Source organism: Acomys russatus, chromosome 20 (assembly GCF_903995435.1).
Source record: "Acomys russatus chromosome 20, mAcoRus1.1, whole genome shotgun sequence".
Taxonomy (NCBI): domain Eukaryota; kingdom Metazoa; phylum Chordata; class Mammalia; order Rodentia; family Muridae; genus Acomys; species Acomys russatus.
Genome location: NC_067156.1, coordinates 13,218,845 through 13,289,964, shown reverse-complemented (window position 1 = coordinate 13,289,964; position 71,120 = coordinate 13,218,845). Strand labels below are relative to the sequence as shown.

Genomic DNA, 71,120 nt, shown 5'->3' with positions numbered 1-71,120 from the left:
GGGTGGGTTTTCCTACCCCCAATTAACACCAAAGACAACCCCCCCCCCACACACACAGACGTCACCTATAGGGCAACCTTATCTAGGCTTTCCCTCGTCCAAACTCTTCTAGGTGACTGTAGGCTGTGGCAAGTTGGTATTTAAAGCCAGCTACCACGGAATGGAAATAGAACACTGTTAATTGGCTCCTTTACGTAAATATGTAAATGAGAGTATGAAGCATGCATGGACACACACATATACATATCGACACAAACAGTAAAGCATTGCTAGGTGGTAAAACAAAATACCAAGATTTAAGCCAGGGTTTTGGTTTGGTTTGGTTTGGTTTTTTGCGTGTGTGTGTGTGTGTGTGTGTGTGTGTGTGTGTGTGTGTGTGTGTGTAGGTCAGAGGACAATTTGTAGGAGTCAGTTCTCTCTTTCTACCATGTGGGTACTTGGAATCAAACTCAGATCCTCAGGCTTGGCAGCAAGTGCCTTTACCCACTAAGCCACTGAGCCAGCCCTAAATATCAAGATTATGGCACACTAATAATACAATTATATACTACAGAAAATACATGCATGAGGAATATCAAAGGGATAGTGCTGAAAATAATTTCCAAATTAGCCACGAGATCAAGAAGTGTGAGGGCACGGAGAAGGACTGGCAAGTGTGGATGAGTGTGTGTGAGCAATGCTGCAAATGGGCTGCTTTGAGCAAGGCAAGCTTGGCCATAAACCCTAGGTTACAAACAGGCATCTCATGCTTGGGAGTGCTTCCTGGGATCTATGTGTGAACCATTTGCAAGTGTGCCTGTTGTTGCTTTGTCCTTTTGCTTTTCCTTCTTTCAGACATAATAAACCTACGCGCATGAGGCTGGGCATTCATTCCCCACTGTTTTGAAAAAGGAAATAAACCAAAGTGATTGAGCACCTTGTCTAGCGTTTTCTCCTGGGTACACGTTCTTGCACAGAGTGCATGTGACTCACATCCATCAGCGAATGCAGCCTTGTGGGTGACCACAGGAGAGGAGAAGCTGGCCACTTCACTCTTTGTGACAGCTCCTCTGGCTCTTTGGGCATCCTAGCCATGACAACCACCCATGTACGGATGGGCCAAAGGCTTGTCATCACTGGTTGATAGTTGACAATTTGCCATCACACACATAGGATCCATCGGGGTGACTGAATCTTTTTTAGGAAGGAGAAAAGATCTCAGATTATCCTTTCTCCAACCAGATCCTTAATGTACAGCCTGGCTGGGCGTGGTGCAAAGCTGTCTCAGCTCACCTTGCTCCGTTCTCATAGGACTCGATATTTCTTTTTTTCATAGTGGGTGTGATGGTTAGTTTTATTTATTTGGGTTTTGTTGTTGTTGTTGTTTTTGAGAAAGGGAGCCTCTAAGTAGCCTCTAACTCTGTGCAGATCAGGCTGTCTTCTAACTAAATGAGATCTACCCACCTCTGCCTCCCGAGTGCTGGGATTACAGATGTGTGCTGCTATACTTGCCTTAATGTGATGGTTTAATTGTTAGCTGGACGCAACCTAGAACATCTGGTTAGAGTTTCAAAGAATGATTGTCTGGATTATGTTGACCTGTGAAGGGTTGTCTTAGCTATGTTCATTGATATAGGAAGACCCAGGCCACTGTGGGTGGTACCATTCCCTGGGCCCTGAATTACCTGTGAGTAGAGACAGCCAGGTGAGCAGTATGCACGCACGCATTTATTTCTCTCTGCTCTTGACTGTGGCCATGATGTGACTTGTTGTTTTAAGTTTCTGACACCTTGCCTTACTTCCATGATGGACTATAAACTGGAACTGTGAGCTAAAATAAATCCTTTCTTCTATAAGTTGCTTTTTTTGTCAGAGTATTTTAATCACAGCCACAGAAATGAAGGTAGAACACGGGGATCCTTTGCAGCTTTTACAGAGCTGAAATCTTTTCTCTCCTGGTTGTCCGGGTCCCATTGTTACTTTGTTTCTCTGGTTTCTGTCCCCATCCATATGCCTAAAACCTACAGACAAGCAATTTGGGAAGGAACTATGGTAGACAGAACCCTAAGGATTTCCACAGCCCAATCTTTCGAACATGACACTGTGTTAGTGTATTTGTTGCCTTTCTTATTGCACCGGTAAAAAATGGGGAAAAGGCAACTTAGGAAAGAAGTTGTTTATTTTGGCTTACGGTTTAAGGAACTACAGTCTATGATGACAGGAAAGCCATGGTGGCAGGCAGCTCCATGGCAACACCAGAGTATGAAGCCACTGGTCACATTGGGATGTCTGTCAGTCAGGAATCAAGGAGAGACCGGGGTGGGAAGTGAGGCCCAGCTGTAAAGCTCAAGCCCTTCTTCCCCATGGAACCTACTTCTTTCATCCAGGCTTCACGTCCTAAAGTTTCCACAGCCTTCCTAAATAGAGCCTGTAGCTGGGGACCAAATGTTTGAACACAGGAGTCTATGGGGGACATTTCACATTGAAACCATAGACAGGATCTAACAAAATAGATCAGAGCCCACCTCTTGTGTTTCTTCCTCCATCCCTTCTTCAAAATCTTTCCCTACCACAGGATCACTGTGCTCCAGGACATCACCAGCATCTTGTTGTTCCTAGACTCAAACTTACCCCTGCTCCTCCCTTACCAACATAAAGTGTCTGTCTGTGCAAACAGGCTTGTGTCCTTAAAGAGGACACAAAGGCAGACGGAACCTACACACAGAACCCAGATTTGCCCGTCTCTCTTTCCACCTCCCTCAAGCCTCACCTCTGAGTACCTGGGGCTTCAGAATGTCCCCAGGACAAACCTGCCGAAGAACTTGGTGTTTTTCAGGAGTCATAGACTCCGTAAAAGGGGCTGGGGATTGTGGCTCAATGGTAGAGGTGCTGAGCCTAGCGTGTGCAGGCCCTTGAGTCTATCCCCAGCGTTGCAAAAGCAAACCCCGTGAGTCTGTGCTTCGGTGTTTCTTCAACTGCTGGGTGTGTCACGCAGGTCAGTGACCAGCCTCATGGATCTTGTGGGAGGCATTCGCTGTGAGTGCAGGCAGGGTAAAAATCACATGGAGTCCTTATCCTTTTTTTGAAGAAAGACCTGGTAACTTGGCTTCATTAAAAATATTTTAGAGGAAGAGAGAGAAGAAGAAGGAAGAGGAGGAGGAGGAGGAGAAGAACTCTGTGAGCACCTATAGACATCCTAGAACAGGACAGAGATCAATTAACAGCTTCTCTTGACTTGAGAGGATCAAGTCATGACGGCTGTGAATGTATCATAGAAAAAGACTTGAACTCAAAATTTATATCTGGATTTTGTGTGTGTGTAAAAGTAAAATAAAGGCCCCCTCAGACATACAAAAATTATATAATGTCTTCTTTGTTTTTGTTGTTTTTGAGAAAGGGTCTGCTGTAGCCAAGGTGGGCCTTGAACTTACCATGTGGTATTAGCCAAGGCTCACTCTGAACTGATCCTCGTGTCTCTGCCTCTGGGGAAACACAGGGATGCTGGGGGCTGAAGCTAGGCCCTCACGCACCTTATCTATGCACTCTACCTTCTGCGCAGCATGCCTAGCTTCTCAAAGTCTGTCCTTCCTTCCTTCCTTCCTTCCTTCCTTCCTTCCTTCCTTCCTTCCTTTTTGTTTGTTTGTTTTTTGAGACAGGGTTTCTCTGTGTAGCCCCAGCCCTCCTAAAACTCACTTTGAAGACTAGGCTCAAACTCAAAGATCTCCCTGCCTCTGCCTTCCAAGTTCTAGAATTAAAGGTGTGTGCTGCCACTGCCACTGACACCACCACCACCAGCTTAAAGTCCCCTTTTAATGACAAAGTTGGAGGATGAAATCTTTCCTTTCCTTTCCTTTCCTTTTTCTTTCTTTCTTTCTTTCTTTTTTTCCAGACAGGGTTTTTCTGTGTAGCCTTGGGTATCCTAGACTCACTTTGTAGACCAGCTTCAAGCTGGAAATTTTTCTTTTCTTCTTCTTCTTCTTCTTCTTCTTCTTCTTCTTCTTCTTCTTCTTTTTTAGGTCTCTTTTTCTTTCTTTTAAAAAAATATTTTATTAATTTATTCATATTACATCTCAATTGTTAGCCCATCCCTTGTATCCTCCCATTCCTCCCTCCCTCTCCCTTTTCCCCTACTCCCCTCCCCTATGTCTGTGACTAAGGGGGACCTCTTCCCCCTGTATATGCTCATGGGGGAAATCTTTCAATAAGAAAAATCAAAAGGCCCCTCGCTTGGAATATTTCTCCTCCTCCCCGGTCCCTTCCTTGCTACCTAACCTCGGTGGTTATTCTGACTGAAGCATAGACACCTACCGCTTAAAGGCTAATGCATGGAATATTTGTCCTTTGGGGCTGGGTTTCCAGCTCTATCCATTTATATGTAATTTTCATTTTTTTTTAAACAGCTGAATACTATCCCATTGTGTAAATATACCACATTTTTATTATCCGTTCGTCAGTTGATGGACATCTGGGCTGGTTACAATTTCTGGCTATTATGAGTAGAGCAGCAATGAATACGGATAAGTATTGCTCTAGTGACCTGGAGTCCTGTGGGTATATGCCCAAGAGTGGTAGAGACGGATTTTGTGGTAGATTGTTTTTCAACTTTCTGAGGAATGTCCACTCTGATTTCCAGAGTGTCTGCATCAGTTTGCAATCCTGCCAGCAAGGAATAAGTGTTCTCCTTCCCTGAATCCCTCCAGCCTTTATTGTCTTCCATATATTTATGTATATTGTGTTTTCATTCATTCAACTCTAGAGAAAAATCTCTTCTTCCCACCTCCGCCCCCGCCACACAGGGTTTCTCTATAAACTCGCTTTGTAGACAAGGCTGGCCTTAAACTCAGAGATCAGCCTGTTTCTGACTCCCCAAGTGCTGAGATTATAAAAATGTTTTGTTTTGTTTTTAAGCTGGGTGTGGTAGTGCAGGCTTTTAATCCCAGCACTTGGGAGGCAGAGGCGGGGGATCCCTGTGAGTTTTAGACCAGCTTGGTCCATAAAGCTAGTCCAGGACAGCCAGAGCTACACAGAGAAACCCTGTCTCAAAAAACAATAATAATAATAATAATAATAATAATAATAATAATAATAATAATAATAATAATTTACATTTTTTTCTTTTGATTTCTGTCTTCCCCAAATTTTCATTCATTTATGAGTGGTTCAGCTTTCATGATTTTTTTTGCCATTTCTACTGTTGTTTATATCCTGTTTTAATCCATGATCATTATATTGTTTCATTTTTCCTCTATCTGTTGAGACTTTCTTTGTGTGCTAAAATGTGATCAGTTTTGGAGAAAGCTCACAGGCCGCTGAGAAGAAAGTATATTCTTTAGTGTTTGAGCAAAATCTTCTGTAGGTATCTGTTAGGTCCATTTGGTTTCTGATGTTATTTCCCTCCAGGATTTCTCTGTTTAGCTTTTGTCTGGATGACATGTCTGTGGGTGAGAGTAAGTTGTTGATGTTACACTAACTATGAATTAGGATCAATGTATGGTTTTAGCTACTATAGTAGAATTTTCTTGTTTTTGATTTTTTGATCAACTTGGTTGCCCTTGTGTTTGGTGCATAGATGTTAAAAATTGCAATAACAAAAAAAAATTGCAATAACCTCTTGGTGGATTTTTCCTTTGGCGAATATGCAATGGCCTTCATCATCTCTTCTGATTAGTTTTTGATTGATGCCTGTTTTGTCAGGAGCACCTGCTTGCTTCTTGGTTCTTTCCTCTTACCCTGAGGTGATGTCTATTCTTGATGGTAAGATGTGTTTCTTGGCTACAACAGAAAGATGGATTTTGTTTTTCAGTCTTCCTTAGAATATCTGTTAGTTTGAGAATTGAGATCATTAACATTGTGAATTGCTAATGGGCGGTGTCTATTAATTCCTGTTACTTTGTTGTGGTAATATGGGTTCTCACTTTGATTAACTAACTGTTCTGAGATTATTTATTTCTTGTGTCCTCTTAGGGGTGATTAAACTTCTCTTCAGACTAAAGTTTTCCTTCTAGTGCCATCTGTAGATCTGGACTGCTGTGCAAACATTTTATAAACTTTGTTTTTATTATGAAATATTTTTCTTTCTCCGTCAATTGTGATTGATAGTTTTTTTCTGGGTATAGTTGTTTGGTCTATTATCTGTGGCTTCTCAGAGCTCGTAGAACATCCATCCGAGCATTTCTGGCTTCCAGAGATTCCATTGAAAGTAGGGTGTTATTTTAACGGACCTGCTTTATGAACGACTTAGTCATTTTTCCTTCCAGATTTTAATATCCTTTCTTTGTTCTGTTCATTTAGTGTTTGATTATTATGCATCATGGGGCATTTCTTTTCTGTTCCTGCCTATTTGATGGTCTATAAACCTTTTGTATCATTTATGATTTTGTTTGAAATATTTTCTGTGCCTTTGACCTAGGTTTCTTCTTCTTTCCTCCCCGCCCCCCCATCTCTCTCTCTCTCTCTCTCTCTCTCCCTCTCTCTCTCTCTCTCTCTCTCTCTCTCTCTCTCTCTCTCTCTCTCTCTCTCTCCCTATTATTTGTAGGTTGGTCTTTCATAGTGTCCCAGATTTCTTGGAGTATTTAAGATTTAAATTTTTCTTTGATTAAGATATCTATTTCTTGTATCTTGTCTTCAACCTAAAATTCACTCTTCTGTTGGTGAGGCTACCTCTCAGGATTTTGTTTGGCATTCTGAGGTTTTCACTTCCAGCTCTATTTCCATTTTGGTTTTCTTTAGTGACTATATTTCGTTGTTAAGTTCTATGTTGATATTTTGAGTTGTTCTCATTATTACATTCAACCATTTGTATTTTCATGATCTTCCTTAAAGCATTTATTCATATCCTCTTTAAGGTCCTTGTACATATTCATAATTGATATTTTGAAGTCCTTGCCCAGTGCTTCAGTTAATTTGTTTTCTACTACTGCAGTAGGCTTCCAGCCTTTGAGAGGAGGTATATTGTCCCGTTGTTCATGTTTGGCTTAGCACTGAGATCTAGGCATCTGGAGTTATGGTGTTTTAAGTGTTTCTAGTCTGCCTCAGTATACCTGGTCCTGCCTTTTTGGGCTGGTGTCCTGTTCTTTGGTTGCCCACTTGTGGTCCTAGCCAAGTGTGGCATCTTTGGGGTCCCTGGAACAGAGCTGTTCTGAGGTTTAGCAGGGAGTCACAAAAGTACAAAGATGGGCTGGGAGGAAAAGATAGAGGGGGAGGCCGGGAAAACTATGGGAAGTCCAACCCTGGGTCTGCATCCCTTCATAGCTCTTCTATCCTGTTACATATGAAGAGACATAGGCATGAACAACAGATTCCTTGCTGGAAACAACGTGAGGAAGAAAGCATGAAGCAACATCTTTAACGTATGGTGGGGGAGGGGCGGTATAAAAACCAGCCTATCTGAAGATCCTTATTCAACAAAGCATCTTTCTCAACAGAAGACAAAGTAAAGCTTTCAAACAAAAGTAGGAGAAATACATCACCAGAAAATGCATATGACAAGAAGCATTTGAGAGAAGTCCTCCAGACAGGACAGTGACATCAGACTGAGAATTGGATTTCTTCAGAGAAACGAGAGCTAGAAACAGTAATTGTATAAGGAAATAGAAAGATATTTTTTATTTTTTTTTTCAAATCTTATATGAAGATAATGGGCTGCTTAAAGCAAAAGCAATAACCATATGTTGTTGCTTTTAGAGGTAAAATATATGGCATCAATACTTACAAAGGCCTGGAGGGGAGAGATGTGAGTACGCTGTGGTAAGATTCTTCCAATATTTATAGGTAATATAACATAATTTGGTGCATTAGAGATGGATACCATAACCCTAAAGCAAGACAAAAATAATATAACAAAGAGTGACCACCAATGAGGCAACAGATGAAATAAGACAAGGCCATAAAATATGACCAGCTACAGAGAAGGCAGGAAAGGAAGGTAAAGGAACAAAGAACGGGGGTACACACAGAAATAAATGTCAGGGTGAAAGATACCAATGCCACTACATCAGCAGTCACGGTCAATGAAAGTGAGCAGATTACCAGACGGGGTTTCTTAGCTATATGTCATCTATTAAAAAATACAATTTCAGTATAAAGACATACATACACATATAATTAGCTATTGTCAAATAGCCGAGTCAACTTGATAATGAAAAGCTGTCCCAACAGTTGCCCGTAAATGCCACAGAAGAGTGGTGTCAGTCCAGGGCACCCTGCACAGGGGCCCTGACAGGAGACCAGTGCACGGTACACAACTAAAATGCGCCTTGGCATGACGCTTTAGAAGAAAAGGAGGCGTCATCTAGTGAGTAATGCTGGGAAGACTGCTTCCCATTAGGATAAAGTGAAGTAACAGTTTTAATTTATACTGGGTATAAATGGAAACGTTGGTTGAATTATAAAAATTGAAGGAAATTTTAAAAGTCATAGAAGATTTTGGAGAATTTGTGAGCATGTGTGTGCACCCGTTTGTATGTGAGTGCACAGGCAGATGGCATTGTCCCTTCTGCCACACTCTGCCATCAGAAGAAGAGCATTTACCAAATTTATAGCAAGAAATCAATTGGTTGTGGTTTGTTTGCTTTTTCCTTTAAAAAAAATCCTTTGACGGTTTTATACAACTATATAATGAATTTCAGTCATTTCCCTGCCCATTCCTCTCTCATCTTCCTCTTTGTGCCATTGAGAACTTTCTTCTTCCCAGTAGGCCAATTTCTCCCACTTTCACGTCTTCTTTTTTTATGTGACTCACTAAGTTTAATTAGAGTTTATTGTTTTTAGAATTACAAGTATTATCTGTAGGCCCGGCTAGCAATCAATCAAGACACAGACACTTGTTATATTTTAAAATAGCCTTGTTTAACCTGGGGCAGAGCAGATATCAATCCTCTAAACTACCTCCCATAGTGGGGCCAGCATGGGATCCCTGCCCCAATCCCATGCCATCTGCTTCCAATAACATTTATCAAGCTACCTCCCAATCATAATCCCAAATTCTTGCTGATGCTCTTCATCTGGGCCAAATTCTTCATCCACACTGCTGGCCGTGTGTTCCTCCTCCATCTGACCCATGGTGGCCTTCCTCTCTTCACTGCAGGTCTCTTTCTCCTGGTGGCGGTCCTTCTTCTTCCCAGAATTCCTCTCTCTCTCTGCCCCATCTATCTCCTCTGCCCTGCCCAGGTGAGATGTCTTTTTATTAAGCAAAAGGTGGGTCACAGAGCGAGAGCAGTAATTAACATCAAAATACGTCAGACCATCCCCCAACAAGAGTTGCTTTAGTAAGTGTGGGTAGAAAGTGACCTCCCCAACTCCCAGACTGCCTCACACGCCCCCTACACAACCCAGTAAATCATTGGTTAATAACAGATCCTCAGAGAGGCGTGGGAACTCATGGCTCCTCTCCCATTCAGGATGAAATGTCGATGAAGTACAACCTTGTGCAGGTTTTGTACGGATGGCCACAGCTGGGGTGTGTTAAGAAGTGCGATGGCAGCCGGGCAGTGGTGGCACACACCTTTAATCCCAGCACAGAGGCAGGTGAATCACTGTCAGTTCAAGGCCAGCCTGGTCTACAAAGTGAGTCCAGCATAGTCAAGGCTACACAGAGAAACCCTGTCTCGAAAAACCAAAAAAAAAAAGAGAGAGAGAGAGAGAGAGTACAATGGCTATGTCAAGTCCAGAAGACAACCTTTTGTTCCACATCTCCTCATCCCCTGGCTTTTTTATTCTTCCCACCGTGAGTTGGAGGAGATCATATAGATGCCCCATTTAGTGTTGAACACTCCACCATCACTTATTCTTGGCATTCTGGCCAACTGTGATTAACAGCCACCTCCTGCAATAAGAAGCTTCTCCGACGAGGGCGAGACATAAACATCGATATTTCAAAGGCAGATAGATACCAGGACTATTTAACAGAGCAATAGGCTGTAGGCCCCACCCACCAGCCAGGGCCTATGGCCTCCCTCCCAAGCACAGCTCATGACCAGCTTTTAGAACCACGTTTCTCTGGAGTGGTCCTCAAACCCAGTCATAAAGCGGTTGGTTACGTCTGTGACAGTCATGCCGCTGTTGCCCGGCAGGTCAGTATTGTAGCTGCGGTATTTGCAGCTGGGTAAGACCACTGATGCTATTTTCCCCACAGCCTCCTATATAGCAACTTTTGACAGTAGGAAAACTAACCAGTAAGGAAGACGCTTCTAGATCATTTCAGCTTGGTTTCTCTGTCCTGCGAGAAAAGACTGCAGCGTTTTCAGTAACAAGCTTTTACTGTGCAGTTAGGGCAGGAACCAAGAGCTATGGCAGTAGCCTATATTGTTTTGGAAGCCTGTGGGGTCTCCCTGACCATTATAATTTTTTTTAGTTTTGAGACAGTGTCTTGCTAAGAAGTCCGGGCTTGCCTGATACTCACTGGATAGCCCAAGCTGTCTCAAATTTATGACATCATCCTCCCACAGCTTCTTAAGCACTGGGATGATAGGCATGCATCACTATGTCCCGTTTATAACTGGAGATATTAAATTGCCAAATGCTAAAGCTGAGAAATTTCCTCTCAAGGGAGCAAAAGCCCAGTCTAGGCTGAACCTAACATCTATCTACGGTTCACAGCACTCCAAGTAACGAAAGAAGAGATTGTGGGACCAAGCAACACCTGTCGGAGGAAAGTAAGACTGCCCTGACTAGGAAGTCCCATCAAGAAACAAGGCGGAGATACCGTGGACGCTCTTCAAAGCCCATTGCCTGTCTCCATCTTGCCTCTACTGCCTTTTTTCCAGCTTCAGTGTCCATTCCCCTCCTAGTACCAGAAGCTCTGCTTCCACCCAGCTGACTCACTCAGTGTTCCAGCCACAGGCAGTTTCCTCACTCCTGCTGAGGAAAGCTTCCTGAGATGCCTGCCCATCCCTCTCCTACCTCCTGAGACCTTTTCATACTTTCCCATGCTCTATGAATGGAGCTTATGAGCACATGTCCACAGCGTTCATAACCTCATGTTTTATTTTTACAGACATCCTACTGTCTTCTAGGTCCCCATTGATCCTGCTGAGAAGTCAGCTATGAATTAATGCTTTAATTTCAATTGTTTATTATTATTACTATTATTATTATTACTATTACTATTACTATTGTGTGTGTGCCTATGTGTCATGGTGTGCTGTAGAGGTCAGAGAACAGCATTCAGGAGTTGGTTCTTGCCTTCCACTGTGGGATCCAGATTTGTGTAATAAGTGATTTCACCCTGTGAGACATCTTGCTGGCCTATGTTTAATTTTTAAAAAAAAATTTTTTTTAAAGATTTACTTATTATGTATACAGTGCTCTGCCTGCATGTACACCTGCATGCCAGAAGAGGGCATCAGATCACATTATAGATGGTTGTGAGCCACCATGTCGCTGCTGGGAATTGAACTCAGGACCTTTGGAAGAGCAGTCAGTGTTCTTAATCTCTGAGCCAGCTCTCCAACCCCCTTAATTAAAAATTTTATGTGCGTTGTGTGTGGTGTGTGTTCTCAGTGTGTGTGTACAAGTGTGTGCACGTGTACATGTGTGCATCTGTGGAGGCTTGTCGTTATCCCAGCAGATTTTCTCACTCTTTCCATCTTATTCATTGAGGGAGAGTCTCTCATCTGAACCCAGGGCTCACTAATACAGTTTCAGGATCCCCTGTCTCCAAGTGCTGGGATAACAGTGGGCTGCCATGCCTCGCTGAGCATTTGCATAGAGCTTTAATACTTCAGCTACCTTAAAATCAACTATAAATGTCATGAACTATAATGATGCAGTGAGGGGGTACCATAGCAGACCCATGCCAAGGTGTACTCCCTGAGAAATACTCCACGAAACACATCTGGTGTAAGGAGGTTTATTGGGGGAAGGGAGAGGAGTCAGGGCCTGGAGAAAGGATGGAGTCAGACAAGTGAATAGAGAGGCAAGCAGACAGACAGACAGACACAGAGCCATGGAGGCGGAGAAGAGATGGAGAAGGGGGCACAGAGAAGGACAGAAAGGGGGACAGAGCAAGAGAAACCTGAGAGAGAGGTGGGGAACATGTTGGGGTGGTGGGAGGAGGGATAAGGGGTGGGAGGGGGGCTTCTTTTTATCCAGCAGACACCTAGTGCACCTGGCCTCAGCAGGTGATGACATGAGCCATTGTTAAGTCCCTGAGGGCAGACCAGCACAATTACTTTTATGGCTTCCTGCTCGTCCACTTTCTCATTTCAGATCCCTTTCTATAGCTCCTTTGTTGTTTACTTTTACTATTGTATTTGAGGTTCTTCCATCAGAAGTTCATTAATTTCTTTTCTTTCTTTCTTTCTCTTTTTTTTTTTTTTTTTTTTTTTTTTTTTTGGTTTTTCAAGACAGGATCTCTCTGTGTTAGCCTTGGCTGTCCTGGACTTGCAGCTATCTGCCTGCCTCTTGCCTCCTGGGTACTGGGATTAAAGGCGTGCGTCACCACGCCAGCATTAATTTCTTCCTCATGTCTATTCCTCCATATTCACAGTTATTGAATTTGTCTTTGTTTTTTGTTTTTTGTTTTTATTCAAATAATCTCATCTTTCATATTTTCTGTTGGGTTCAGGGTAGAAGCAGAGAAAACTCACGCCAGAGAAGTTTAAAAACGAAAGCTTAACTTTCTGCATGCGCACAGGGAGGCTGCCAGTTCCAAAGCTGAACCAGGTCCCCGATGGAAGGCTGTACAACGTTTTTGAAGGCTGGGAACAGGAGCAGGGAGAGCTGCAGCATTGGCCAGTCATATTTTGACGCAAAGAGTAGACCAAGGAAGTAAACGTGCATGACTGGGCCTTTCCAGGTCACCTGGTTTTCAGGACCCTTGGCTCAGCTTTTTGCAGTCCTCTCCTCTCTTGGACTTCGGCCTGGAGTTTAGAATGATAGGGGATAGACAAGCTTTAAGTCAAGACAAGGCAACACATTTACAACTGTGGGCCTTAGTTTAGGTAACCAATGGCACCTGCCCTCTTTCCATCCTTCACTGGCTAACAGACAAACAGGAACCACCTGAGGGAGCAGGAGAGGAGCTGGGTCCCGGGACCTGGGAACGCGAACTCAGTTTTGACCCTGCCCGCAAGACCCAACTTGTTCCTGAGATGGCTGGACCCAGAAAATTGTCTCTTAACATTGCAAAGATCACAACAAGCAATTCTTTTAGCGTCAGCTTTATTCACTGGATTTCCTGCTGGGCTTCAGGGGCTGTGAATAAACTGGAGGAAATAATTTGCTTCCCTCATCCCAAGGTCAATGCCTTTGTTGTTCTCACCCATGCTCCAGAAAGACGTTGTTCCCTGTTTTTCATCCTTCCTGCCTCTGTGTGCTGCTTTTATTTTACCTTAACTAAGCGCAAAACATAATTTGTGCGTGCTGGAGAGATGGCTCAATCAGGAAAATGCTTGCCACACAAGAGGACCAGAGTTCGATCCCAGACTGGAGAAGCAGAGACAGGCAGACAGACAGACCCCTGGGGCTCACTGGGCTGCCGGCCTGGTCTACTTGTTGAGTGCCAGGTAAAGGTGAAAGACCCTATCTCAGTAAGCAAACAAGCGCTAATGTCTCATGATGCAGATCTTTAATCTCAGCTCTCGGAAAGGCGGAGGCAGGCAGATCTACGAGTTTGAGACCAGCTTGGTCTACATAGAGAGTTCCAGGACAGCCAGGAATACACAGAGAGACAGTGTCTCAAAAACAACAACTAACAAACCCACCAAAAAACAAAACAAAACAAAAAACTCAACCAAAGAATTAGCAAGGTGAACTGAGCCTGAGAAACAACAGGCAATGTTGCTTTCTGGCCTCCGCAGCTGTACACACACACACACACACACACACACACACACACACACACACACACACACACACACACACACACACACACACACACACACACACACACACGTTTTGTGTTTTAGTTTAAAGAGTTATATTTATTCTGTTCCAATTTTAATTAACTCAAATACTCATTTCCACTTTCTTGGAGACGCAGACATTTCATTATATTTTAACTAAGACAGCAGCCAGCCTGAAGTCCCCCTTAGCGGGTTATATGTGCAAGATTCTCCCGTGTCTTCTAAGTTCACTTTCTTTGCCTGTAACCAGTGAGTACCAGTAAAACTTCAGAGCCTTTGTTCCCAATAGCCAGGGACAACGGCACTTACATGCCGCTGCTGATGTCCTTACGCCTCAGATGCTCTGTGACTGTAGCTGGCTTTTCCTGGAGCAGTTATGGTCGCATCGGCTGTGCCCACCCACAGTCACCAACTGTCCACAGAGGCCCTGAGCCCTATACAAGGCTTGGGGCTATTTGGGTTTATGTTATGTTTTAATACCGCGCCCAGTTAACTTTGGGGTGTCTTTAGATTTTTAAAATCAGTCTCTGCTAACCCAAAGATATTTCTTTCTTTCTTACTTTTTAAAAAAATATTTATATATTTATTTATTATGTATACAGTGTTCACCTGCATGTACACCTGTAGGCGATAAGAAGGCATTAAATCACATTACAGATAGTTGTGAACCACCATATGGTTGGTGGAAATTGAACTCAGGACTTTTGGAAGAGCAGGCAGCTCTCTTAACCACTAAGCCATCTCTCCAGCCCCACCCAAAGATCTTTTTGAGCATTTCTCCTTCCTTTTCTATGTCCAGCTCCAAGCTCCAGCTTCCTTGCTGCCCAGGCCAGACTCCCGTGGGTGCGAACTCTGCCCTGTGGGTGCTATGGTGTGCACATGGTCAGTGTCATTAATGGTATTGTTAGAGGTAGACACTTGTATGAGTCCCTCCCAACAGGCCAGCTCGCTGTCACATTGGCTTTGGCATGGTACAACCAAAAAGCCTCTTGAGAAAAAGCAGACTTTCTGTCCTCAGCTGTCATAAACACACCCTCCTTGCTGTTATCGCTCCATCTCTCCTACCCTTTCCCGGCAGACTTTTTTTTTTTTTTCTGAGACAAGGTTTCTCTGTGTAGCCTTGGCTGTCCTGGACTTTGTAGACCAGGCTGGCCTCAAACTTATAGTGATCTGCCTGCCTCTGCCTCCCAAGTGCTGGGATTAAAGGCGTGTGCCACCACCGCTTGGCTCAGACTTCTTAAAGGAACTGTCTGTGCTTGCTCTCTTACAACTCCACAGCTAGTCTCACGTTGATCTAACTTCCACAGGCTACTCTCAGCCTCCCTGAGCATCTCTCAGCCCTGAGCGCTGCATTCCGGCTTTGATGACTAGTCTGATAAAGGCATGCATCGAAGAATGAGCCAACTGTGTCATCAAAGGTCGTACGCCAGGTCTTGTACCAGACCCTCGGGAGGATTCCTGCAGGGGAGAATCAAGCCAGCTGAACAAGAGTGGCATAAGGACACACCTGCTGCTCCTGGGTGTGGCATCTGAACGCTGACAAGTCAGTCGAGGCTTGGGTATCCAGAATATGCAAGGCAGGGTTCTCGTGGTAAGAACAGTATCCACGTGTGACGTTTCATACAAATGCAGAGTAATGCATCAAGTTTGGAAGCTGAGTGAGGTCCCACAGTCTCAGACTGCTGAGGTCGGTCAGGCATGTCTGTTGCCACTGGCTCTACACGCACAGGTGGACAATGACTTGTCCCTCTCCAGCTGCTGCTCGAGGAGACAATCCCGGCCTGCAAATCCTCTTTTCTGCCAAGACTCCGCCCTCCTTCCCAGCTGAGTTTGAAGTCATCTTAAGGAGGAATTTAGTCACAGTCCTCCATGTAAGGATTGTCCGTTACTCTTCTGTGCCTCTAGTGACTCATGGACAAGCCTTTCACCCGGTCTTCTGGAGGCTTCATGAGCGTGGGGCCTGGCCCACACAGCAGCCAACAAAGCACCTCATGCTCTCACACTGGCCCAGCGTATCTGACAGGTGAGCCTGGAGGTCCTCCGAGGAACGTGAGGATGGGTAGTGAGGCTTGGGGCAGCTCAGCCACACCTGCCCGTCATGAAGCAACTGAGGCCTAGTTGAGAAGAAGAGAGGCCTGGTGCGTCAACTTGGCAGTCACTGAACTAGGCGAACAATTTCCTACTCTGAGTAAAGATAAGGGGCTGTGGACAGGCTCTCCCTGTCCCATACTGCACAACACTCCACCAACACACTGGAGGGTATCAGTGAGGTGAAGATAGGGAGAACAGAGTATTGGGTAGCCAGTCTATGCGGGTCAAGTAACCGGCCCAGGCCTAGGTCTAGTCAGAGTGTGGGGAGGAGGCATCTCAGGCGTAACATTCTGACCCTTCCAGTCACCCAGATCCCTCTCTAGTGTGTTTCTCCTTCCTTCCGCTTGGCTTCTGGAAACTTTTTAAGTTTTCTTTTTTACCATTCCTTATTTATTTTGGGGTGTGTGTTGCACACATGAATGTCATAGGCTACTTTGTGGGAGTCAGTTTTCTCCTTTGTGCTGGGGACTTGGTCTTGGCCTGTCCTGTGCTGACTCTGGTCTTTTCAGATTCCTCGTGGGAATTTTGGTTGTTAGGCTTAGCAGCAAGGGACTTTACCGACTCTGGCTTGAGTGTCTGGGAACCATAGCCATGCCCCTTCTCATGCGGGCTTCCACTCACCCTTGCATCCTTCTTTGTTCCTCAGCAGCTTTCCCACCTGCCCTCCGTGTACCAACCCACCAGCCACTTTCCCTAAGACCCATTCTCAGCCATGCTCCATACTCTGCTAGGCCAGTTTTTTTACAAGCTCTTTTGTTTTGTTTGTTGCAGTACTGGGAACCAAACCCAGGACCTCATGGACCTTGTGCCCGAGGCAAGCACTCTACCACTCAGCTAAATCCCCAGCCCTGACAGCGTCCTCTGTAATTAAAAGACACTTATTCTTTTCTCCTTCCTTCTTCAAAAAAAAAAAAAAAAAAAAAAAATGTATGTCTTGCTGAGGAGCCCAAGCTGGCTTAAGTCCATGCCTCTCTACTGGAGGATAGAGCTCTAGCTATCAATCAGGCCAGACCGAGCCAAGGGTTGCTCCTGTTGTAAATGTTGCCAGGCCTGGGTGTGCACCCAGAGAGGTTTACAGCTTCCTGCTTGCTGACGTTTTAGGGCAGGAAGGCAGTGAAAGGCCAGGAGCCAGGACTGTCAAAAAGGGTTAGAAGGGGTCAGGACTTGGCACCAATGCGGGGTCAGCCTTTTCCTTGGGCCCAAAAATGTTACCCATCCTCCAGCTGTGCAGACTTTGCTGTACTGTAGAAGGTGAGTGCACCAATTGTGGAACGCGTAGCTTGTAACAACCACCAGGCTGTTAATAGCCAGAAATTCAGATGTGAGCAAGTGACAGTGACACCTCTGTTGCCTATGGCTGACTCTCCAGGTGGTGGGTTCCTGTACAACCCACCAACAGAACAGGAGCCGCTTGCTCTTTCAAAAGGGAAAGATTAAGGGCCAAGGTGTTGCAGTGGGTGGGGCTCACCAGAGGAGGAGCCAAGAGAACAGAAGCGAGAGCCAGCTTGGGGCCAGAGTGCTTGTGCGGCCTCACACCATGCCACTCCCTCCCCGCACCCCCACCCCCGCCACTCCCTGCCCCCCACCCCACCCCCCTTGCCTGTGTGCCCCAGAGGAGCCACCACCATCTGTCAAACTGCTGGCAGGGCCCAGCCTAGTACAGGACGGGCAGCCTTACAGTACAAAGCCTGCAGGAAGGAGAGTGTGGGAACTGCCCGCCACAGAAGTCACTGGAACAGAGCCAAGGACACTGCGCGCCCTCTCCTCTGATGTCTTCCTTCTCTTCTTTCCACAAGTTATTCAGATTGCGGTCTGTAAATCAACAAAGCTGAGAAAAGACCATGAAGGAGGCCCTGAGAGAACATTCTTTTCCCCTGAAGTCTCCCCTGAGTCTCACCAATGAGGAACTAGAGATAACTCGAGTGACAGTCACAAGATTTCAGTGAGTGTGAGACTTGATGGCACCATGGGTTTCTCAGGACGGACTGGAGAGCTGACAACAGCATTTCACAGGAAGGGAAACCAATTCACTGCCTCAGGTAGCCTTGCCAGAAAGGGGGAGCCCCAGGGGAAAGCACAGCTTGTTTGACTATGCTCCCTTATGCCATGACTCTGCCCTGCAGACAAACTCAATGGCAGTAGTATTCCAGAGTGTGCTGGGGGCTCTGGAGAAGTAAGCCTACACAGCTAACTCCCCATTGCTTTGTGGTATCAGTTTAGCATGCGAGAGTAGAGCAGGAAAGACCAGGCAACAAAAGAAATGACCGAGGCCAGGAAGACGGTGTCCCTTGTGTCCACGAAGGCTTCTGGGGTTCCAAGGGCCAGACAATGTTGGGGTCCTCTGGCCAGCTGACAGATGCGAGACTAAAGGAGGAAGGACAAGAATTCTGGATCTGGAGATTAAAAACAAAACAAAACAAAAAAACAAAAACAAAACCCATAAAACTTAGAGGACATGATGGCACGCACCTTTAATCCCAGAACTTGGGAGGCAGAGGCAGGTTGCTTTTTGTGGTTGAGGCCAGCCTGGTCTTGTAAGACTCTCTCTCTCAGCCAGCCTGGGAAGGTAACCCAGGCAAGCTTGGGAAAATGACCCAAAAAGAATTGAAGGCCAGCTCAGCTTCAGTTTCTGAGATCAAAGTGGCCAACCGAGATAAACAATTTCAACTAAGATAAACAATTTTCAAAAAGGTACCATCTGCAAATTCTGGAAACTCCCCAACACCCCTCCCTACCAAGAATAGCCCCCAAGACCAACGACCCTGACAATAGCCAATAACATTTAGACAAACACCCCTAGCGACCACCAGGGCCAATCCTAACATAGGGCATGTAGCCCCTCCTAACTTTTGTGGTTTTAACCTTTAAAAAGTCTGTGACAGTGACTTGGGATGCGCCTCCTCCCTCGCTCCCGAGTGAGTGCTGAGGCCCCCTGATGCGCATCAGCAATAAACCTTGTGCTTTTGCATCAACACTGTGGTCCTCAAGTGGTCTCTCGCGATGACCCCCTATTACCCGAGTGGACTCTAGGGTCCAACAGTCTGTAGAGCGAGTTGAGTTCTAGGACACCCAGGGCTACATAGTTAGATCCTGTCTAAAAATACCAAACCAAAACGAAATAGAGGCTTAGAGAGCTAAGAGGCTTCAGGGAGGAAATACTTAAGAACCAGAAGAGACATGTTAGGAGAGCTCATAAATACTGGACTAGAGAAATCCTGGCTTAATATCTGAGAATTACCCCCAAACAGACACAACAGCAGGAAAGACCGAGGAAAGGAGGGGAGAGGGAGGGGTGAGGGGTGGAGGCATGGGAAACAAACAGATGTCTAAGTAGGAATTTTCCTGCACCCAGCAAATAACCACTGTGTGGAGAGGAGGTAGAGAGGACAGCTGCAGAAGGTAGGTCATAAACCAAGGGAGGATGGAGGAGAGTGGAGGGGGTGTGTGAAGATCTCAGGGTGTGGGAACAGAGCTGACGTGTGGGCAAAGGGAAAGTTCTGCTCTGTGTTAGGTGAGTTGGGAGGAGGGGGTCGAAGGGCTTGGAGAGAGGTGATCTCAAGTCTGCCCAGCATTAGAGGCGGGCTTGGCGAGGAAACCCCTGCCTCTGTCAGTCATCCCTCAGCTGCCCACCAGTGTAGTGATTGCCCACGTTCTCACAGCCACCCTGTGAGAAGACCTAATGCTCCCCAAACTGTCTTTCTCATGTGCTTCTTGGGCTTCCTCAGTGTCTCCTCCAAATACACTGCTGATGTCGCTATGGAGTACACATCTCTCCTTAGCTCCTGGTCCCCATGCCAGCACCTCCAGCCCACTGCCTCTGAGACACGCCCACAGAGTGGGTCCTTTAAAGCCTTTAGTCCAGAGTCTAGACAAGTGCTGTACCTCTGAGCTACACCCTAGTGTGTTCATCTTATTTCTGAACACTGTAGATAGTGCTTTGAAGTGTGTCTTATACACCTGGGTGCCTTTTTTTTTTTTTTTTTTTTTTTTTTTAAAGATTTATTTATTTATTTATTTATTTATTTATTTATTTATTTATTTATTATGACAGTGTTCTGTCGCATGTACTCCAGAAGAGGGCACCAGATCTCATTATAGATGGTTATGAGCCACCATGTGGTTCCTGGGAACTGAACCCAGGACCTTTGGAAGAGCAATGCTCTTAACCTCTGAGCCATCTCTCCAGCCTGCCTGGGTGTCCTTTGTATGTCAGCTGTTTATGTAAGCATAGGAAGGGGTGAGCTCTTTCTGTATCCATCCTAACTCTGCCTTTCAAGTGCTAAATTCCACATGGGCACCACCATGCCTGGCTGGCAGGAACTCATGTGATAGAGCATGGAAAAGCTCAGAAAATAAAGTCTCTGTTGTAATTCTTCTTCTTCTTCTTCTTCTTCTTCTTCTTCTTCTTCTTCTTCTTCTTCTTCTTCTTCTCTTCTTCTTCTTCTTCTTCTTCTTCTTCTTCTTCTTCTTCTTCCTCTTCCTCCTCCTCTTCCTCCTCCTCCTCCTCCTCTTCCTTGTCCTCTTCCTCTTCTCCTCCTCCTCCTTCTTCTTTGTTTTTAAAGACAGGGTTCCTGGACTCACTTTGTAGACCACGCTGGCCTTGAACTCACAGCAATCTGTCTTCCTCTACCTCCTGAGGGCTGGGATTTAAGGCATGCACCTGGCTCTATGTGATTCCTCCCAGCCTCTCAGTGCAGTGCTCCTTCTGCTGGGGTGTAAGCCAGGAGCTTCTGGACTAACGGTTCCAGGGGAAGGAGGGAAGTGGCCTTTCCAGATTTGCATTTGAGGAAAGGGTTTCCAGTTTCTACCACTCACCTTGGAAAAGAGAAATCCTGGTTTCAAGGATGCAATTGACAGGAGGGCAGAAGGTCAGGGAGACTGCTCTGAGAGCTTCCAAACCCATGTAGCTCGAAGTGACTCACATGCCAAAGGTCCCTGCCTGGCATTTGTTTCTCTCTCCTTTTATTACTAAAGTGATAGGGATGTGGCACAGATGAGATTTAAAGCAGACCCACTTTCAGGACTTGAAACAATGGGTATGCTAACAGTCAAACCGATTAATAATAATAATGAATCAATGAAGGAGAAGAGCAACCACCCAGCAAATAGCATGACTGCGGATGGCATTTCAAGTCAGTGAGTGGAAGGAGATGACTATTCAGCTATGGTGTTTGGACTGGCCTGTCACACAATCATGGTCAGGGGCAGACAGCTTGCCTAGTGTACAGGAGTTTCTGGGCCACTTCCAGCCCTGCAACCAACCAATCAGCAAATAAGCAATAAATAAGAGAGAGTCTCTTATTTTGTTCTTCATATCAAAGAATATTGTAAGTAGTTACAAAATGCAGTAATATTTTTCTACCATATTTTAATTATGTGTAATGGGAAAAGTACTTTCCAGGGACCCCAAATAAACCAGAAACTATAAAGTAAAAAACAAGCCGGGCGGTCATGGCGCACGCCTTTAATCCCAGCACTTGGGAGGCAGAGGCAGGTGGATCACTGTGAGTTCAAGGCTAGCCTGGTCTACAAAGTGAGTCCAGACAGCCAAGGCTACACAGAGAATCCTTGTCTCAAAAAAACAAAACACACACACACACACACACACACACACACACACACAAAAACCACACAGAGACACAAGACAAAAGACAAAAATAGTATCAGCCTTTAAATTCACGGGGAATAATATTGAAAAGCAAAATGGGGGAGAGGGGGCGGGGGAGGGGTTAAGAGCACTGTCTGTCTTGCAGAGGATCCATGTTTGATTCCCTGCATTCATGTGGTGCTGGCTCACAAGCATCCCTAACTCCAGTTCCAGGGGTCTGATGCCCTCTTCTGGCCTCTGCAGGCACCAGGCACGCATGTGATACACAGACATGCATGCAGGCAACAACACTCATACATAAAATAAAATAAGTTTAACTTAAACCTGTTTTTTAAAAATTAAAAAGTAACAATTTAAAAAGTCAACTTTGGGGTCTGGAGAGATGGCTTAGTGGTCAAGAGCACTGACTGCTCTTCCAAAGGACCTGGGTTCAATTCCCAGCACCATGGCAGCTCACAACTGTCTGTAACTCCAGTTCCAGGAGATCTGTCTCTCTCTCTGTCTCTCTGTCTCTGTCTCTGTCTCTGTCTCTGTCTCTGTCTCTGTCTCTGTCTCTCTCTCTCTCTCTCTCTCTCTCTCTCTCTCTCTCTCTCTGTCTCTCTCTCTCTCTCTCTCTCTCCCTCTCCCTCTCTCTGTCTCACACACACCATCAGTGTACATAAAATAAAATACAAATTTAAAAAAGCTTCTCCTCTGCTGCCTTGCTCTGCAGTTCAGACAACAATTTGGCCACTTAGCCAGGTGTGGTGACGCACGCCTTTAATCCCAGCACTAGAGAGGCAGAGGCAGGCAGATCACTGTAAGTTCGAGGCCAGCTTGGTCTACAAAGCAAGTCCGGGACAGCCAAGGCTACACAGAGAGACCCTGTCTCGAAAAATAAAAAATAAAATAAAATAAATAAAAAGTAAAAAAACCTCACAAATTGCAAAATACAAATAAAGACTCTCCAAATATGTGACAAAATTATTATACCCTGCCAGGCAGTGGTGGTGTGTGCCTTTAGTCCCAGCACTCTGGAGGCAGAGGCGGGCGCATCTATGAGTCTGAGGCCAGCCTGGTGTTCCAGGAGATCTAGAACAGAGCAGGTTCCTGAACAGCCAGGGCTACACGGAGAAACCCCATCTTGAAAAAAACAATCAAAATTTACTATAACGCAGAGATAGTAAAAGGCTACCAAGAAGAGACAAAGCACCATGCTGTGCACACATGCTCATTGTCAGTAGAATTTAACTAAAGACAGATGACACTAATGAGTTGTCACCTGTGCATATATGTGTGCACAAACTTGTGTGTGTGTACACATGTGTGCACACGTGCAGAGGCCAGATGTTGATGACACGTATCTCTTTCTCAATTGCTTATGACCTTAGTTTTTAACACTGGGTCTCTCTCTCCCTCCCGCTCCCCCCCACACACACATACACTCCATTTCTGAACCTGGAGTTCAGTGGTTCAGCTAGACAGGTTGACCAGAAAGCCCCCAAAGATCCTCCTGCCTTCACCCTCAAGCACTACTTAGGCCTGCAGCTCTACAAAGCTTTTTATGTGTGTTGGGAGCAAATTCAGTTCCTCACGCTTATATGGCAAGCAGTCTGCCAACTGAGCCGTCTCCCCATGGCCACCATCAGCTTTTATGGCCAGACTGAAGGCTAAAATACCAAGTCCTCACTGAGGCACAGCGTATAGAGCATAATAATCAACTGATTTGTGATCCGATATCTGAGGGTAGAACTAAATAAATAGAAACGGTGTTTGGAAAAGATGTCCACCCCCATGTCCACTGCAAAAATGTTCCCAAACGCAATCTAAGTGTGCAGTAACAGACGAAGGGTGAAGGAAGTGTAGTGCATTTGCACACGGGATGGAAAACCCGCCATGTGCTATAACATGCATGAACCTTAAGTCATCCCGTGAACTAAAATAAGCCAGGCACAAATAAAGCAAGTCCAACACTGTGTGGCTCAACCTCAGTGGGTAAGTCGGACTCTTAGAAAGCACAGTGGTGGCCACCAGAGCTGGGGAGGCTAAAAAGACATTTATTGGGCATACAGTGTCTGTTGTCTTTTTCTTTCATTGAAATTAATTTTATTAGTGTATACTAATTACACATAAGAAAGGGTGCCACAAGCCAGGCATGGTGGCGCACACCTGTAATCCCAGCACTTGGGAGGCAGAGGCAGGCAGATTTCTGTGAGTTTGAGGCCAGCCTGGTATACAAAGTGAGTCCAGGACAGCCAAGGCTACACAGAGAAACCATGTCTTGAAAAAAAAAAAAAAAAAAAAAAAAAAAAAAAAAATATTATATATATATAATATATATATATATATGAAAAGAAAGAAAGAAAAAAAAAAGGGTGTCAGGTTGGAGAGATGGTCCAGTGGTTAAGAGCACTGCCTGCTCTTCCAGAGGTCCTGGGTTCAATTCCCAGCAACCACAAGGTGATTTACAACCATCTATAATGTGATCTGGTGCCCTCTTCTGGCCCACAGGTGTACATGCAAATAGAGCATTCATACATAAAATAGGTAATATTTTAGAAAGAAAGAAAGAGTGTCATTGAAACATTTTCATCCACATATATATAACTTCCTTTGGTCACATTCACACACCCCCACTATCCTTTTTTGTCCTTCCATCTCCTTCCTTTCCCTAATAGCTCCCAAGTACGGTACTTCCCACACATGACAGAAAACATATTTGCCTTTTCTGTGTGGTTTATTGTGTTTAACAAGCGGTCCGTTTTCCTGAAGGCAACACAGTTTCTTTACAACAGAGTACTGCTCCCACCCACCCCTTCATTCTCGTGGGCAGTCTGCTTTATTTAAGCCATGTCATAAAGTCCTCCACACTTACTCCTTCAGCTGGGGCTCGGATAAACCAGAGCCCGGGCTGGCACTAGAGAGTGGCAGCGTACACATCGTTACAACCACGGGCACCTCATTGGCTTCCGTACCTGACAAATGTGGCAAAAGCCCCGATACGCTCGGTGTGTAGATATCGCTACTGTAGGACTGCCTGTGAGTCCTTTGGGTATATACTTTGAGGTGATGTATCCAAGTCATATGATACTTGGGAACAGCGTTTTTCTGAGCTCTAAAATTCAAAGAACATGTTCAGAAGAGTTTGTGGCGATGCACACCTTTAATCCCAGGATTCAGGAAACACAGATTGAAAACGTTCATTCCGCTTCTGCCCTCTAGTGGACAAAAGGACAAAACCACTGTTTGTCTTGGAAGCTAAGGATTGGTTAGTGTTTCCTTCCCACTCCCGTCCTATCGTTTTAACAACATGGATGATGATTATTTACTGTGGATCTACAAGTTAGCCAGTCGGCATTGTTATCACGTTTCTCTGCCGACTACTCTCCTGTGTTTTCGGAAGCCCCAGCCCCGACACTCTTTCCGTGTTTCTCAGCTCTTCTTGACAGTTTGTGTGTCTACTTTAAAGGATCCAGTGACTTCATTGGGCCCCCCCTGGATAATCCCAAGTATTCCCTCTCTTGGAGTTAGTTTATCAGCAAGCTTTATTCTATATGTGAGCTTAAAGCTCCGCAACACAGGTCCCTGTGCTAATCCGTCGTCGGGGGAGGATATTTCATGCAACACACTTTCCATCCCTCACTGTTTGAATTTCACTTTTCAGTTTGTCTCCACAGAACTGGCACAACATGAAACTGCTTTCAAATGAAGAATAAAAGGAGTGTTGGGGGTGTTGGGGGGAATGGAATGTTTTCTTTGGTCAAAAGTAAAAGTCTTGCCCTAAAGCTGTCTGGATTTTTAAAATGTGTTCTCATTAGTAAGAGCAAGTCTCTGTCTGCCCTGGCTGCTATTGTGGTTTAAATGTGCAAATATTAAGTGTGCTTGATCATGTCTCAAAAAGAAGAGGGGAAGTGTTTTATTCTGACATGTTCATACATACGTACTGTTCCCGTTGCTCGTGTTCACCCCCCAAACACCTTGACCACTTTGGACCAACTCTTGTTGGTCTCTTTCCTCTCACTAAATAGTTCCACTTCTGCTTTCATATCAAAGACAATTTGTTTGTTTCTTTCTTTGTTTGTTTTGTTTTGTTTTTTGGTTTTTCGAGACAGGGTTTCTCTATGTCATCTTGGCTATCCTGGACTCGTTTTGTAGACCAGGCTGGCCTCCACCCACCTGTCTCTGCTTCCCAAGTACTGGGATTAAAGGCGTGCACCATCACGCCTGGCTCAAAGACAAATTTTTATAACTCAAGAAAAGAAAGAAAAGGAATGAAATTTCCCAAGGAAACTTTTTCTTCTTTCTCTTCCTCCTCCTCCTCCTCCTCTTCCTCCTCCTCTTCTTCTTCTTCTTCTTCTATGAAAAAGCCTATTTCTCTAATAAAAAGTCTTGACTTTAAAGATCATTTATGCTCCAGTTAAAAAATAATTTGGAAAAATTCTAGATCTTTTTGTTCTCTGAAACAGGTCACACAGCGACTTTAGTGATGGGAAGGGTGTGGCCGCAGGGTTCTCACCCTCTTGGGGCAGTGCCCACTCAATGCCTCCTTTCTGCTCTGAGAACTTAGCTCTGCCTTGGGGAGACAGCTACTTGCCACAACAGCATGAAGACCTACAGTTTACTCTTCACTTTCAAAGCCCAGTGTGGCAGTGTGTTCTGTAACCCCAGCTCTGGGAAGTGGAAGTGAGGGGTTGCTATGCAGCTGGTCTTGTTTGCCTGGTAAGTTCCAGACCCTGAGGACTGTCTCAAAAAATAGACAAGGCGATATAGTACGTGATGAACAACACCTAAGCACACCACAGACACACACACACACAAGCACACATACAGGCAAGCATGCAAGCACGCACACATACCAGTTCTGGGAAAAGCGATCAGGGAAGTGTGTCTCAGTGAGATGTTTATGATGATTTGACTAAGAATGGCCCCCATAGGCTCACATATTTGAATGCTAAGGGAGTGGCACTATTTGAAAGGACTAGGAGGTGTGGCCTTGAAGGAGGAAGAGTGTCACTGGGGGTGGGGCGTTAAGGTTTTAAAGGTCCATGCCAGGCCAAGTGTCTCTCTCTTCCCAGTATCTCTCTCTTCCTGCTGCCTGTGCATTCAGACGTAGGACTCTCAGCTATTTCTCCAGCACTGTGTCCGCCTGCGTGCTGCCATGTTCCCGTGCCATGACCATAACGCGCTAACCTTCTGAAACTGCAAGAGTTTTTAAGAGGTGCCTTGGTTGTGGCATCTCTTCACAGCAATGGAACACTATGACAGGGTTCTAGCTCTTTACAGCCAGCCAGCGCTAAGCGGTAGGCATCTCTGGGGCAACTGGCATAAGCATCGTAAGATTTGGGGTAAGAGAAAGTCCTACTACAAGTAGCCGAAATATGAGATGGGACAGCCTGCTGTCAACACTGATTGGCTCTCATTGTAGACACACAGTCCCGGTCAAGGAGACAATAGGAAGGACCATGCCCTGAGATTCGATGTGGGAAACTTCTCTTGGGGCTCTGAGTGCTGTATTAGCAAAACAAGCATCATTGATGTAGCCTGCTATGCGTCCATTAGCCAGCTGCTCCACACCAAGACCCTGGTGAAGAACTACATAATTTTGTTTATTGACAGCACACTGGGCTGACAGTGGTACAAGTTCCACTATGCAACTGCCCCTGGGCTGTGAAAAGGGGGCCAAGCTGACCCCTGAGGGGGAGGAGATTTTAAGCAAAAAACGATCAAAGAATGTTCAAAAGAAACAACAATGGGCCAGGCATGGTGGCGCACGCCTTTAATCCCAGCACTCGGGAGGCAGAGATAGACGGATCGCTGTGAGTTCAAGACCAACCTGGTCTACAGATCAAGCCCAGGACAGCCAAGGCTACACAGAGAAACCCTGTCTCAAAAAAACCAAAAAAAGGAAAAAAAGAAAAAGAAACACAATGAAAGGAAAAAGAGCGCCAAACTCAGCGCTGCTCTGGAGGGGCAGTGTCAGCAGGGCAAGCTTCTTGCTTGCTATTGCCTCAAGACCAGGCCAGTATGGCAGAGCTATGTGCTAGAGGACAAGGGGCTGGAGTTCTGTCTCAGGAAGATCAAAGCCCGGAAAGGCAAATAAACCATCACTCATGGCTCATGTAATAAAAGTGTTTACTGTTCTATTAAAAAAAGACAAGGCTCTAAGTAGAGTGACCCTGGTGACACAACCCCCTCCCAGCATCATCCTGCGGGGGATCTCTAGAGACAAAATGACCGGGTTCTGGAAAGGGGATTAGCCCTTTTCTGGCGGCGACAGCCCCTGTGGGTGTACAGAGGGGATATGCGATGAAGTGCTTGTGCCAGGATATTCACGTCTGCAGTGCAGCGTTATATTGTAATGTAGCCGTGTTTGTGAACTGACTACCCAGACAGGATAGGGAAATCTAGCACGTGTGCTGCCTGGCTAGCTACCATGGAAAAGAGAATTTGGAAAATTTAGAGTCATTCCACACTAGGCTTCATTTTCCCAGAGGAAGGAGCATTTCTCTCGTTGCACCAGTGTGTAAAATTCCAAGAAAGAACTCTTTATCCAGGCCGCCAGCACTCCCATGGTACAAGAAGGCAGCCGCTGTGCCAGGGGAAATATGTACCGTAATTGGAGCCACATCTTAATGCTGTTAGGTGTTTGGTTTCCTTATCCCTAGTTGTCCCAAGTGCTTAACAAAAGGCTTCCTGAGGGAGAAAACTGTGACTGTGTGTGTCTTAGTGAAGTTATTTGAAATGCTAAACTATGTTTCTATTGATAAGTGTGTTTGATCGAGGGGCTGGGGAGGTGACAGCAAAGTGCTTGCTGTGCAAGTGTGGGGGCCTGTGTTCAGTCCCCAGCACCGGGGTACAAAGCCACACGCAGCAGTTTGCATCTGTAATTCTTGTCTGGGAAGATGGAGACAAAAGGACCCACGGGGCCTGTGGACCAGCCAGTCTGGTTGGATTGCTGAGCTCCCAGTTCATCGAGAGAGACTGTTTCTGCTTCCAAAAAATACGATGGAGAGTGACTGAGGAACCACCTCTGGCTACCATATGCCTGTCCACACACATACACATGTATATGTTCCCCTACAAAACATGTAGACACACACACACACACACACACACACACACACACACACACACACACACACACAAATGTACCAAAGGTTGCCCTTCATAGAAGACATCTATGTCTTAATGAAGGTTTGCATTTTGCCAGTTGTAGTGACTGTTATCTTTCACTTCACAGACAGGATATCTGAGGGACTTAGAGAAATCTCTCCACCGTGGGCTCTCTGGGCTGAAAACGAAAGAGGCAAAATCCCAGGAGAGGATGCTGGTAGCGGGAACACAGCCTGCTCCACTGGAGCGAAGCCACTGCCAATGACCACAGATCTTTCTAAAATATTCCAGGAAAATTTGCTGTCCAGCTTTCCCTGGCTCTTGTATAGATCTGAGCCTCCTTCCCAAAGCGTGCCAGCTGGGCCTGAGACCACACTGCACGTAGAAGGGCAGTGACTGGGGCTGCAGGACCAGAACCTTCCTGGGTTTTAGTCTAAGGAGCTCCGGACTCTAGCAACAATAGAAAATGGAGAAGCTGAAAGTCTGTTGAAGACCTGTCTGTCTTTCTAGGAGACCAAAAACTGCCAGAGCGCTGTGGTTGTGTTTACATGTTTAGCTCTTTCCGTCTCTCTCTGTGTCTCTGTCTGTCTCTCCCTCTCTCTCTCTGTCTCTCTTTGTCTGTCTGTTTCTGTCTCCCTTTCTCTCTCTCTCTCTCTCCTCCTCTCTCCTCCTCTCTCTCCTCCTCTCTCTCTCTCTCTCCTCTCTCTCTCCTCTCTCTCTCGCTCTCCTCTCTCTCTCTCTCTCTCTCTCTCTCTCTCTCTCTCTCTCTCTCTCTCTCTCTCTCTCTCTCTCTGTTCTACTGTGGAACGCCTCGAAGCTTTTGTGCTGCTTTTCAACCCAGTTTCTTTTGTCTAAATGCCTCTTAAGAATTTTATATAGTCTGATGGCAGGCAGGTTCATACCTAGGTATATTTTGCAAAATTTTTCTTTCCATTTGCTTCTTTTTTTTCTGTTGTTATTGTGTTTGGTTGTTTTGTTTTTTGTTTTTGTTTTGTTTTTAAGACAGGGTCTCAGGCTGGGCAGTGGGGCAGCACTGGTGGTGGTGTACACCTTTAATCCCAGCACTCAGGAGGCAGAGGTAGGTGGAGTTCTGTGAGTTTAAGGCCAGCCTACTCTACAGAGGGAGTTCCAGGACTGCTAGGGCTACACAGAAAAACTGTCTCGAAAAACAAACAAGCAACAACAATAAAAACAGGGTCTCAGTATGTAATGCTTGCTGGCCTGAAACTCACTCAGAAGCTGGCCTCAGACTCCCAGAGATCACCAGCTGTGCCTCCAGAGTACTGGGGTTAAAGGCACCACCACCATGCCTGCCTCATTTACTTCTTAATAGAGTTATATGTTTTTAAAAACACTTTTAAGATTCTTTTTTTAAAAAAATGTGTGTGTTCCCTGTTTGTATGTGGCCAGGAGAGAGAATTGACCCCTGAAACTGGAGTTACCGGAAGTTGGGACCCACCTGGTGTTGCTGATATTGTTGCTGGGAGTTGAATCTGGCTTCTCTGGGAGAGCAATAACCACGGACGCATCTCTCTAGGCTCTTAGTGGAGCCCTGTGAGGAGCAGAAAGATATCTTTCACATCCGGTCAGGGTTCATCCTTGTCCCCTACCTAGTAAATCTTTGCTTTCTCTGAGGTCATAAACATTGTTAGTTTTTTGTTTGTTTGTTTTGTTTTTGTTGTTGTTGTTGTTGTTGTTGTTGTTTTGCTGGGTGTGGTGGCTCATGTCTTTAATCCTAGCACTTTGTAGGCAGAGGCAGGCGGGCCTTTGAGTCCGAGGCCAGCCTGGTCTACAAAGCGAGTTCCGAGGTAGCCAGGACCACACGGAGAAACCCTATCTCAATAAATAAATAAATAAATAAATAAATAAATAAATAAATATTGTGCATTTTTAGTGTTAGGTCTTGCATGGTGTCTTGGTTTCCTTCCTGTTGCTGTGATGAAATCCCAGACTCAAAGTAGCCTGGGAAGGAAAAGGTTTTACTTCATCTTGCAGCTCATAGCTCATCACAGGATGGATTTTCACTTTCTAGATTTGCCCATTAAGGAAACATTTAACTTTTCCCTTTATAGAGGCTTAACAAGGCCGGGGGCGGGGGGCGGGGCGGACCCAAATACCTGAAACTTTAGACGTCAGTGGAAAGGTAGGGAAGAGACACAAAGTCTTCCCACAGAATCACAGGCCAATTTTGAATAAGCTGGGTAGTTGGCGGAATTACAAGGTTTGTATGAGGTTTAAGGTGACCTTGGGCTGGTAGAGCTCCCTGGAGTCTGCTTAGGAGCAAATGAAAACCTTCCCTAGGTTACCTTCATCCTAACCTCAGATTATTCTTGTAACTTCACAAACCGCTCAACAGCCCCGTGCTGCGGCACATGCTTGCAGTCCCGGCACGTTAGTAATCTTGCCTGTCGGCACCACAGCATACACTCTACTGGACAGCAGAGAAGCCAGGGTTGTGCCATGGCATTGAAAGTGGCTGGAAACCCGCCCTCTGAAACTCGCCAGAAATCTTCCCTCTAAGGTGTAAGGGAAAACCAAATACAGCCAGGTAAGCTCAAGGAGGCACTGTGTAGCAAAACTGCCTAGCATGTACAAGCATCGGCCTCAGGGAAAGTGAATGCTAGGTCTTGAAGGAGGAACTGCGTGAAGTTATTTTATCCCTCTAGCCCACACGGCCATTCAGTGAACAGCTCTCCTGCGCCCTCAAGTGGCATAGAAGAATATTACGTCTTTTGCCACAGAAGAAACTGCCTTATGGGGCCCACTTGAAAAAGGGCCAAATAAATACGCATTTTTGTAAACAGTCAGTGCCCTCCCCCAAATTCTGGTCTATGTGGCACCTCGTAAATGTGAATTTTATTTACAAATGTCCTTCTTTTGCTCGAAGGATGAGTTAAAATGAAGTGCGACTGTACGGTGCCCTTTAAGGGAAGATGAGAAATTCTCCAGCTAGGAGAGCAGCCCAAGCAGGAAATGGGACACTGCTGCTACAAGCCAAGGGACCAAGACGATTGCTGGCAATTGCCAGCAGCGAGCAAGGGGAACTAGAAGTGAGTTCCTTCAGTTTTCAGCACAGTGTGGCCTTTAAAAACTTGATTGTAGACTCACAGCAATTCTCCAAAACACGAGTTAACAACCTTGCGATGTTTTATTTGTTTGTTTGTTTGTTTTTTCAAGACACAGTTTCTCTGTGTACCCTTGGCTGTCCTAGACTTACTTTGTAGACCAGGCTGGCCTCGAACTCACGGTGATCCGCCTGCCTCTGCCTCCCAAGTGCTGGGATTAAAGGTGTGTACCACCACACCTGGCCCTTGCAATGTTTTAAACACCCCAAATATGGCATCATTAAATATTTAGTTGCAGGGGCTGGGGAGATAACTCAGTGGGCAGAGTGCTTGCTGCCTGGGCATGAGGATCTGTGGTCCAGTTGCCATCACCCACAAAAGAGCCAGGGTGGTGGTGGGGCATATCTGTAGCCCACCCATGGAGGGGTGAACTCAGGCAGAACCCAGGGGCTCTATAGGTAGCCAACCCGGTGGAAATGGTGAACTGCTGGTTCAGTGAGAGATCCTGTCTCAAAATAAGACAGGAATTGACAGAGATACCACACACACACAAGCACACATGTACATGTGTATATGCATGCACACACACACAACCACATACATTCACACATCGTCACCACCCCACAAAAATGTTTAGTTGTAGTCTGTAGATAATCAGCTCATCAGCCTCATGACTGGAAAGAAGCAAGGCTCTGTACGGAACTGTGTGCTGAAAACTGCAAGGTTAGTAGAAGACCCTGAAATGCGAATGTCTCACTCCTGTTCACTGTGTGTCACTGTCCTTTAGCTGTGTATATTTAGCATTGCATAAAATGTATATTATTCATCTCGTCACACTCAAAGAGTCACGAAGCCATTATGCTTTTATGACAACGCGCCTAATTGCAGCCATTCTCTGAGGCATGGGGCTCTCCTCCTTAGGGAGTTTCCATTTCACTGACAACTACAAAATGTCTAACATTGTGTGTTCAGTTTCAGATTTAACATTTGGCTTCATTATTTATCTCCTTTTGATATTACTTTGGGCTCCCGTTACCAATAAAATAAAACTTCTCATTCGTTGGTGTTCAGTTCACACTCATGATGCCACGACTAATGGGAAACTGGCCCTTGTTACACACTTACTCCTCAAGTTTTTATCCATGTTTGTAAAGCACAGATTTCAATAGAGATCAATGTGCCAGCCACCACACAGGGAACAAAGGACACGCAAGCACAGTGATGAATGCCACAGAGGCTCAGCCTGCCACATACACACACAAGAGAAAGACATCTTAAGAGAGCCCGTTTGGGGAGAACGAATGGAAGGTGTGGTTAGCCCAGAAATACAGAACAAGAGATCCAGGAGTGAGGAAGAGTTTAGGACCCACTAAAGGCGTCTGGGAAACAAGTAATGCCGCTTGGTGGCAGTCAGTTCCATAGATAAAGGAAAAGGTCAGATTGGAGATCCACACTGGACCTCACTAGTAATTGAAGAGTTACGGGTGGAACCGAGCTAGCTCACAGGGAGCCCACAGTATGAAAAGTGCGGGAACCAAAGGTGGACAGCGGGTGGTGTTGGTAACCCTGTGGGGGTGGTGGAGTGAGAGAATCAGCTGGGTAGGCGTGATCAGGAGGAGAGAGGGATTAATCCAATCGAAGGCTGGAGGGCCTGGGGCTGCAGAACAGCCTAGCGTGCACGAAGCAAAAGTACACTTTTAAATGTGTGTCTGAGGCCAGGCCTAGAGAGGTGGGATGACAGCTGAGGAGGAAAGACCTGCCTGAAAGGTGTACGGCTCCATCCAGGAAGCTGGGGACCCAGGTGGAATAAAAGTGGCAAGGAGACATCCGGCACGCACAAGCTCCGGTCTTCCTGAGTGTCTGCTACTGAGGGTGCTAATGGCGGGACCTCAGACTCTAGCCCAGTCAGCCTTCCAACACAGACTCAGCCAGGGACAACGGACCGACTTCCGGACGGTCAGTCTCACACTAGGGCCGCAGCATAGATGCCCTTTGCTCTGAGGCTTGGAGAGGATGGCAGGTTCTCTACTTTTCCAGTGTGCCCACGGCTAGCGTGCGACCACACGGCCTCTGACCACGTACCAAAAGGAGTCTGTCTTGTTGCCGTTCATGAATTAGCTTATGCGTGTCAAGGGCTAGCTCTCTCCTGTCTAGCTCCTTATTTCCCGCCACAAATGCATCTTACAGAAGTTACATAGGCTCTGTTCCAAGCCTCTGGAGCATCTATCTCTGTGATGTTTCCGGATTCGTTTCCCAACTCAGTTGTTAGCTGAGAGCGATCGTGGCATTGTCTCCAGGCCCTCAGAGCTGGGGGGCAGCAGAGGAAAACTACATTTAGTCCCCAACATTTTTGACCGCACTTAAAGATATTTGAAGATATATAAACAAATGTACTAGTGGTAAAATATGTGGTACAGGCCATATCTATAATCTTTGTATAAGGTCACTATGTTCTGTAAACAAAAGGGAGTGGACATTCGGGTATGTGCAGACCTCTTTGTAAAAACATCGGTATTTGGAGCATAGCTACATTTAGTCTACAGATGGGACCAGCAAACTGTGCCAAAAGCCAGCAGCCTCCCGGGTTCTGTGGCTTTACATGGGCCTATGGAGTTGTTTTCTGTAACTTTATCTAGTTGTTGACAGAACTCCAAAAAATGATGGTCTTATCTGAACAAGACACAAACCCTGAACTCGAGTTCAAGTGCACTCAGCGTATCCTCTGGCTGCACCTAAGCACAAGCCAGGGGCAGCTGGTCTCCATGGCAACTTGTCTCACATCTGTTGCCTGCCTCCACCCTGCCCCAAGGCCCGAAACAGCTTAGAGCTGGTTTCTTCTGGGGTTCTCACATACCTGGCCAGGCACCTGCCCTGAGCATCTCTCCTGTTTTTCCCATGCACACTCAACCTGCACCAGTCTGTCTGAACCCATCCTGAGCCCCTGCTGCAGAGCCAATTCCAGGAAGTACATAGGACTCTCCCGCCCCCACCCCACCCCCTCACCCCGCAGCTTCCCAGGCCCAGATGGGGAAGCCTTTGCTCCTGGGACCCGGCTCCTCCAGGGTGTTGGGCGATCTGTTCCACCATCTCAGGTGGAGAGCTGGGGCTAGTTGTGGAAACGCTAGTAACTTCCAACGTGCTGAAATGGCCTTGTGTTTGGGGGTGGGGAGTGGGGCTTCCATCCTGTGGGTTCCAGAGCCCGCCATAGCCAGAAGGGCCCATGCATGGAGATGTCAGCCCCATACTGTTGTGGGCCTCAGACCTCTCACTCTGTCCTGGGTCCCTGTCACATCTTGCTGTGATAGATTCTGCTTTTACAACGTGGTGATAAACGTTATCTCCTAAGGCTTTATGAGGAGCCAAGCAAGTTTTACCAAGTGCTGTAGAAGAGAGCAAAATCTGTCTTCTCTTACCATTTGCATCCTACCATGTTTCTGTGTAAAGGTATTTTTTGGTAACGTAAGCTCTATAAAGCCTCAGGCCTTACCCATGTCACAGCTACAGTGACACTGCCTTGTGTAGTACTTGGACTGAGGCAAGGGAAAACTACAGGGGACAGAGAGGGAGAACAGGGACAATGGTAAGATTTGTGTATCAGTTGTGACTGAACTTACTGACACTGTTACATTGTCCAGTTTTTAAAATGAGATTACTAGTGAGTCATAGACTGAAAGAATACATGCAGAAATTGACAGATTATTGTTGCTGATGACACTGTGATTGAACTGTTTTGCAATTTATTTGTTAATATACAAGAAGACAGGATTTGCCACTCTCCTTTGACCCCAGTACGCATGAAGCCAGTAATCAGAAAGGAGAAAAATTGTGTGTTCATGAAGACGTGCCCATTGGCAGTATTTATAATAGTGAAAATTAAATAGAAGGACGTATTCAACAGTAAACTAACAGTTAAGTAAAAATATTGATGGTCAAAGTGAGAAATAAAAGACTATAAAAATTACATGAAGAATATGTGAATCCTTTTAAAAAATTATTCTTCTAACATCAAAATAATATTGCTGGGGCTGGAGACAGCTCAGCACTTGCCGACCAACACAAGGCCCTGGAGTGTATAAATAATAGTTTTACCACCCCAGAGTCTTTTTCCCAGGAGGCTGTTTCTTTGGGCTCTTTGAGCTTTTCTCAGTCTCCTCTTGTTCCTGTTCTCTGGCAGGCCCTCTGCGGTCCTGGCCGATCTTGTATTGCAGCATTTCATCGCTCTCTTGGGCAAGGGTTTCTCAGAAGTTAGGAATCACTCACACACACGAGTTAATGAGACTTAGCTCTTCGGGTGTCTTAAGAAAGGCATCTTGGAAAGTGGTTGATTTTAAGGACAAGGGCAGCATTTTCTGTCGTCTTGTATTTCTCATCTCAGGTGTTTGATTGTAAGAATTGTTGTTCTTTGGCTTGTTTCCGTTTCTTTTCTTTCTTTCTTTTTGTTGTTTTTTTGTTTGTTTCTCTGAGACAGGGTTTCTCTGTGTAGCCTTGGCTGTCTTGGACTCACTCTGTAGACCAGGCTGGCCTCAAACTCAGAGATCTGACTACTTCTGTCTCTGGAATGCTGGGATCAAAGGCATGCACTACCATGCCCACTGGGCTCCATTTCTATTTTTAGTGTATTTTATGAGTATGAATAAGCAGAGCCCCACACCTGGGGATTAAGCCTAATAGCCCTGAGCTGCAGAACTAAAAAGAGTCATCAACAGGCCTTCCACCAACCCTGAAAGAGCCTGATGGATTCTCACAGGACAGACAGCAGAGGAGGGGCCTGTGGTCTGGACTCCAGCCTCCACTGGTAGAGCTCTCCAGCCTAAGACCTTCTGCCAGCCAGTCAGGCAGTTTGACTACTGAGATTCACCTGAGTCTGGGAGGTTCTCAGCCACTCCAGGAACGCTGTCTTCTTGCTTGCCATAGTTACTTTTCTACTACTGTGACAAAGCAGCATGACCAGGCCAACATATAAAAGAAAGCATTTGATTTGGGGGCTCAGCGTTCCAGAAGATAGTAGGAAGTTTGTCAGCAGGCAGGCAGCCATGGTGGAGCAATAGCGAAGTGCTTAGTCTGACCCATGCGCACGAGACAGAGATGGGCAGGGGGAGACGGTGGGGTTGGGGAGAATGAGTGAGCAAGTGCACTAGCTATTTAATTGGGAGTGCATTAGGATTTCTGAAACCTCAAACCCATCCCCAGTGACACAACTCCTCCAATAAGACTACCTTCCTAGTGCTTTAAAGATAGCCCTACCACCTGGGGAGCACACATTCAAGCATATGACCTTGGGGGCTTTTCTCCTGCAGACCAGCACAGCAGCAGGACCCTCTTCTGACCTCCACATACCTGCTTGCACACGGTAAACACACGCGTGTGGGCACACATACATACACATAAGAAAGAAGTCTTTTAAAAAAGACTTAAGACAAAATCAAGCCTATTCACTCAAACCTTGCCCAAGGGTAGTGATATTCATGGTTGCCCTCCACGTCCTCAGGTCCCTGCCTTCCCTCTCAGCACACCACACTTGTGCTGCTATTCTGTTTTTGTTTTGTTTTGTTTTTGTTTTCCTACTGTAGCACTCCCACAATTCCTGGGAAATACTTTCCAATTTTGTTATTTCCCTTGCAAGTTAGTCCTTTAAAAGAATCATAATGGTGGTACACACCTTTAATCTTAGCACTTGGGAGGCAGAGGAAGATGCATCTCTGTGAGTTCAAGGACAGCCAGGGCTACACAGAGAAACTCTGTCTCAAAAAACCACCACCACTACCCACAACAAAATAATCATAATTTCATCTTACTCATTTCTAAGACTCTGGCACGCAGGCAATGCCTGTTTTCTGTTGGTTTGTTTTTTGCCAATTAACGAATGAGAGGTTTTTATAAAGACAAAGGAAGGTTAAAAAGATTTAGCTGGTAAAGTAGTAAGGCCAAGCAGGTCAGAGCACTGCTGGTCATCCACAGGATCCAGACTGGGTTACCTGCAGTTCACAACAATGTGATTCCAATTCCAGGGGATCCAATGCCTCATCTCGCTTTCAAAAACACCAGCCACACATATGGTACACACATACATACTACAGACAAAATACTCATGCTCACAAAATAAAAAGTAAATAAATCTTTGGGCCAGAGAGACAGTTCAGTGTTTAAGAGCTCATATTGTTCTGGCAGAGGGCTGTGTGGTTCCAAGTGCCTGTGCCAAGTTCACAGCTGCCTGTAACTCTAGCTCTAGGTGATCTGATGTCCTGATGCCCTCTGACTTCCAAGGGCACCCCTATACATATACACAGTGACACATGCATACAAATAAAAAACTAAAAATAAACCTTTAAAAAAAAAGAGCCCAGCTGGGCATGGGTGGCGCACGCCTTTGATCCCAGCACTTGGGAGGCAGAGGCTTACGGATCTCTGTGAGTTCAAAGCCAGCCTGGTCTACAAAGAGAGTCCAGGACAGCCAGGGCTGTTACACAGAGAAACCCTGTCTTGAAAAACAAAACACAAAACAAATCAAAACAACAAAAGAGCACCTTTTTGAGCCAGAGTCTTACCATGGTGTCTTGGTTACCTTGAAACTCAATATGTAGATCATCAGGCTGGCCTTGAACTCACAGAGAGCGGTCTGCCCCTACCTCCCAAGTGAGGGCTATTAAAGATGTGTGCCACTACACTCAGCACTTTTAAATTTAGATTGAATTCTAAAAAAAAAAAAAAAAAGCAAGCAAGATCAGCCAGAGGTGCTAGATCTGCAAAATATTTTGTCTCTTGTACCTAAATGAACTCAAAACAAAAGGAGCAAAATGAGGACATTCTCCACAGTTGAGTGGAGAGAGCAAAATGAGGACATTCTCCACAGTTGAGTGGAGAGTGGGGACTGACTTGCACACGAACTCTAGTGCCCCATATTTGACCTTGTCCCCTGGATAGGGAGGCCTGCTGGCACTCAGAGAAAGGACAGCAGGTTACCAAGAAGAGACTTGGTACCGTATGAGCATATACAGGGAGAGGTAATCCCCCTCAGTCACAGTCATAGGGGAGGGGAGTAAGGGGAAAATGGGAGGGAGGGAGGAATGGGAGGATACAAGGGATGGGATAACCATTGAGATGTAATATGGATAAATTAATAAAATATATTAAAAAAGAATACTCTCAGAAAAAAGGAGGTGCAAAATGAATGACAACATTTCACTGCTGGGACACCGTGTGGTGGCGTTTCAAAGTCTGTACCTATACAAAGAAGGCGTGGCAGCGTCATCAGTACCCAAGAGCAGTGAAACAGTCTCAAGACAACCTTGCAGGTAGGCATGGAAGGACAGGGTTTGGAGTACGTACACACAGGCCGCCCACTGATCTTGTTCCAACAGGGTCAGACGTTCTACCAAGCCTCAGCTACGAGGCCTGTGTGGATGGAGTGCAACTTCGTCAGCTCTGATATGAGACTACTTCCTAACTCAGGTTGTTCAGAGGAGCAGAATGCTCTAATTATTTTAATTTTTTTTTTAAGGGCTGGAGAGATGGCTTAGTAGTTAAGAGCACTGACTGCTCTTCCAGAGGTCCTGAGTTCACCCAGGAACCACATGGTGGCTCACAACCATCTTTAATGTGATCTGATGCCCTCTTCTGGCCTGTGCATGTACAAGCAGGCAGAGCACTGTACATATTAATAATAAATACATCTTTTTAAAAAAGGATTTTTAAATGTGTGTGTATGATTGTGTGTGCTGTGTATGTGCCATATGTGTGCAAGTGTGGTGGAAAACAGAAGAGGGTCTGGGATCCCCTGGAGCTGAAGTTACAGGTGGTTGTGCACTGGGAACCAAACTATGAGCTGCTGGACAGCAGCACAGGCTGTTAACTGACTGTATCTCCAGCCTACGGTGCTTCAGTTTGACCAGATCTTTAACAAGACAACAAGCATTACCATTCTGGGAAAATGTCCCCGTAACAGGGGCTGAAATGACAGTTTTTCAAAGCGAGTGCCCACAAAGAAGCGATACTGTGAGGAAACTCCTGCTATGACTCCTTTTGCTACTTTAAAAATAACTGAAAATGGAATTAGGAGGCTAAGCGGATTACCAAACACCACACTGGGTGTGTTTACTGCTTCTGTTGTTCAGCATTGATTTGCTGTAAAATCTCGCAGAGAAGGTTGCTCTTAGGAGTCACAACAGAGGAAAGGACTGTGGAGGGCCATCAAGCTGGGTCCTGGCTGGAGGCAAACAGGAGGGCGAAAAGGCTGGATGAAGAAAGAAGAGCGAGCAGGGGCTGTGGGAAGGTGAGCCCTGGCTGGAATGGCCAGTCTTGCTGTTCTGTCAGCTGCTTGTTTATTGCTGTCTCCCTCACTGACCCAATGGAGGCTGAGGACACTTCGCAGAGGCCCTTTCCTGAACGAGACAATAGGCAAAGCCGGAGGAGCTTTTAAATGTTCTGCAAGGCTTGACCTACACTCCTAACAAGACTTTCCCAAACAGGGACCTTTTGTGAGATTTCTGAGGCTTGACATGTGACCTAGCAAAGGCTGCAATGTGACCAGCCACAATTCTTCCATTTATTCAAAGAGAGTGTACTTACTGAGTTTTCTATGTGCTGGCTAGCATCCTGAGACTGGGTAGGGGTACTGTGGTAACCAGAGCAGAAATGGCCCAATCTCTACTGGACTTTCAAACAAAGCACAGCTAAGCAATGCGATCACTTCTAAGAGTGCCGGATCGCATACTGAGGAGGCTACCTGGACGAAAAGATGTGGTCAGTGAGCCTGAGGCGGCACAGTAAGCCTGAGTCACTGTTAGGGTTCTGGACTAGGCGGCACTGACCACTCAGAAGAGGAAAGTTTATTGACCACTGAACAAAAGACTGGTCAACCCAGAGCCAAACTAAGCTTTTTATAAGAAAAACTGTAACCAGATAACCAGGTGTAAAAAACAAGGGAGGGCAGCATTACATCATTTTGACCACTTAAACAAAGCATTTCCAACAAAAAACATTGTAGCTAGGTAGGTAGACAAAGTATTTTGAGCTGATTGGCTAGGACATAGGCTTGGGAACTTTCCAGTTCCCGACTGTTGGGCAGAAAGGAACATAGCAGGGTATTGTGGTTTGTTTAAGTAGAATTAATATATCATTAATTCAAGCAGAACATTCAACAAGTATTGAATTGTAAGTAAAAGGCCATTCAAGGTCCCAGGCAGGTAGAGTCTGAGAACATGAACTTAGTTTTACCTTAAGATCAAAATGGAGACTTAAAAAGAAAATGGCATCTGTTATGCTAAAGACAGAAAGCAGGTGTTAACAGAGGAGCTATAGTTATGCTAAGAACTAAAGTAGGTCTCAACAGAGGGGCTATAGTTATGCAAAAAAGTTTAAACAGGTTACAACAATGGTCGGAGGGACCATAGGCAACGTGCAGGACAATGTAACGAATTTCTAATGTAATAGTTAAGGTAGCTGAGATCCACTGGAGGTCTTTAAAGAGGAGAGTGAGGTGGTCTGATTGACTATGCCTCCAGTTGCTTTTTAGCATGAAATAGCCAGCATGCATATATTCTGCGATTCTCTGTAACAGCTAGCCAAAGTTCTCAACGTTTCATCTTGTTTCTTTGAAAACCTGTCATAATCTTTGAAACACAACTAGTGGGAGACAGGGGTTTGAGGCATGTTTCAGTACAAACCATGCTTCCGACTTCTGAGCTTTTTGGCCCTGAAGCGGGAATGGTTAAAAAAAGAAAAGTTCCTGCACTATAGGATGTAGAGGCAAAGAAAATGATTTACACGTTGAGTACAGCGACTGTGACTGGCACGACTATGACACGTTTTCAGAAATGTTCACTTTCGTTGGTTACTCCAGAGGGTTCCTGCGAGGAGCACGGGACACTTGTGAAACGGCCGCCCACCTCCCTCTTGCTCCCCTTTCCTTTCTGTAAAGTGGAACAGAGAGCAACAGCCACTCCGGCAGAGGCGCAAGGCCAAGCGCAGCCTCAATGCGGCCATTGTCATCAAGCCGCACCTCCCCCGCTCACCGCGCGTCCCCATGGCAACTCGGGGCTTCGTCTCCTCCACTCGTCGCCCCCCCCGCCCCTCCCCCCCCGTCCTGCAGACCGGAAGCCGTGCGCGCCGGGGGCTTGTGGGAAGCGGCTGTAAGCGGCGGCGCTGCATCTGCCAGGGACGACGAGGCTGCGGCGGGTCCCGAGCCAGAGGTCAGCGGTGCGCGGGGGCAGGGTTCGAGGAGCGGGGCCCGGCGGCCGGCGTGGCTCGGCGTACCGTGCGCGCGCAGGGAAGGCCGCAGCTCCGGCTCGCGGCAGAAGAGCGGCGGCGGCCTGCGGCACTTCGGATGTCCGCATAGCCTCCTGCGCCCGCGTCCTCGCCGGCCTGCTTTTCCCCTCCCCCCACTGGCCGGTTTTGTTCTATTTCGAGGTTCTGGCGGCTTGCGCTTCTGGGAGTCCCGGCGGCCCTCGCGCACGGCCTGCTGGGATTTGTAGTCTCGCCGGTCCCGGGCGGAAGTGCCTTTTCTGTGCTTGGGGGTGGTTCTGGGGCCTCTGCGGCCCTTCGCGGGGAAGGCTGGGAAGAGGACGTCGGCGGAGTGGCTGGGGCTGCCTGGGCTCGGCGCTGTGAGGCGGGAGGTCGCTGAAGACCGGGATCCTGCCAAGTGCCGGACGGCGTTCCTCCAGGTCCTACAAGCTTGGTGCAGTACAAAGTAGAAGAAAAAGCAATTTCTATTACGTAGGAATGCTTGAGCTGTTGACAGAGCCGGGTCCAGGAATAGGAACAAATAACTTGGATTTTGTCATCAGGCCATCCGACTCCTAAGAGTATTTAGCGTATCTATATGGCCTGTCACTTTGATACAGTATCTTCTGATTCTTTGTTTTCATCTTGACCAGTTTCAATAGGCTTTCTTTAGTTTCTGCTTTTTAGAGTCTTGGCTCTCATGAACAGTAGCTGTAAAGCTTGTTATTAATGTGCTGTAAAAACACACAGATAAGATTTTGCAAATACTGAAAAGATCAGAAATTAGCTCACAGGTTTCCCCAAAGGAAAAGTTAGGGGAGGGGCTGGAGAGATGGCTCAGAGGTTAAGAGCACTGGCTGCTCTTCTAAAGGTCATGAGTTCAATTCCCAGCAACCACATGGTGGCTCACAACCATCTACAAGGAGATCTGGTGCCTTCTTCTGTTGTGCAGGCAGAGCACTGTATACATAATAAATCTTAAAAAGAAAGAAAGAAAAAAAAAAAGTTAGGGGAAACCGCAGAAGGAGAAAGGCGCCTGTCCACTGTGAGAAGTTGTGAGTGCTTTTTCCTAAGAGAATTTGCTGCGGCTGATGTCTGTCGCTTTAAGTTTAAATGTATATATGTGGTGGTGGTGGGGTTGCCCGAATAACATTTGCATGTTATGTTAAGCAGTTTTTCCCCCTAGTGTTATGTGATCTGTTACTGAACTGTGTAAAAGAAAACCCACATGATCTAATGGCGCATGTTGGCTTTGCCGTGTAGATGAGGATAGTCTCACTTCGACCTAAGTGCCGGGGTTCGCAGGGTCAGGACACCATACCCCGCTCCTAGTGAACAGTTTTTACATACGTTGTAAGTTTCCGGAGTTCCTAAACAAACAACTTCATATTTCTGCACAGTAGCTCAGCAGCGGAGCACATGTGTAAGGCCCCTGGATACAGTCTCTTTAATTTCACAGGGGTGAGGGGGGTCGGGGTGGGATGGGCTAGGTGGCTCATCAGGTAGGGGCCTTGCTCTGAAGACTGTTAGATCCAGATTCCACGCAGCCGGAGGAGGGAAGGAACTCCTTCCTGCACGTTGTCTTCTGACCTGTGTTGAAATGTACAAACACAAACAACGTCAAAAACCCGGTTTTAAGTGTTCTTGAGTTCTGATTCTTTAGTGTGTTATTTTATGTATCTGCACCGTGTGTCTGCCTGGTGCCTAAGGAGGTCAGGAGAGAGTTTTGCAGTGCTGGGCACCAAACCTGGGTCCTCTGCAAAGGCAGCAAGGGCTCCTAATCGCTGAAGCAACGCTTGAGCCCAAGGCTTCAGAACATTTGGAGAACATTGAGGTGGGCTGATTCTTACCTGGATTCTTTAGGTTATTAAATTACCTTTTGTTGACTGTATGTCACAGATTGGCAGTCTTTTTCTGGAAAGAGCAAGATAGTAAATATTACGTGGTTTTAGATCTTAGATGAAATGTTGAACCCTATCAACTCCACCATTATTAAATTTAATGACTTAAAGACACAAAATGTAAAAGTACTTTGGGGCCAGAAAAATGGCTTAATGGTTAAGAGCACTCACTGCCTGCTCTTCCAGAGGACCCAAGTTCAATACCCAGCACCTACATGGTGGCTCACAACTGTAACTCCAATTCCAAGGGATCTGATACCCTCACACAGACATGCAAGCAAAAATCCCAATGCACATAAAATTTTAAAAAATCAATTTCTAAAAAATTAATAATATTTTTATGTTTTATTTGTGTGTTCCTGTGTGTGTGTGTGTGTGTACGTACATGTCATGTCTCATGTGTGGAGGCCAGACTTGTGAGTTTTCTCCCTGTGTACATGCTGGTTCAGGGACCCAGGTCATAGGCTTGGCAGCAGGCCTTTACCAACTGGGTGACCTTGCTGGCCCTACACAGATACATTATATTTTCCTGTCATGAACCGTTCTTATGCTTTTAGCCATTAAAATCTTTACACTACTTTTACTATGGATAGTGTAATAGGCAGCAGGCTAGATAGGCTGACCAACTCTGGTAGTATTTCAGTCAATATAAGCTATTGAGTGTTTTGTTTTGTTTTTTAAGATAGGCTTTCTCTGTGTAGCCTTGGCTGTCCTGACTCAATTTGTAGACCTGGCTGGCCTTGAACTCACAGAGATCCACCTGCCTCTGCCTCCTTGAGTGCTTAGATGCTGGGATGACTGGCATGTGCCACGGAGACCATGATTGGAATTTTTAATATAGTAAAACAAAATATCTTTTTTCTGCTGTTTCTGAATATCTTGGGGTACTTGGTGATTTATGAGTTGTTTGTTTTTTTTTTTTTTTTTGTTTTTTTTTTTTTTCTTGTGCCTTAGGAGCACCTTTGAGGAAAACAGGGTCTCTCTCTGAGGTCCGTACCCTGCCTCTTGTTGAAGTCTTATAACAGGATGTCGGCACAGTCAGTGGACCAAGATTCAATACTTATCATCCCAAATCCAGATGAAGAAGAAAAAATCCTGAGAGTGAAACTAGAGGAGGATCCTGACGGTGCAGAGGGATCGAGCATCTCCTGGAACCATCTCCCCGACCCGGAGGTTTTCCGGCAGCGGTTCAGGCAGTTTGGCTACCAGGATTCACCAGGACCCCGAGAGGCTGTGAGTCAGCTCCGAGAACTTTGCCGCCTGTGGCTCAGACCGGAGACACACACAAAGGAGCAGATATTGGAGCTGGTAGTGTTGGAGCAGTTTGTTGCCATCCTACCCAAGGAGCTGCAGACTTGGGTTCGAGAACATCACCCTGAGAATGGAGAGGAGGCAGTGACCGTCCTAGAGGACTTGGAGAGTGAGCTCGATGACCCCGGACAGCCGGTGAGCTTCCCGAGTCAGACACTCTAACATGGCAGTAGGCAGTGCTGAGTGAACGACACGTGGCTAAGTTAGAAGTATGTTTCCGCCTCCCTCTAGCTCACTTGCCACGCCGCCATAACTGTTGCTGCCCTGCTGTCCAGGGCTCTAGTGTAGTTCTGTGTGCTCTCTGTTCTGTGTGCTTAAGTATCAAAAGTCCTTCTCAGTCAAACTGAAATTTTGTTTGCAGGTTTCTCTCCGCCGGCGGAAACGGGAAGTGCTTGTAGAAGAGGTAGCCTCTCCAGAAGACGCTCAGGGATTACCAAGCTCCGAGCTTGATGCTGTGGAGAACCAGCTCAAGTGGGCATCCTGGGAACTCAACTCTCTGAGGCACTGTGGTGAGGACCAGAAAACCATGTGGCCTTTCCCCAGAGTGCTTTGCGTGTTCTTGTGGCAAAACACTTCTAATCTGCTGTTTTAGAAATCCCTGTACCGTCAAGACCTTGACTTTTTCTGATGATTGAGCCCCTGGCCTCAGGTGTTTTTTCTCCTAGACATTGATGTCTTTAGCTTTTCTTTCAGTCTCCTTTCTCAGCCAGTGCCTGTAGACCATGTCTATCTTGTTCATGGCATCACTTGTCTGTCGTCTGTTTATGCTCCTTTGCTTTTCATCTCCTGCCTAACCATATTGGTACAGTGAGCTTATTTGAAATTCAACCTTTTCTTGTATCACTGAAGTTTTCCTAAAATTTCAGTTATTTCTGTTTTTTCCTTCAATATTCTACCTAGAGTCTTTTTAAAAGAAACTTTTCTTCTCCTATTTTATTATTTTGTATGGATATTTTGCCTTTGTGTGTGTGTGTGTGTGTGTGTGTGTGTGTGTGTGTGTGTGTGTGTAGCATATGCTCAACTACTGAACCATCTCTTCAGCCCCCTTAAGAAACTTAAAAAAGTGACTAAGAAAGACACTTATAATAAAAACAGGTTGGAGCCCGGCATGGTGGCACATGCCTTTAGTCCCAGCACTCAGGGAGCCAAAGGCAGGCAGTTCTCTGAGTTCAAGGAGGCTAGCCTGGTCTACAAAGTGAGTCCAAGACAGCCAAGGCTACACAGAGAAACCCTGTGTAGCCTGTCTCAAAACACTGAAACCAAAACAAGAGAGAGGGGAAGAGAAAGAAGTGTAGGAGTCTGCATGTGTGCACAGGTGCTCCCAGACTCAGGAGAGCATTGGTTCCCCAAGCAGCACTCGTTCTTAACCACTGAGTCATCACTACAACCCTCTAGAAACTTAAAAGACAAACAAACAAGCAAACTACAGAAATGATAAAGAGGGTAAATTCTTCACTTTTTAAAAGTATTATTTAAAATAAGGTCCCAAACTACAATGTGGTTTAAATGCAGAAATTTCAAAATATAATTGTAATAATCCACTAAGATTTTCTTGTTTCTGTAAATGTTGTTTTTATTTCTTCTGATGAGGGAATGAGATGAGAGCTGTTCTTTTTCAGTTTTTCAAGACAGGGTTTTCCTATGTAGCTTTGGCTGTCCAGGAACTCACTGAGTAGACCAGGTTGGCCTCAGACTCACAGAGATGCCCCTCTCTCTGCAACCTGTCTTTATAAAACTGTCTAGGTAAAAACTCTCAGGAAACTCTCCTCTCTTTCCCTGGGCTGCTCTCTTCCTGTCCTTTCTCCAGAGAGCTGGGTGTATCCTCTCTCTGACCTGTTCTGTCATATCTCGCTGATTCGTCACCTTGTCTGCCCCTCTATTAGATGTGACTTTCAAACATGGCTGCTTCTTTCAGTAAACTAACTTCACCTTCATTGTTTGCGACTAAAGGTGTGTACTGGGGGTATGTCTGCATTTCAGCCAGATCACACAGACCTAGGTCTCTGATGTGACCCCTTGCCAGAGCAGCCATGGTGCTGGATTAAAATTCCTCTGCATGTTCAGATACGCTGGTACTTTGTGCTGGATGCTTGCGTATTCGGCCTAGTATACTAAAATCACTGCGCAGCAGCTTGTTTCTTTTAAGTTTTGTTTGAGATTGCTTCAGGAATCAGTCCTTGAGGTAGGTGGAGGTAGTACCGGCATGCCACAAATTAAGATAGGAGCAGAGTTCTTGCCTGTGGGGCAGTGGGGCCACAGATCTGATCTGGGTTACAGGTGCAGGCTGCTGAGCCTATCCTGGGACATTGTTCAGTGGGTAGTTCAAGAACTATCCTTGTACCTAGGAGATGCGCTTTAATGGGTAGAAAAACGTGTCCCCTTCTTAAATTTTAGAATAATTTTCTTCTGTTTTCCTCAGTTTAGCAATCTAGTCACTTTCACATTCAGAAAGTTGCATTTATTTCATGTCATATGTCCCCAACTTACCCTTCACACTTGACTTTTCAAGTATGTAAGCCTCATTACCCACCTCGGGCCTATGCGGCTCCCTCGCTTCTGCTCTCCACCTGACTTAGCCTTGGCGTCATCCATTGCTGGCCACTTTGGAGTGCTGCTGCTCACCGGGTGTCAGCATTCTACTGCTTAACGGTTTAGGACAGTTGTCCATGACACTTGCTCTTACTCTGCCTGCGGGGAGACAGTGCTGCCACTGACAACTTGAGGCTTTTTTCCTAGACCTATCTTACTAAGATTTGAACAGTTTTTCTAGCGCCACAACAAATGGCAAATCGGGGCAAGTTTCTTTCGTAGGGAACCTTGCACTTACTTTAAGTGTCATGACTTTAGTTAATACGGGCTGCCCTCAGATAATTATTTTGGGTTTTTTTTTTTTGAGGTTTTTGAGTTGTTTTTGTTTTTGAGACACAGTTTCTTTGTGTAGTCTTGGCTGTCCTGGACTCGCTTTGTAGACCAGGCTGGCCTTGAACTCACAGCGATCTGCCTGCCTCTGCCTCCTGAGTGCTGGGATTAAAGATGTGAGCCACCACCGCCCGGCTGTTATTGGTTTTTTGATAGTTAGTCTGTGGCCCTGACTGGAACTTGCTTTGTTCTTGGAACTAGCCTTGAATTCACAGACATCTGCCTTTCCCTCCCACCAGTGGGTGTTGGAGTTAAAGGTGTATGCCTCCACACTCAATTTTCAGCTTTTTTTCTCACCAAGACTCATGTGTTCTGCTTTAAGTTTAGTATTGTCTGTAACACACTGACTTATTTTAGCAGTAGCTACTATTTGATAGTTTATTTTTATGTTACAGCTTTAATTTAATGTTTTGGTTTTGTTTTTTGTTTTGTTTTGAGTTTTTTGTTTGTTTGTTTGTTTTTGGCTTTTCGAGACCTGTGTAGCCTTGACCATCCTGGACTTGATTTGTAGACCAAGCTGGCCTCACAGTGATCTGCCTGCCTCAGTGTGCATCACCACCGCCCTCCTAATGTAATTTCTTAAGAAACATTTTTAATGGTTATTGTTTTTTCCCCCAGTTTCTTTCAGACTAGACATATCAGTTTGATTTCCTCCCCCCTTTATCTTAAAATCTGTCACCTTTTTGGCTGTGTCCTATCTTTTTAAAAAAGAAATGTTTATATTATATCTAGGTGTGTGTATGCTGTGTGTTCAGGAGCCCAAAGAGGTCAGAAGAGGAAGTTGGTACCCTAGAGCTGCCACTGTGGTGGCTGTAAGCCTCCCAGCGTGGGTGCTGGGAACTGAACCCAGGTGCTCTGAAGGATAAAGTGCTCTTCATTAAGAGCCATCTCCCTAGCCCCGATGTTAAATTTAGTTAAAACCTTTTATGTCCTTCTGTTATCATGCCATTAGCTCATTAACCTTACAATCTTCCATTTTTTCCCCCTAGATGTGCACAAACTGTTTATTTGTAGTTAATGAAAAACTTTTTGCCCAGCATGGTAGCACATACTTTAATCTCAGCACTTGGGAGGCAGAGACAGGCAGATCTCTGAGTTCCAGGCCAGCCTGGTCTACAAAGCAAGTTTCAGGCTGGCGACGGCTGCATAGTGAGGCCTTGTCTCTTTTTTTTTTTTTTTTTTTTTTTTTCTTCGAGTTCTTTGTTCTCCAACTAGGAACTGAGTGAAATTTTGTATTTTCTCTTTATTTCAGATGATGATGCTAGGACAGAAAATGGAGCGCTGGCTCCAAAGCAGGAGATTGCTTCAGCAGTAGCATCTCAGGAAGTTCCTGGCACTCTTAATATAGGTGTTCCTCAGATTTTTAAATATGGAGAAACCTGTTTTCCCAAGGGCAGGTTTGAAAGAAAGCGAAATCCCTCCCGGAAGAAACAGCACATATGTGATGAGTGCGGAAAGCACTTCAGTCAGGGCTCAGCCCTTATCCTTCATCAGAGAATCCACAGCGGGGAGAAGCCGTACGGGTGTGTGGAGTGTGGGAAGGCCTTCAGCAGAAGCTCCATACTCGTGCAGCACCAGAGAGTCCACACTGGAGAAAAACCGTACAAGTGTCTGCAGTGTGGGAAAGCCTTCAGCCAGAATTCTGGGCTCATTAACCATCAGCGCATCCACACTGGGGAGAAGCCTTACGAATGTGTCCAGTGCGGGAAGTCCTATAGCCAGAGCTCAAATCTGTTTAGACATCAGAGAAGACACAATGCAGAGAAACTTTTGAATGTTGTGAAGGTTTAAGAAATTAGGAAGGAACAATCAGCACTCAGGTCATTTTCTTCAGAAATGAAGACAAAATTAAAAACATGAAGTGACACAGAAAAGAGTTTTCCCTGTTGACTGAGAAAATCCACTGGGAAGTTAAAAACAGAACTTCATTCACCATTATTGTCTTGAAAGAAATGGTGTTATTCCTGCCTAGAGCTGAAGTTTTAAACAATTCAGGTGTTAATACCTAAATTTTCCATGTGATGTTTATATTCTCTTCTCTTTTTTCTCCCCAACTAATGAGCTACCTGATTCTTTGTCCCTTTCTTAACAATTTCCGTTTTCAGTCAGATACTGTCTGTGTTGGTCAGTGGAGTGTTGTTTTGTAAAGGTCCACACCTTTCTATTTTAAAAGGCAGCACAGGAATTGTAAAGTCTGAAAGCCCATCTTGAAACACTTAAAAACCATCTTTGAAGGTTACCTGTTTCCTTTTGTTCAGTTTGAGTATATTTGAGAAAATAGGAGATAGAGGCTGGCCAAAGCCTCAAACTCAAATGAGCCTTAACATCTAAACTGAGTGATGGTGGCAGAACTTCAAAGAGTGAAAGGGAGAAATTGAGCAAGTGTTACATTGAAATGTGTCAGTTAAGTACAGTCATCCTTCTGCAGGAAAACTCAAACCAAACTGACTTTACCTAACTTGTGGGTACTAATTAAAACGGTTTTCCTGTGGAAAAGTAGGCTGTTGTTAAAGTGATGGTAAGTATAACACTATGGAAGAATTTGTAGTGAATGCTGGTATTCAAAGGCAAATGTAAAATTTAGGTAATTATGGCTTTTAGACTCAGAAATCTAACTCATCTTGCCCTCATCCCAGTTAAGGACAGAACATTCCTGACTGGGGGAGGGGTAACAATATCAGGTTTGCTATTTTTATTCCTTTGGTACAAAAGGGTTGAACACCAGGCTAAAACAGCCATACATTTATTATTAAACATTTCTACCGACAATGCACTGTGCTAGGTACTGTGATCCTACCACAAGTAGGTAGGTAATTGTTTCACTGTAAGTCCTAAGGGGTTTCCCCATAGCATTCCCATGTCACCTCTGAGAGGCCCGGAGCTGTAGTTCTCTTACCTATGTGTTGTGTTGGGAGGGAGGGCCGTCAGCTCAGAGAGCTAACTAGTCAGCTCTTAGCATTCTTCAGAGGTGAGCTCAAGATACACTCTTTTAGTTTGAAAGTTTATGAATCTTAAACATTCAATTTGTAGTATCGTTGCGGTTTAACTACACGTTGAGTGGACCGTTCTACTTTAAGCAACTAGGGTATTAATAACTAGTTTATTAGCTGTCAGAATTGATTTTTAATTTACAGTCTTAACACATTTTTTAAAAATGTATTAAGAGAATACATTTTAGTAATAGGATTCTGTATGCCTTGGCTAAGAATCCAAGTACTGTGGTTCTACTGTTCAGTGGAAAACTCTGGAAGTTAAAGCATTAGGTATGAGAAGAGACTTATGTGAGACAGGCATTACGTGGAAAACCATCCATGCAAGTGCACAGATTTCATAGCTCTAGTAATTTGGGTTATATCTGGTGCTTTTTGGAAAGTGAGGTTTTTGTGTGAGCCTGTTGAAAAACAGTAATGCCAGCTGGTGCAGTGAGCAGAATGAAGCTTGTTCATAGATTTTTCTGATAACAATTATAAGAAATGTGCTTTATAGATTAAGATTTATTGAAGTATAAATATGTAGTAATGCTATAATGTATTTTTAAGTTATACAAGAAAATGTAGGGGCTTTTGTTTGGGTCTTTCTCTGTGGCTGAGAGGAAACAAGTTAATTTCCAATAAAGCTGCAAACTCCTCTGCTCTAAGATGAAGTAGCCTGGAATTGCTTTCCTTATTTATTCACGTTTGCCCTCTTTCCCAGGAGGCCATGGGATGGCACGTGTGAAAGACTGCAGGCATGACAGACCTCTCAGAGTAGGCAAAGAGGAGTAACCTCTCAGGGTGGAATGACAGGCTCTGCAGTTTAGGGGTAGATTTGTCACAAAGGCCAAAGCTCTTTGGTAGTGTGAAAGCACAGCAGAGGTGCGTTAAGAGTTGGCAGATGTGTTGTCTTGCTAGCTCTGACACCTGTATGCCTGTTGGGACGCTCAGACAAGGCTCTGTGGGGACAGGGGACTGATCCAAAACCCTGGTGGTATACAGGAAAAGGAAGTGATGAAATGTGTACTTAACTGATTGGCTAGGCGTAGGTCCCCACTAACATTAATTTACAGTAATAGCGTTTGCTGACTTCAGACACACATGATTTTGGGGGTACCCAGGAATGGAGTAGTCAGGTAGCATGTGCCACGCAGCAGGCTAACAAGCACCTTCATGGTTAGCAGAGGAGCACTTGTGTTAAGGCATGCACATAAACTGGCGCAACAGGTGGCTTTTAGTGGTTCTAAACATTCACACCTAGTTGGTACTTGACTATTAGCAGCCTGTGTTACACCTGTGTGAGCTTAGGGGCATTTGCCAATACCAATGTCGCCTAGATCTGAGGACTAGAAAAACAAGACCCAATGATCATGTGACTTAGAAGCATCAGAGCTAAAACACAAACCTAGCTCTCTGGACTCCCAAGGCAGTTTTTTTGTGGTTTGGTTTGGTTTTGGTTTTGGTTTTTCAAGACAAGGTTTCTCTGTGTAGCCTTGGCTGTCCTGGATGCACTTTGTAGACCAGGATGGCCTCAAACTTACAGAGATCCACCTGCCTCTGCCTCCTGAGTGTTGGGATTAAAGGCATGCGCCACCATGCCCGGCCCTGAGGCAGGCTTTTTGATTGTTCTGTAAAGAGTGGTGGCACTTAAATCCTACTTAGTAAGCATCACATCTTTGTTTTCTCAGTTAACAATTTTGAAAGCTATTATATATGCCCATTTGAATTTTTCACAATGCAGAAACAAAAGCTGAAAAAAGACATCAGATTTAGCCCAAAAAGGTGTTAATCTGCTTTATCATATTTCTCAAATTTAGTTCTATACACATTTAAACAAACATCTTTTAAAATAATACCTGACCCTTGGGGTTGAGTACAGGTACCAACTAAAGTTCTCCGCTCTGCTGTAACCCTCAGCAAACCTGAGGTAGTTAGGCATCTCCATTGTGCGTCTACTATAGTGAGACTTGCTGTCCCTCCCCACACTGATGCAGACATTTTCACGGCTACATTGTATTCCATTGCATGAATGCACTCACTCCATATCGATGGGTTAGTAGGTTCTTTAAACATAACAGGTATGGCTTAACATCCATAGACAAACATTGTGCTACCTACGTAGTTTATGTAATACAAATGACTAGAAATGGATTTATTGGCTCAGAAAATATGTATTTGACATTTTGGGGAAATACAACTTAAAAAGTTGTACCAATCTTATTACTCCACTGATAGTGAGACTTCCTGTTTGTCTGCATGCCTGTCAGTGCTATAAAGGTTTTGCTCCTCTTACAGTTCTTTTTCATTTTTTGTTGTGCCTTTATTAGTAAGATGGATTTTTTTTTTCATTCACTATTTTTATGTCCTGTTCCGGCCTTGCCCATTTCTTTTCTTTGTTTTAATTATGAAAGTATAAAATGACTACAATTAACACCATACAAAACTTAAAATAGACAAATGTAACAATAGAGACCATTTCTCCAGGGCTTCTGGTCTGTTCCACTTTCCAGTTTCCTGTATCCATTTCTATATGAATATACAGAAATGTGGACACCCTTTAAATAAACGGGATTACCTATGAATTTAAAAATATCTTTGTCTTATAGTCTGGTCTTTAGATTCCTGTAAGGTGGATGGTTGGCTGGAAAACATTTGCTGTCAAACACTCAGTCTTCCAAAAGATACTGTACCATCTTCACCAACTGAGAAGTGCTCATTTCTCCACATAGCCTAACCCACACTCAATAGTCTTTATCTGTTTGGGAAGAGATTAGAAAACTGTCCCTCATTTGCATTTCCCTGATGAAGAGTGAAGTTGGGTTCTTTTCATGTTTATTGGTCATTTATAATTTCCTGAGGGTCTGTTCATTCATAGCTTCTGTCTTTGTGTTGGGTTGTGTGTGGGCATCTGCTTAGCAGTTCTTCCTCCATTTATGGGTAACAGATTCCTTATTTATTGTGGTTAACCCATTCCATTTGGCTTTGGCGAGCACATGACCACCAGGCCCGGGACTCCTGAGCCACGCAGCATCTGACCACAGTGATGAGAGAATGGGCATGTGACTTAAAGCAGGCTAAGGACTGCTCAACAGAACCGCAGCTACTGGCAAGAAGGCTTTTGGAGACACTGGAGACCCAAGGACTCTGCGAGCCTGCGTTTTTCCTATGTGGAGGAAGTATCTGAAGAGAAACTCAGGCTAGAGGGATGGTGAGAAAACTTAAGTTCTGATGTTCTTCTTGAGGCTCTAGATCCAGATGTGCCTAAAGCCTGCCCTACCTCTGGACTTTAAAATTTTGTGAGCCAATAAAGTCCCTTTCTTGCTTAATTGTATTTGACTTCTGTCCTGATTAATAGAGTATTTGTGTTTTCTTAGTGATTTGTAGAAAACATTTAAAACTACCATTTTAAGTTATAGATCTCATGCATTATGTAAGTTAGTAAAACTAGCATGGCCTTCTGTGACCTAAAAGTTACTAAATGCTGGCTTTCATGTCTGAACAGCTTTTCATACCCTGCCTCCAGCAGTTCTCCCTCTGGAATCATTTGGTCCAGCTGTGTTTAACTGCTGACTCTGCTTGTCTTATTGAGGGCTTCTATTGATGTGGTAAGACACCAGGACCAAAAGCAACTTGGAGAGGAAAGGGTTTATTCCATCTGATAACTCTTAGGTTATTGGAGTTCCTGCCCTGACTTAATTTAGAGGCAGGAGTTAAGTCAGGGCAGGCATCAAGACAAAAACTTAAAGGCAAGAATTGATGGAGAGACCATGGAGGACTATAGCTTACTGGCTTCTATCTAATGGCTTTTTCAATCTGCTTTCTTACAGCATCCACCACAGTGGGTGAACTGGGTCCCCTCCCTCATCAGTCATCAAGGAAATGCACCACAGGCCAATATGGGGAGGGACGACACTTTTTTTAGTTGAGATTCCCTCTTCCAAAATTAATCTAGCTTGTGTCACGTTGACTGCCAGCACACTACTGTACCCAGCTAACACTGCTTGTAGGGCACTGCCTCCAAACTTAGTGTGTGTGGTCCTTGGAAGCCCTTCACATTTATGGGTTTGGGGAGGAGGATACTTTATTCACTGTACAAGCCCAATCCCTAATTCAGGGAATCTTATGCAAGGCTGTAGACATTTCTTGATTGATGTGGAAGGAAGGGGCCAGCCCGTTGTGGGTAGAGCCAACCCTGGTCAGGTGGTCCTGGATGATCTGAGAACGTGGAATGAGCAAACAGTGAGCGAGCGAGCCAGTAGGCAGTGCTCCTCCAAGGTCTCTGCTCCTTCAGGTTCCTGCTCAGTTTGAGTTCCTACTCTGAGTTTCTTCTGTGATTAACTATGATGTAGAAGTCTTAAGTGCAATAGACTGTTTATCCCAACATTGCACTTGGTCACGGTGTTTCATCACAGCAATGGAAACCCTAAGATACACATACATGTGTACATAGATGTGTGTGTGTGTATGCATATACACACATACACACACACAGAGAGACAGAGACAGACAGACACTTTGGGTTCTGGAGTTTCTAGGCCACTCACCACATGGAGAGGGAAGAACAAAACTTAGTGGTCTCCCTAAGTGGAAAATGGAGCCAGAAGTCCGGTGCAGTTACCATTTTCAGGATACAAGACACAACCTGTCAGGAGAAAATGCTCAGAAAGGCTGTGTTCTCCAGAAGATTCTGCCGAGATTTTTGAAGTTATGAGCACACGTGAAACTGGGAAAAGAAGGGTTGAGGACCACTAGGACTCACAAGGTCAAAGTAGACCTCATAATCCCCAGGGCATTCTCTGGTGGGTTTTAAGAGTGATTTTACCCAAAGGGAAAGAAAGTACAGCAGTTTCTGAACACAGTCTTGTTTGTCACACCAGGGAATATGGCCACTACTGGCATCTAATGGATAAAGGCCACAGAGGTAGCTGAACAGTGTACAACGCGTAACTATTAGCCACAGATGGCTTGTGGTGAGGCTGAGAAATTTGAGGTTAAGAGCTCAAAGATGAGTCTTGTTAAGTCCAGAAAAGAATCCAAAAACTAAAAAATAAATAAGTAAATAATAAAAACAAAGACATGAACGGCCAAGGGTGGGGCGTACAATTTTAAAATGATGTGCCTAAATGTGAGATTGAGCAAGAGTGGACTCACGATAGTGACCCATAATGTCAGCCTGGTGAGATCTGGAACCACTTAGGAGATACAACTTTAGGTTTGTCTGCACATTACTGAGTTTTTTGTTTGTTTTTAAGATTTTTCTTTTGTTGTTACGTATATAGCTGCACATATACTTGCACGCCAGTAGAGGGCATCAGATCACATTAAAGATGATTGTGAGCCACCATGTGGTTGCTGGGAGTTGAACTCAGGACCTGTGGAGGAGCAGTCAGTGCCTTTAACCTCTGAGCCATCTCTCCAACCCATTAGTGAGTTTTAACTCAGATTAGAGGCACCCGGAGTGTGAATGCACTGTCACATAGATTGTGGTCCAAAACTGAATAAAAAGGAGGAAGAGAGGACCTGGGGAGATGGCTCAATGGGGCAGTGTTTGCTGTAGGAACATAAGGATCCAAGTGCAGAAAGATGGCGGCACACGTCTTTAACATCAGTACTGGGAGGAAGGAGACGGGCCCAGGGCCTCACTGGCCAGCCCACGTAAGCCAGTTCACAAGCTCCAGACTTAGTGAGAGACTTTGTGTCAAACGTAAGGTAGAGAGCCATTAGGAAGAAACCCAGGGTTGACCTCTGTCCTCTGATGCACACTAGCGTTTGTCATATATGTATGTATACATGTGTGTGTGTGTGTGTGTGTGTGTGTGTGTGTGTGTGTGTGTGTTCCTCACACTCCTGGTGCGGTCATTTCCCTGCTGTGATGGACTGCACCCTCAGACTGAGCCCAAGCAAATCTTTCCTTCATGAAGTTGCTTTTGTCTAGGCATATTGTCACAGCAATGAAAAAGGCAACTAATACACTAGTAAAACCGATCAGTGACCTCAAAGATGATACAAACAAGGAGATGAAATCGTTCAGGCCCTTAGGAGAAAAGGCACCGGATGGTGCTCTCAGTACTGCCATGAAAAAAATGGAAGGATGGAAGAAAGGTAAGCGTGGAAGTGGAAATTGGGAATGAAAAATACAAAGAACTAAATTAAAAATACGTGGAAAAATGGAAGTCTTTGACCACGCTGAAGAAAGACTGTTTTAGAGATGGAGGCCAAGGCCAAGGAAACACTGCAGTCAAACGTCAGTAAGGAAAATTAAACCAAACCAACTAAGCAAATCAAAAGACATGAAAACATGATGACGACATCCAAGATTCTAGGCTTTGATCATGAAACCAAACTTAAGAGCACACAGGGTCAGAGAGGGCACAAAGATAAAGACAAGTAAGCGTCTATCCAGTGAACCAGAGGTTTCCTGGAAAACAAACAAAAAACCCAGACAGTCAAACGCAGTGTGTTTAAAATTCCAGAGGAACAAAGAACCTCTCCAGACATACTCAAGTTATATGAATAAATAAATAAATAAATAAATAAATAAATAAATAGAAGAATGTTAAAAGCTGAAAGGAAGCTGGGCGTGATGGCACATGCCTTTAATCCCAGCACTCCAGAGGCAGAGGCAGGCAGATCTCTGTGAGTTCGAGGCCAGCCTGGTCTACACAGAGAAACCTTGTCTGGCAAAAAAAAAAAAAGCTTCAAGGAAACAATGGCAATTATTATATCAAAATAAGTGTCTCGTCATCAACTTTCAAAGTCTAAAAGCAAATTATTTACATTTTTTATGCATGTGTGTATGCACATGGTGCATGTAGAGGTCAAAGGACAACTTGTGACAGAATTATCACACAGCCCCCAGGTGAAGGTCTCAGTCCCCCAACACTGTCCCCTCCAGCTTCAGCCAATGATCATGTTTCTGTTTTATGTTTGTTTTTTCAAGACAGGATTTCTCTTCATAGCCTTGCCTGTCCTGGACTCACTTTGTAGAGCAGGCTGGCCTTGAACTCACAGAGATCCATCTGCCCCTGCCTCCTGAGTGCTGAGATTAAAGACGTGCACCACGCTCGGCTGTGTATCTGTTTTTTTCACTGGGGCTTTGGGCTGAATATATGTCAGAAGTTTCTACAAACCCACTCATGGGTTTGGTCATTTGCTACAATGGTTCCTTAAATCTAGAAAACAGTTACTTACTAGAGTGGTGGTTAGTATATATATTAACAAATCATTGTTTATTGGTAATTGAACTTTATCAACAGATCTTCGCCTTTCTTGGAGGTCAAATTTTTGTGAGACTAAAGGGGGTTTGTTGTAACTGGACAATTGTTCTTTAAAAACATTTTTAAAAATTCTGTAAATGGTGTTTTGTCTGCATGCACACCATGTGTGTCCAGTGGCTTCAGAGGACAGAAGGCATTGGTTCCCCCGGAACTAGAGTTACAGGTAGCTGTGAGCTCCCATGTGGGTGCTGGGATTCGAACCCAAGTCCTTTGGAAAAGCAGCCAGTGTTCTTAACTGAACCACTGCTTCAGACCCTATCTTAATTGTTCTTATAACTTAGGGACATCTTATAAGGAAGGATTTTAGAAATTACATGTCAGAGATGAGAGTCAAATATGGTTGCCTCCACAGCTGTTTTCTGAAGTTGTAGTTACCTAGTTTACCTTGTGCTTAAGATACAAATGGGAACTTCTAGAAAGAATTCAATTTATGAGCAGTCTGATGGAACCTTGAAGCCTCTGCATATCTTCTGGCATATGAACTCCTGCCTTGTCCAGGGGGTCTGTTCTGCACGTCTTGCCGCAATAGTCATGTGGTAGCTGTCTGCGTCATCTGATTCAGTCCCCACACTCTCAATGCTTATGCTCAGATAATCCCCACTGTACTGAACAGTGGCCCTAAGATGAAGAGTAACGATGCTGGCAATTAAGATAGGCTGAAGAGAAGACAGTAGTATCATCTGTGAGTGGAAAAATGGAAGGTTTTCATTTGAGGGCAGAAAAAAATATCTGAGGATGTTAAGATCTAGAGTAAAAATGAATCTTTTGTGAAATAGTGAAGGGAAAATTTATTATTATTCTGGAGTCCCAAAATGCAAGTTATAGACACAGTGAACAGTCAGTGCTTACAGAAGGAAATGGTGTGAGGAATGCAGCGCTGACCAAGGGATACAGAAGGCCAAAGTCTTCCAACACCCACAACCACCGCAGAGAGGCTCCGCCCAGGACGGATGCTGCCTCTATTCGTATCCTCACAGGGCCCCTCCCTCCCCTGCTCACAACTTACACCTGCATAAAGTCTGCAGTTCGTCTGCAGGCCACCATGAAAGCCTATTCCTTTTGCCTATATAACCTGCCCCTCCTCTCATCCTTATCTGGTCAGCCCATGCATCACTGCAGCGTTAGTACCAATGACATCTCTTCTTCTTCTTCTGGATGGCTTTGCATATTTATGACTTCTGGACAAGGCAGGCTGGCTGGTTGCCCTAGAGCCATTACCACAGAGCGTGGCTTGTAGCCAGTGATGGGAACAGCTAGTTCCATTCGTTGAAAACATCACAGGAACTGCTGGTAGCTGCATGTCCTGGCTGAGAAGAGCAGCGAAGACACTAAGACTAGGACTTGAGTCACTGGCATCAGAGTTTGGAGCTCTCAACATTAGGAGCCAAGAGCCTTTTTTAGTCCTAGCACCAAGGGGTGATGCACTTTGCCTGTTCGTTCATGGTCTACCTGAATTTAGCAGGACTACCAGCTGACTGCTAAGTGCCTTGGGACATCCCCTATGGACACTGTAAGAACTACTGCATTTACAGTGACGCAATACCAAAGTTCCAAGTTTGTTCAGTGGATGAACAGATATTCAGTTTTTACAGCCATTTCTTCACAAATTCCTGAGAAGAGTGGCACGGCGTTTACACAGGGACCTCACAGATGCTCAGCATGAACACGGCACAAGTGCGATGTCAGCATTAATACTATTTCATTACAAGATTTAAGTCTCCTATATTCTCTAAAGTAACTCCAGATATGCAGTTGGTAATTTAGAATCAGTAAAGATTTGAGATTTTAAGATGAAAATATTTTCCTCTGATTTTTGATTGAGATTTTCCACATTGATTTTTTTAAAATTATAAATTCTACATTGTTAAACATTTTTATGATATAAATCTCTGTGAATTGTGTCTCAATAAGAGATTTTCTTAGATTATAGCAAAGGTAAGAATTTCTATTTTTGCCTATTGATTCTTTTTTTTAAAAACTATGAACAACGAAGGTTTTCTCACAACTCCCATAGTGCTTTAGTTACCTTAATATCTGTAATTCTCAGGTTTAAGCTAAATTGTGATAAAACTCATTTTCCAGTATTTTTCAAGTGGAACACGTGTTTGACATTAAAACCTTGTTCATGATCATTATAGAAACGGCAAGGTTTTGTTCGAGTATGGTGTCTGAATTTGCACACTACAGTTTATTATACTTACACGGCCCTCCTCTTTCCCCACCTCTCATTTTTCCCTCTGGGCTGCATAGCTTGCTCTGTGGTCCAGGATGGCCTTAGAGATCTGCCTGCCTCTGCCTCCCGAGTCCTGAGATGAAAGCTGTGCGCCACTACTGCCTGGCTGGAACGGATTCACTTAAAACCATCAAGATCAGGTTTGTTAAAGCATCTGCTACCCTGAGCACGAGGGTAGAGCTTCTCGTCTGCGTGGCTCCTCTGAAGTGCAGTAAGACTGGTCACAGTGCTGCCGGGTTCCCACGGCTTTCATAGCTGTAGTTTGTCCCCAGCGTGGACTTTTTGATGGCTAATGAGGTCAGCGCGCCGACTGAAGCTTTTGCCGCACTGAGCACACGGGTACGGTTTCTCCCCGGTATGGATTCTCTGATGAAGAGTCAATGCTGAGCACTGACTGAAGGCCTTCCCACACACACTGCATTTATACGGCTTCTCCCCAGTGTGCGTTCTCTGGTGTTTAATAAGGTCTGAGTTTTGGCTGAAGCTTCTGGTGCACCAAGCACACGCATACGGTTTCTCTCCTGTGTGAACTCTGTGGTGGAGGGTAAGGTCAGAGCTCTGGCTGAAGGCTTTGTCACAGCTATCGCAGTGGTAGGGCTTTTCACCAGAATGGACTCTCTGATGTTTAGTGAGGTCTGAACTTTGACTAAAACTTTTATTGCACACATTACATGTATACGGTTTTTCTCCAGTATGTATCCTATGATGTTTTATGAGATCCGAACGGCGACTGAAACTTTTAAAACAACCACTGCAGGGGTATGGCTTCTCTCCAGTGTGGATTCTCTGGTGGAGGATAAGGTTGGAACTCTGGCTAAATGTTTTACCACAGTCGTCACACTCATACGGCTTCTCCCCAGTGTGGATTCTATGGTGTTTAACAAGATCCGACCTTCTGCTAAACATCTTCCTGCACTGGCTGCAGGGGTACGGCTTCTCTCCAGTGTGGACCCGCTGGTGATTCGTGAGGTCGGAAAGCCTGCTGAAGGTCTTGGCGCACTGGCTGCACGGATAGGGCCTCTCTCCGGTGTGGATTCTCTGATGCAGGATGAGGACGGAGCTCTGATTAAAAGCCTTCCCGCAGTCACTGCATTTGTACGGCTTCTCTCCAGTGTGGATCCTTCTGTGTTTAACCAGGTCCGAATTCTGACTAAAGCTTTTGTTGCACTGGCTGCACGGATACGGCTTCTCCCCGGTGTGGATGCGCTGGTGTAGAATGAGGTCGGAGCTCTGACTGAAGGCCTTCCCACACACGCTGCACTTATATGGCTTCTCCCCCGTGTGGATTCTCTGATGTTTTATAAGATCAGAGCTCTGGCTGAAATGTTTGTTACACTGGTTACACATATAAGGCTTCTCTCCAGTGTGGATTCGCTGGTGTTTAACCATGCCTGAGCGCTGGCTAAAGCTCTTACCGCAATGGCTGCACTGGTAGGGTCTTTCTCCTGTATGGATTCTCTGGTGTATAATAAGATCTGAGCTCTGACTGAAGGCTTTCCCACACTCATCACATTTGTAAGGTTTTTCACCAGTGTGGACTCTTTGATGTTTAATAAGGTCCGAGCTCCGACGGAAACTTTTAATACACCAATTACAAGGATAAGGTTTCTCTCCAGTGTGAATTCTCTGATGCAGAACCAGGGCTGAGCTTATCCGAAAGGCCTTTCCGCATTCACCACATTCATAAGGTTTCTCCCGGTGAGTCCTTTGGTGCCTACTAAGACCTGTATTCCAAGGAAAACTCTGGCCACACTGATCACAGATATACTGTATTCTTTTAAAGAGTTTCTGGTCATTTAGTTCATCCCCAAACTCACAGAGTTCTTTGCCTTCGGAGTGCTGGAAGACATCCTCGTTGAGGCTGCCAGAGTCTTCAATCAAAGCTTCCTGTCTTCCTGTCATTTCTTCCTCTGAAGCTGGCTCTCCGATTTTGATCTTCGTCTCACCATCTGGAACAATAAACAGAATCTAAGTGGGAAATGTGCTCCATGTTGTTAGGTCCAGGTGAAGCCAGTCAGTATGGGCCTACAGAGATCAAAAGTGTGATTTTCACAGGGGACCTGGGAATACTGAAATTGATTCATTATAATAAAACTGTGATTAAATTAGAGCTAATAACTTATTAATATACTTAAAGCAAGCAGCATCATAAAAAGTTAGAAAAGTGAAGTTAGGTTTTATCTAGCAATGTTCCAATATTTAGGCTAAAAGTACAGTGCTAAAGAAAAAATAATGGAAAGGAAATAAAAGTCCTTCAACTCTTTCACTCTGCCTTTAAGAAACAGTATAAAATTGTTATGACAGCAAGCACTCTTAGTTACTGAAGTCTGGCGCCATGTCCCTTTAGTTACACCACAGTAGTAAAGTACTCGTTAGGGTGCAGTTCCCAGCTGTGGAGTTTTGATGGGGTTTGATAGTATCAGGTATGTATTCCCTCCTATTGAAGCAGGCCTCAGATCCGATCCTGTTGACTCTGTTTCTTAGCAATTAAACTTTATTATGCAACCCAACTAGCTTATACAAGAAGGAAAAAGGTTAAAGGGACAAAAGAGTGAACCTTCCGGTAGCCGTTCCACGGGGCGGGTCCTTAGGTGTCTCTTTGGCCTGCATGCTGGTCCAGCCTGTCTGCTGCCCCCGCACGCTCTCTCTGCAGCCGACTTTGTTATTCTCTCTTCCCCAACTCCCTCAGTCACGTGGGAAGGACCGGCTCCTTCTCCGGGTGAGGGTCCATTAGAAAGACAATAGTCCAGGTGGGGTTCCCAGGTCTGCTTCCTGAATTCCAGACCCAGGATGGCTCCACTCAGTCTGTCACAAGGTATTCATGGGGTGCCCCAAGGGTAAAGCCCGCCAAGACTGCTCCCACCTGTGACAAAGCTTAATCCTTCCCACACAATCCAATAGTGCTTGTTTCCCCTCAGAACAGCGGGGCTGCTAGGGTACCAGTGCTCCCATCGTGCTTGGCACAGCACCTTCAGGAACTATGACAGCTAGCCAGTAGTGAGGCAGCTTCCAGCTCATCTTCAACTTGCTTGCTTGGCAGTAGGGTTTGTCGTATAAGACCTTAATCCTGGTGGCATTAATTCAAGAGGAATGGCAACAGTCTGTGTTGTTTGGGGAACCTCTGGGGCCTCCTTAGCCAAGTACTCATAAGGAGGTATTCCGTCCATACCTGGTTTTGGGATTTTTGTTTGAAAAACAATGGGTTGTAGGAGCAGCATTATGCAGCTATCAGGACGTCTCTCTTTTGGTTTTTTAACATACATTTTTAAGTGGGCTTACAAAGTACTGAGTTGCCACATGACTTTCTCATATGGCTGTCACACTGGTAACCGTCCCTCCCAATTACCCCATTTCCTCTTGAACTCCAGCTCTGTTCCTGCTTGCCCTTTTCGATGCCCGTGGTCCCCCTTCTACTGTACCACCCATACATAAGTGGCACTCTCATCTTTTGTCAGAGAAGCACCGAATGCAGAGACTTACAGCTGGTCAGGATATCCACAGTAAGTGACAGTTTCGTTCTTAGCCTTAACAGGACATTTGTGCCGCTCCCTTTAAAGCGCAGGGTACATTGAGGGAGAAAAGAATGCAAAGAAGAGCTAGAAGGGAGGGAGAAGAGATGTGAAATACTGCTTTTTTTTTTTTTTTTTTTTTTTTTTGGTTTCTTGAGACAGGTTCTCACTATGTAGCCCTGCCTGTCCTTGAACTCAGAGATCCACCTGCCTCAGCCTCCCAAGTGCTGGGATGAAAGGTGTGTGCCACCACTGGCCCTGTGAAATGCTATTTTTAGGTATGACATGGCCATTGCAGACAAGATCTCATGGCAGCTGTGGCAGCCTGTACTGGGCTTGCACAAGGTAGAGCCTGCTAAAACCTAACTGTAGGTCAGGGAGAACCCAGAGGGCCCCACTCTACCTGCTGATCTACTGGTGAGTGCTAGCATCTGGGGGAGGAACAATCATTCCCTTCAGTTTGTACCAAACAGTGAGCCACCGAGATCCAGTGGATAATGCCAACCCTGTTAGCCTGGCTAAAATCATAAGACGAAACAAGTAGGAGTAAGTGCGGGAAAGGGACTGGTAGGGAGGAAGGGGGACACAGGGGCTACATAAAGATAAGAGGTGGGGTGTGAGCAAACGGAAGGGACTAGGTCAAGAACAAATTTAGTCAACAAATAGAATTAAGAATTAAGGGCATCACTGAACTACTACAGCACTAGCAGACACCTTTAAATCCCCAGACGGTCACACAGTAGCACACAGTCCTTTCTATGCCAGCACACTTTCTTTTCTTTTTTCTTTTTAAAAAGATTTTATTTATTCATGAGTGCTCTATCTGCATGTACACCTGTAGGCCAGAAGATGGCATTAGAGGGTATAGATGGTTGAGAGCCACCAACTGAACTCAGGACCTCTGGAAGAACAGACAGAGCTCTTAACTGCTGAGCTATCTCTTCAGTCCCTACCAGCACATTTTCAGCCGAACACTTTGGAGCTGTGCAAGTGAATAAGCAATATTACAGCTTGCTAATTAAGCTTCCAACTTAAGGGCTGATGGCCCATTCCTATAATCCCAGTACTTATGGAGAAGAGGCAGGGAGATCAAGGATTCAAGATCAGTTTTAGCTATTAGGTTTGAAAAGGGGAGTCCTGCCTGGTTTGGTGCAAAAATGCACCTATTATGTGACACTTTGTGAAGTGTGACTGTGCTTTGCTTTAGCAGTGGCTTTTAGCATATGAGGGACTGAACTCAGGACTTTGCTTGTACTCCATAGGCAAGTGCCAGGGCCCTGCTTGGCAAGACAAGCTGTGGACTGGCTCCGGGGCTCCTGCCAGTTTCACTGTAAAGCTGTGGTCAAATGTTGCAGATACTGAGATGCGAGCTACTTCTCTTTCTGTACCAACATGTGCCTGGCACAAGAGGAAGTGGAGGTCCTTTGAGTTCCACGTAGTTCTGCTGTCTGATGGACTTTATGGACTTGTGTTTTGCTTCCCCATTTGAGGACCACACAAGGAGCTGTGACACTAATAAACACACTGGCTTGGGTCCTCTGCCACAGCATCCCTTCTCACCCCAGTTTTTGACTCTTCCTTTCTCATCCCTGGTCTTCCCCTTGAGAGTACCAGAGTAAGCTCAGGAAGAACAGGTCCAGTTTACTATCAAGTCTTTGGGGCTAAAGGCTTAAGGCTTGTAACACTGCCAGGTGTTAAGGGCCAAAGGTCCCACTACCCAAAGCCCACAAAAAGATGATAATACAAGTGGGTGTCATTTGCTGCCTACTCTACTTGTCTCCTGCCTGCTGCTCACTGGTGCCACACACCGAGGGAGAGCCAAGAGGTGGGAATCCCGCATGCCAGCGTGCTTGGTTGCTCGCCTGCTTGCACCCAGCTTGACTTCTCCACTCTTAGAAAGTCCAGGACACTCTGCCTAGGGGAGACTGCAGCCCACACCAGATTGGATCTTCCCACGTCTATTAACTGAGACAATTCCCAACAGGTGTGCCCATAGGCCAACCCAATATACACAATCCCACCAGCATAACTGAGACTACTGTCAGTTAGTGTAGGGCGTATCAAGTTGACACTTAAAATAACCATCACAGATATGATTCCTGAATTTGGCCTGCACTCATCTCCCCACTACTGACTCATTAACAGGCAAAAGGTAGAAAAATATTTATTGCTCAGTTGACCATATCCTTGGGTCAACAACTTATTCCTATTAATTACTTTAAATTCTGGAGCTTCTAACAACCTTTTTTTTTTTTTTTTTTTTTTTTTTTAAAGGCCACACGTTTCATCTATGAAAGGCTAGTATTTCATCTATGCCACTTGTGCTGATTAATATTTTTGTCAACGTGACACAAGTGAGGGTCATTTAGAAAGAAGAAACCTAAATTGAGAAAAAGACTTCCATCATATTGGCCTATAGGCAAAAAACTGAAAGAACACCACCACCAACAAAACAAAACAAAACTCTGGTGCATTTTCTTGATTAATGATTGAAGTGGGAGGGCCCAGCCCACGGCATGCATGTGCCACCCTTGGGTAGGTGATCCTGGGTGGTACAAGAAAGCAAGCTGAACAAGCTGTGGAGAGCAAGCCAGTGAGCAGCATTCCTTCAGGGTCCTGCTCCAGTTCCTGCCTCTAGACTCCTGCCTCGATTTCCCTTCATGATGGACTGTAAACTGTAAGCTGGAATAAACCCTTTCCATTGCAAGTCACTTTAAGTCACACACAAGGTTTATCACAACAACACTCCACACTTGGAACCAATTTCTGCAACAGGTTGCTTTCTGTTGCTAGGATGATACAATAAAACATATATGCACAGGAAATTGATAAGTGATGGTTTTAAATTTACTCTGTAAAAGACATATATATGAGTAGCCAGGTGGTGGTGGCACACACCTTTAATCCCAGCACTCGGGAGGCAGAGGCAGGCGGATCACTGTGAGTTCAAGGCCAGCCTGGCCTACAAAGTTAGTCCAGGACAGCCAAGACAGAGAGACCCTGTCTCGAAAAAAAAAAAAAGAAAAAAAAAAATATATATATATATATATGTGTGTGTGTGTGTGTGTGAGCAATATTAAAACATTGTTTGCAATAGCTAGAGCATTTGAGTAATTTATACAAACACATCTAAGAAAGACTATGATTATAGAGAATGAAAGAGCAAAAGCCCTTATAATGGAATATAATGGAAAACTAGACACAAATGATGAAACAAAGTAAAAAAAAAAAAAAAAAAAAACAAACAAACAAAATAAAACAAGCATGTGTATTTAAATCTAAGTATATCAATTATGTTATAGGTAAACTACTCCAATAAAAATAATTTCCTTGAGAACATTAGTATATTTTATTTTAAGCTTATTAGTATTTTAGACACAGTATATAACCCTACTTATATATGTACAGATATAAACAATTCAAAGAAAATGAAGCTAGCTGGTCCACAGGCTGAGTTCCAAGACAGCCAGGGCTACACAGAGAAACCTTGTTTCGAAAAACCAAATAAACAACAAAAAAGAAGAAATGAAACCAAACTGTCCGATTAGTTAAAAAAAAAAAAAAAAAAAAAAAAAAAGGAACCTGCCAAAAATTTTCTTAGAATTCCCAGCATGCTTTCTGTTCCTGTGACCCTCCAACCTCTTTCTCTACCAATTCTAGTAATGTGTTTGCTGACCTCTCTGTTTATCCTAAGCTTTGTTGAGATATTTACCAAATGTTGGTATTTAAAGTGTGTGTGTGTGTGCATGTGTGTGCGTGTGTGTGTATAGAGTTTGGTTTTCCATGTGTTATGAAATGAATTTTGTCCCTCTCTATCATCATTCACATGAAATCCTAACTCTCAAAGTGACTAGTATTTAGAAATAAGGGCTTGAGGGGGTCAAATAAGGCCACAGGGCAGGGTTCTAATCCAATAGAACTGATTTATGTACAAAAGGAAGAGACACGATGGATGAACACGCCCAGAAAGGACATGTGTGGGGAAGTCAGAGGACAAATTGTGGAAGTTAGCTGGTTCTCACCTTCTACCAAGTGGGCCTCAAACTCAGGGTGGCAGGCTGGGTGCTAAATGTGGCTCTGAGCCATCTCACTGTCCCCTAAAATGACTAAATAAATAGTTAGTTTACTATTTTTGTTATTATTTGAGATACTCTGTAGCCTGGGTTGTCCTGCAACTCATGGCAACCCTCCTGCCTCCAGTCTTGAGTGTTGAGAAGACAGGGACTGGCTACTATACCTCGCTCTACCCCCGCCTTTACTCTTGTTGTTGTTTGAGACATGGTCCTGTAGGCTGGTCTTGAAATCCCTTTGTAGCCCAAGATGGCTCTGACCTCTTGGCAGTCCTCCGGTCTCAGGTTCACTAGTGCTGGGACTACAGGTGTATGCTGTCGTACCTGGGTAGGGTTACTACTTTTGAGTGCAATTTGACCTTATCCCAAGGACAACTAGTGGCCTTAGAGGTGGTCAGAGATACTACATGTAACATTTGTAAGAGAATTCAGTGGAGTAGTGCTATATAAACTTCTGCCAATAGTTTTCTAAGTGAAAAACAAACCCTGGGTTACTATTTATTAGACACTAATGGAGACTTCGTGATTGAAGAATATTAAATGGCTGCATATTACAAATTGCTTGTTAAATACTAGATGGTTTTGATCTATTAAACCTACAATTGGACATACAAACCAGTTTTCCATTGAAAACTCACGTTTACAAGATAAGTAAATTCCACACACAGTGATTTCAGAAGAGGCTGGCAGACAGGCCTGCAGGCTTTCACTCCTATTTCCTCTCAAGAGAGGGCCTCAGACACACTGGGGAAAGCAAATTACTCCACAGACAGAAAAACTGGTTGTCTACTATTTACGAAAGGAAATAGTCTAGGACATCAGCCTAAACTGAGTCACAGCTAGTGGCAAATCAGTTATCAAGTACATGAAAGGAGCAAAATTGGAAGAGAAACAGGAATTCTGGGAGAAACACAAGGAGAAGCCTCCTGGGATGGACGACGTGTACAAAACTATTGGTGTCCTTTATAAATTTTCAGCAAAGAGCATCCAGCGGGAAAAAGGCTGTCAAGGAGACCGGAATACCCACAGCATGATGCCCGTCAGCCTGCACTGGACGCTGCTACGGAGGATTCGCAGACAGAACAGTCAGAACAGTCATGGCAGCAGGAGAGAGGTGGGATACCGCTTCAGAAATATGGGTCTCCTCTCTTCAAGATGGACACAGCTTATGTATCAGCTCTATATGCCCGGATATTTGACAACCAGAGGCAACACTACACACCAACACTTCCCGGAGAGGGATCAGTCAGTGTGTCCTGGGGGCAGACTAATTGCATGGGGCCTGTTTTGTCATGAAAAAATGGCAGCTATTTGTTTTCAAAGGCTTAAATTCATAGCGTAGAAACAAATTTGTACTTATTTGTGTTTGTTACCATGGTAGTCTACAGAATACTACCATCAGGAAAGGAATCTTACAGGAAAGGAAGTATAGCAGCGAGCTCGTATGCTTGTAGCTCATGGAGCTTACTGTATGTTCCGCCATCCAGAAGATTCTAGACTGGGATTGCAATGGAATGTTCTAAAGGTTAAGTTGGGGGTGCTGTCATAAAAGATAAACTATGTGTCCAAAGCCAAATAATGAGAAAAGCTCTATTTTTTTTAATGGCCAGAATATATATGTAGTTACAGGAACTAAGACTGGAGGAGCTGTCTCAGCTAAGCATTTAATTAGGAGCTGGCTTATAGTTCAGAGGTTTAGTCCATTATCATCATGGTGGGAAACATGGCAGCGTGCAGGCAGACATGGTGATGGAGAAGGAGCTGAGAGCTCTCCATCTGGATCAGCAGGCAGCAGCAGGAAGGGAGTGACACCCCCAGTTGACCACACCTCCTAATCCTTCTCAAGTACGGCCACTTCCTGATGACTAAGCATTCGAATATCTGAGAGTATATGGGGCCATTCCCTTTCGGCTCTCCACAGGGGTAATAACTGCTTTGGGTCCGGTTTGAGCCTGCTCCACAGGAGGTAATTCCTGTTCAGCATTGTAAATCTGACTAAATCCACAGGCCCTAGTGGAGAGTCCACACTAAATATTTATATTCATGCACATAGGCTAGTGCTGCCCTCAGCCTTGGCTAGAGAAGCTTCTCTCTGCAGTGACCAGCAGTTAACGCAGACACAGCTTGTCAAAGGGCTGCGGATAAGTGACTAGTGAATCCCAAATTCTAAATGGGACAACTATTATAACCTTCCTACTCCCTAGGCTCAGGGAACACTCAGAAGAGAGGGCAGAAAGACTGACTATGGGGAGGAATGTACCTGTAAAATGCTATCTTTTAGGCATGACATTGTCACTGTCCCCATCGCAGCTACAATTATCTTCACAAGATCAAGCCAATAGGATAGGTCAACATTCCTACAGGCAGCTTAGAAAAAAACAGACAGAGATGGGGTGTGTGTGTGAAATGGGGAGGGTGGGGGGTACTCGTAAGGGGAAATGGGAATATGCATGTTGTTCCATGTATGAAATTATCAAAGACTTAAGGTAATCTATCTTTAAAAAGAAGAGGCAGCTGAATAAATATTAGATTGCTTAACAGAGAGGGTAGGCAATGAAGAACAGTGTTATCACCGAAGTATCACCCACAACGCACTGCTGCTCACCTGACAGAAAGCGATGGTCTTGAGATTCGTAACTGAATTGGTTCTCCATGGGGCACAACGGGACACCTCAGAAAGCAACTGGATAACGATCATTTCTTCTGTAGGATCCACTTGTCCACATAATGGTCTGAAGCCACCAGGCAGCGTGGTAGTCCTGAGCTCAGACGGGAACCACTGTGCAGAGGACAGATGCCATTTCTGAGACTAGAACTTGTAGACACGAGAAAAATGAAGGAAAGAGGGGGGAAAAACTTATTTAGCTTCTGTGTGCGTTTCCTCTTGGTGACAGCTTCCCTTCCGATCACCCAGGAGGTGGCCATCAACCCTCTCTGACACAAGCCCCCCTTACAAAGGGAGAGATGTTCAAACCAAGATTGGAAGTTAATCATACTTAAGCCAGGAGTGTATCTGGAACGATAATTCGGG

General features: G+C 45.0%; 2 protein-coding genes and 1 pseudogene across 4 annotated transcripts; 2 read left to right on the top strand and 1 right to left on the bottom strand.

Annotated features, from left to right (window-relative positions):
* The first annotated feature begins 26,749 nt into the window (after positions 1-26,749).
* LOC127204752 (40S ribosomal protein S8-like) lies at positions 26,750-27,601 on the top strand (annotated as a pseudogene).
* A 14,135-nt stretch (positions 27,602-41,736) lies between these two features.
* On the top strand, positions 41,737-51,389 carry Znf24 (zinc finger protein 24). 3 transcript variants are annotated; one of them, XM_051163094.1, is made up of 4 exons: positions 41,737-41,866; positions 44,753-45,244; positions 45,471-45,618; positions 49,281-51,389. In XM_051163094.1, the coding sequence occupies exons 2-4, from the start codon at positions 44,825-44,827 to the stop codon at positions 49,817-49,819; spliced, it is 1,107 nt and encodes a 368-aa protein (XP_051019051.1). In that variant the 5' UTR covers positions 41,737-41,866; positions 44,753-44,824; the 3' UTR covers positions 49,820-51,389. The 3 variants fall into 3 exon arrangements, with proteins under 3 accessions (XP_051019051.1, XP_051019050.1, XP_051019052.1); XM_051163093.1 differs by lacking the exon at positions 41,737-41,866 and adding an exon at positions 42,173-42,337; XM_051163095.1 differs by lacking the exon at positions 41,737-41,866 and adding an exon at positions 42,193-42,351.
* Positions 51,390-60,520: 9,131 nt separating this feature from the next.
* On the bottom strand, positions 60,521-62,847 carry LOC127204751 (zinc finger protein 271-like). The gene is made up of 2 exons (XM_051163974.1): positions 62,832-62,847; positions 60,521-62,459 (listed from the first exon to the last, which is right to left on the bottom strand). The coding sequence occupies exons 1-2, from the start codon at positions 62,845-62,847 to the stop codon at positions 60,760-60,762; spliced, it is 1,716 nt and encodes a 571-aa protein (XP_051019931.1). The 3' UTR covers positions 60,521-60,759.
* Between the last annotated feature and the right edge of the window lie 8,273 nt (positions 62,848-71,120).

What these genes read in the sequence shown, in the direction of transcription:
- Znf24 (XM_051163094.1), top strand. Translation starts at nt 44,825, where the DNA reads ATGTCGGCACAGTCAGTGGACCAAGATTCAATACTTATCATCCCAAAT. An exon ending in TCGATGACCCCGGACAGCCG is followed by an intron (nt 45,245 to 45,470) that starts GTGAGCTTCCCG and finishes TTTTGTTTGCAG; the next exon opens with GTTTCTCTCCGCCGGCGGAA. An exon ending in CAACTCTCTGAGGCACTGTG is followed by an intron (nt 45,619 to 49,280) that starts GTGAGGACCAGA and finishes TCTTTATTTCAG; the next exon opens with ATGATGATGCTAGGACAGAA.